This window comes from Marmota marmota, unplaced genomic scaffold (assembly GCF_001458135.2).
Source record: "Marmota marmota marmota unplaced genomic scaffold, marMar, whole genome shotgun sequence".
Taxonomy (NCBI): Eukaryota; Metazoa; Chordata; class Mammalia; order Rodentia; family Sciuridae; genus Marmota; species Marmota marmota.
This window is the reverse complement of record NW_026003318.1, coordinates 250,681-322,206: the sequence shown is the minus strand read 5'-3', so window position 1 is coordinate 322,206 and position 71,526 is coordinate 250,681. Positions and strand designations below refer to the sequence as shown.

At 46.8% G+C, this 71,526-nt stretch overlaps 4 protein-coding genes across 4 annotated transcripts; 3 read left to right on the top strand and 1 right to left on the bottom strand.

Moving 5' to 3' along the window:
• Positions 1-31,028: 31,028 nt before the first annotated feature.
• Positions 31,029-32,342, top strand: LOC107160327 (olfactory receptor 1C1-like). The gene has a single exon (XM_015507010.2). The coding sequence runs from the start codon at positions 31,365-31,367 to the stop codon at positions 32,316-32,318; it is 954 nt and encodes a 317-aa protein (XP_015362496.2). The 5' UTR covers positions 31,029-31,364; the 3' UTR covers positions 32,319-32,342.
• A 7,268-nt stretch (positions 32,343-39,610) lies between these two features.
• Positions 39,611-40,570, top strand: LOC107160325 (olfactory receptor 6F1-like). Its single transcript, XM_015507009.1, has one exon. It carries the CDS (start codon positions 39,611-39,613, stop codon positions 40,568-40,570), a length of 960 nt encoding a protein of 319 aa, XP_015362495.1.
• Positions 40,571-53,692: 13,122 nt separating this feature from the next.
• Positions 53,693-54,818, top strand: LOC107160324 (olfactory receptor 14A2-like). Its single transcript, XM_015507008.2, has one exon. It carries the CDS (start codon positions 53,850-53,852, stop codon positions 54,816-54,818), a length of 969 nt encoding a protein of 322 aa, XP_015362494.1. The 5' UTR covers positions 53,693-53,849.
• A 6,394-nt stretch (positions 54,819-61,212) lies between these two features.
• Positions 61,213-62,163, bottom strand: LOC107160323 (olfactory receptor 14K1). Its single transcript, XM_015507007.1, has one exon. The coding sequence runs from the start codon at positions 62,161-62,163 to the stop codon at positions 61,213-61,215; it is 951 nt and encodes a 316-aa protein (XP_015362493.1).
• Positions 62,164-71,526: the final 9,363 nt, after the last annotated feature.

Here is a 71,526-nt window from a genome sequence, read left to right as displayed (position 1 = left end):
CATTTGCCTGGGAGACAGTAAAACTGACCACTGCATTTCATGCCACGTTCTTATCTGTCAAAGTAAGTAAGGGGCCCTAGAATCTCATTGACCCAGGATCCCAGACCTTTACTTCCATGACGTCCTTGAGGGCTCTTCATGAACAAAGATGGGTCAGATCTGTTCTAACCAACTGTGAACAAACCTACAGATTCGATTAATTTTACCCAGAATGGTGGTTAATCAACACAATTCACCATGAACTGCTCAATTTAGATACAAAAGATCCTTGAATTTTCCCCTTCATGGTACTACTTAGTACATTTATTAACATGCAAATTTTCTTACCTTGAAACAGTTTAGAAATAAATATTGATCAATATTCCCATCTGCCTATATGTGTATGAATTATTTTGCATTTGTATGAACTATTAAATTCACCTGACATTTTCTCATTTTTTAAACCTTTAATCCATTATAGAACAAAATTTATTTCCTGAAATTCTCTAGTTGAATCTATTATTTTATTTGAATAAAGTTTTTTTCTAATATTGTTGCTTATGTCAGAATTTATTAAATAACCTTCATTTTGAGCAAATGTTAAAATTATTATGAGAACATTTTAGGTGCTTTGGGGGAAAAACATTAGGGAAAACTAACTTCACCACGGTAAGGAAAAATTTACACAAATTTGAACTTAAAAGTACAGAGTAAAGTTTACATTATGGATCCAAATAAACTGAAATACTCTTAGAGTCCACACGGTTTCACAGTTAAGCTATAAAACGAGGAGTCCTCTTTTTATTCAGATGGACATAAAACAGGAGAAGGAAACAGAAACCAAGCCAGGCTGTATTCCCTACACATGGGCCATGATGGCTGGTCATCCAGCAGAGGGCGCTCCGCAGCGTGATTTCTGTCAGTGGGTGGAAACTACGGGGTTCTTAGTTCTCATTTGCTTTTCACCTTCCCAATGAATTGCCAGATTAGATTTAATGCAATATCTACTCCATGTTGTAGTTTCTTTTGGAGTTTTATCTTTAATTTTCAAGTATTTAAATTGCTTTGAGTATCGTATAATTTGTAGTTTTGTGGATTTTTTTTTTTTATTTTATTGAATAAATCAGATGATGTGACCTATGAGTCCCTCCAATTTTAATTTATGGAGGTTTCATTTGAGATATCAATATTGCTAAATATTTTCTGAATCATAGCATATTTATTCTGAAATTATTTGCAACAAATTAATTTAATCATAATAATTAAACTATGTAATGCTGCAAAACTTTTCAAAGATTAAAAAATTGGAGCGATGGAAATGTTGATACCCAAATTTGGTCATTGTAGTTTATACACATGTCTTGAAAATTCATGCTGTGCCCTGTGAATATGTACAATTAAAATAGTATTCAATTTTTAAAATATTTACTCAGTCCTTGGATGATAAATGGAAAATAATTATAAGGCTGATTACTCAGGTCTCAGTATTTTGGGAGGGCAGTGTAACATACAGAACCCAGAAAGCAAGAGCCCTCCCTGGGGGTCCAGCAGCTGGCCCTGCAGGAAGGCTTCACAGGAAGCACTAATGGTACAGCTCGAGTTGAAAGGAAAGCCCCAAACTGCAAAGGATGACATCTGAAAGAATATGCATCTCAGGGAGGGCAGATATGCAAGCAAGTTCAGAACAACAAAACACTGTAGTCATCATGGCTGGGAGGTGTGGTGTCCCCCAAGCTCATGGTGAGGCAGTGCACACGCTTCAGGGGTGAAAGGATTAGATTCCAAGAGCCAAAACCTGGTCAGTGCATTAATCCACTGACAGATTCACTGGGTGGTGACTTGGGAGGTGGCGTGTGGCTGAGGAGCTGGGTCACTGGAGTGTGCCTTTGGGTTTCTGTTTTGTCCCTGGTCCATGGTGCTCTCTACTTCCCTCTTCCCGAGTGGCTTTCTCCACCACCCTGCCTACTGTGATGTTCTACCTCACCTTGGGCCCAGAGCTATGGAGTCAGCCCTCTATGGACTGAGACCTCTGACACCATGGTCAGAGAAAGTTTTCCTGCTCTATATTGTTGTCAGTCATTTGTCACAGCGATGAGAAAGCTGACTAACAGAAATGGTAGCATGTAGGACACTTAACACTAGCACAAAAATTAAAAGGCAAAAGTACTAAGGTCAGCTATCGCTAAAAAAATGTGTTAACATAAAGAGAACTGAAATCAGAAATACATAAAGTTGCTATCAGCTTAATAAAAGACTACTATAAGAAGTTTTACACGTCTCAAGACGTGTGGAAATGCACTTTATGCAAAAAAAGATGAAGAGGAAAGTCTCAAAGCACATCACCACATGTTGTAGCCAGCTTTCTCACTCCTGGGATCAGAAGACCTGATGAGCAGTTAGAGGAGGAAGAGTTTATTTGGGGTCTCAGAAGTCTCAGTCCATAGATGGCCAACTCCATAGCCTCTGGGCCCAAGGTGAGGTAGAACACCATGGCAGAAAAGTGTGGCAGTGGAAAGCAGCTAGGGACATGGCACCAGGAAACAGAGAAAGAGGGGTTCCCCTCACCACGACAAAATACACACCCCAAAGACACATCCCCATGACCCGCCTTCTCCAGCCACGGCTCCCTATCACACAAGATGTCTCAGCAAGCTCAGGAGCACGCAGCCTGGGGCTGCAAGGAAACCCAGACCCCAAATCAGCAGAGAGAAGGAAATAATAAATATAGGAAAGAAAAACAAATGAAACTGAGAATGTAAAAATAGAAAAAGGAAAAGAGTGGTAAAATTGAAAAGTCACCCAAATCGACAAACTTCTATGTGAAATAAATTTAAAAAGAGAAAATTCACATAAACATGTAGAAAAGGAGACTTTATAACAGATCCTGCAGAAAAAAGGATCATAAATGACTGGGATTAACAAGTGTTTCCCAATAAAAAGGATAAACAGAAGAAATGGATAAATTCCAAGAAATCTAGAGCCTCTCTAGACTGAATCAACAAATGTAAGAAATAGGAACAGACCAACAGCTAAGAGGAGATTGAACTGATAGTTAAAAAGTTCCCAATAAAGGAAGTTCCAGGATCAGATGGCTAGGACCTTGAAAACCCCATTGCAATTCTTTCAAGGATTATTGGAAAATGTTGTGACTGTTTTAAGTAACACTTAATATATCAATTTTTAAAATATCTTCCAAAAAGCATATTAAGGAAAACTTATGAACTGATCTTGATGAGACTAGAGTAAGCTACACTCAAAGCCACACAAAGTCACCAGAGCACAATAAAAGCCAGGGCCATATCAGAGGAACCTGGATATTAAAGATCCTAAACAAACTGTAGGAAAAGATGCGTCAATACATTAGAAACACCCAACACCTCCATGAAGCGGGATTTATCCCCAGCTTGGAGGACGATCCCTGTAGGCACCTCAGTGATTCGCTGCACGGAAAGACGAAGATTAAAAGTCACACAGCAATCTTAGCACACATGGAAAAACGTTTCATGAAGTTTAATACCTTTTCCTAACAGTATTCATCAAGAAATTAAGAGTAGGAGAAACTCAAAGCAACCCAAGAAAGGTGTTTATGAAAAACACAACTAAAGGACTTATAGACGAAGAATGACCACCTTTCCCTCAAAGGTGGAGGAAGGCAAGGACAGACCCCCTGATTCCTCTCACCACGTACTGGCAGCCCTAGCCAGAGTTAGCAGGCAGGCAGAAATAAGCTATACAGTGTCAAAAATGGCCTGGTGTGGTGGTCACCCCGCGTCTCCTATTTTCAGAGACTGTTATGTGTGGAGTCATCACAATCCTTGTGACAAGACATTCCAGTGTTTTTTCACTGGGTCATTATTCTTTTTCCCTTGGGTGAATTTTATGGGTACAGAAGTTCTCTCTTCCTATGATGGTCTTTGTCTATCCTCAAGGGCTCTTCTAAGTCCTGGAAGTGGCTGAGGGCTGTCTCTCTAGTAGTTCGCTCTGCTAAGGAGCCGCCAGGTTCAGCTGAAATAATGGCTCTGTCTCTAGTTCTTGCTCAATTTGTTGCATTTGTGTTTCAGGTGATGCTGAGGAATCCTGGGCTGTCAAGAAGGCTCACTTGGTGCTTTGCAGCATTGGGTCCCACACTGGTCCCAGAAGGGACATGGCCCTGAGAAAGAGCTGAGGGGCACAAGGGAGAAGCCCTCAGGGAGGACCACAGGGAGCACCGGGCCCTGGCAGGGGATGCCCTCCAGGGCTGGTTTGCTGGAACTCTGGTCCCAGTCCCCTAGACACTTATTAAGCAGAGTACTCTTATTGAGTTTGACTTTTGCCCTTTGTTTCTAACATGGTTTGTTTGCTGATGATTTGTAAGGAGCTGACGATAAACAGAATTTTCCCTTTCATCGTTACTTTGAGTGGTTAAGGAAAGACAGGAGCTGATGGATGAAGAAGCTGGTGAAGTGCCCAGGTGTGCTGTGTTGCAGGAGGGGCGGCCTGGTCCTGCTCTGATGGCTGGCTGGGCCTGGACTGCCCTTGTGCTCTGGGCTGTAGAACTGCCACTGGCAGGAGGTGCCGGCTCTGCCCACTCAGGGGCTCCCCAGCTGGGACGTGGACTGCAGCCTGTTCCTCACGCCATGGTCCTGGCTTCTAGACTTTGGAGGACAGAAAAAAACATGCTAGTGAGTAAGGATATCTGGGACCTTGTAAACCCCATTGCAATTCTTTACAAGGATTATTGGAAAATGTTGTGACTGTTTTAAATAAAGTTACCCCTTCACCCTACAGGAGAACCTGAGCCATTCATTATGAACACTGCTCTAGAGAGATATACAACATGCCATAAAATTCACCCCATAGAATATACACCCCATGGTCACAGAGAGCCACAGAGTTGTGAAGCAATGGCACAGTTACAGATTTACATCTCATTTATTGGCATCTTTACTTGAATAATAGAAGTATGTATAATTTAATGGTATATTAAATATTGCATCATGTGGTATTTTATTGTGATGTAAGTACATTCTATATTTACATGTATCCATTTTTATTTTGTTTCTGAATGATTATATTCATGTGGGTTTCTATATACGTTTATAGTGTGTGTGTGTGTGTGTGTGTGTGTGTACTGGGGATTGAACCCAACGGTGCTTAACCACTGTGCCACATCCCCAGCATCTTTTGTATTTTATTTTCAGACAAGGTCTCACTGAGAGCTTAAGGTCTCAATGTGTTGCTTAGGACCTCACTGAGTTGCTGAGGGTGGTTTTGAACTCGGTATCCTCCTGCCTGAGCCTCCTGAGCTACTGGGATTACAGGTGGGCGACACCATGCCCAGCTATTTTAATATCTTAAGAAACCAAAGAGTTTTTGATGAATTACACAGGAACCGAGCATCTCCTTGTTATGAGAATTCAAACTTTGCTTTGTGCTGGAGCTGAATCGCCTCTCCTCAGCCCCCTCCTCAGCTCCCACAGATGCCTGTGTAGACATGCACATGTTGTCACAGTTAGAACAAGACAGCCGACTGCGGCTCACCATGGGCACACTCTGCAGTGTGCAAAACAGCCATCAGATAAGACCCAGCGACACAGATCATGCTTTCCACAGCAGCAGTGTGCAGCCCCACTGCCTCTGCAATTCTGTCAAGTACTGTAAGCAGAACTTTAGTGACTACAGGGGAAACCACCACACCATTTCATGTGGCCAGGGGAATCCTGGCACCAGGCTCAGCAAGACATTACAGGGAATGGGAACTAAAAGCCAAATGCTTCTCTGCTACTGAAATCCAGGGCCATATATGCCCGATCTTGATTCAGTGATTTAAAAAAAAATCACATTTTTTTCATAGGAATTCCTCAGGGTTCATAACGACAGATCACTGCTGTTTGGAATCAGTAATGGAAGAGTTGAGAGAAGGCACCTTGCCACTGGATTAATGCAGAGGACATTTGGTGCCAGAGGGATGGTGGACCTGGGTGCTCCTCAGGGACAGTCCTGAATTAAGGGACATGGTCTGTGGCTCATAAGGGGTCCCTCCAGGAGAAGATTGGGCTGTGTCTCCTGCCACTGAGAGGTCTCAGGAGGGATGAGAGTGTGCAGGCACACCCATGGTGAGGAAGAAGTGATCAGGGCACACTCAGAGCAGCCACAGCCGTGTCTGTCAACAGCAGGACTTGGTCCAGGCTGCACAGACAGCTCTCAATCCAGGTTAAGTGACACAGTGAGGACCACAGACCTACTTCAGAAGACACAGAAACTCCAACCCAGTGCTACTTACCAAGGAGTCACCAGGAACTGCTTGCCCAGCCTTGGTCAGTTGAAGGGAGTGACACTTGGCAGTGACAGTTGGTTTGGAATGTCCTGTGTTCTGATTAAGTTGGAAAGCCAGGTGGACACTGGTCCCTGAATGCTGTCCTCAACACCAGGAAGGCCCACCACAAGGTAGCTAGCACTGGGAACTTGCTGAAGTGTGGCCTCACATCTGAATCTCATCTTGTCCTCCAGAGGAGCTTCTTTGATGTAAAGTGCATCTCATTTGGGGTCAGGGACTGAACCATAATAGAGACAGAGCTGGTCAAGGACCTGAGCCCTTGTGTTCAGCCACCTCTTCTAAGGTGTCAGCTGTTGTCCATGCAGAAATGCCTGGTCATTATGTTTGAGGAAGAGCTTGGGGGGAGCTCAAGGTTCAGTGGTCCAGGGTGTGACTAGAGGTCTCAGGACTTGTTGGTCTCTGTCCCCAGGGAAGCAGTTGTATTACTATCCCAGGTCTGCTATCTCTGGCATGTCCCTTCTTGTAAATGCAAATGTCCTCAGCTGTAGAATCTCTCTATTCAGCTCATCTCACAGGGTCCACTTGGGGATCACAAGCCATGATGCAAAAGCTCCCCAGAAGCTGCAGATCACCACACCCAACAGTGGAGGAGAGGAGCCCTTCCCCCTCCCCTGCCTTTAACCACCCACTCCCTCCCTGGAGGAAGCCACTAGCCAGTGTGTGGCTTTTCCTCCCAGATATTTAAAATTGAAAGGCCATGCATGTTTATGCTGAGCCAGCCATTTTATGCTAAAGCTTCACCTGCATCTGGTTACATTTAGCCTCATGATACCAATAAGGAGGCACATTTCAGTGCTCAAATGACAGTGCAGAGGACCCAGGACACAGGATTGCATGACATGCCCAGGTCCACACAGCTCCAGGCTGCTCTAAGCCCAGGCCCTTTGCACCAGCACCCAGGCACTCAGGCCCTCTGCTCTTCTTCTGGCTCTGCACTGGCTCATCTACAGGAACACGGTTCCCACTCACCCTATCTGCAGGTGTGTTGAGGGCCCCTCTCCATGACCTCCTGAAGCCCCACTCTGACTCAGGAGGCTCTATGGGGCATCAGTGAACACTGGCATCCTAATTTAAACTCTCAATCTCAGCAGCAATTCCACCCTGGACAAGGAACTTTGTATGGGCCACTAGGAGGAATGGAGCCATGAGCATCCAGGAAAGCACTGCTCACAGGCCAGCGCCATCTGTGGACTCAACATTTCAGGCTGACCCAAGTGTCCTTTAGCTGCACAGCTGAGGACCTGAGCCCCATTCCTGTCCTCTCCTCCCTCTCCAGGCTTCTTCTGCCCAGGATGGTGGCCCAGCAGCAGCTCAGTCCAGGCTGGTGAAGCAAACTCCTCCATCCACTCTGGTCCTGTGTCCACATGGAGCCAACTCCCTGAGGAATTCATGAGCAGCCCCACCAATGTGCTTGCTGACAGGTTCTCTGTGTCCTCCTGGCCTCCTGGGGCCCTGCTGCAGGAAGAGGCCCCTCAAATGCCAAGGTAAGTAAACGTTACTTCTTAAAAAATAGAAGTGGTAATTTGTTGGTTTATTTTTAAATAAATTCACACATGAATGTTCCACCATGTGGCTCACAGATAACAGGTGCAGTGTCCTAACAGAGCTACATCATGGGTCAACACCTCTCCACTGCCTCAAAGTGCACAGCCCACTTTAAATGTGTTCACTCCAGGCCACACTCATCAGTGGACTGATGAGCCCTTCAGCATCACCTAAGAAGCAGCACCAGCCCCTGAACATCAGAGTAGAGCATTAGGGGCCCCATGTGTCAAGAGGAGCCTCACTTCACGCTGCTGGTCCTCTGCCTGGGTGGCTTATGATCCCTAGTGGAGTATGAGTGGTGATGGGAAGACCAGCAAAGCCCAGGGGAGCTGGAGGACCCTGCTGCCCACAGGACCTGGGTGGGGAACTGTGCTGCAGGCAGGTCCTCACCTCCAAGTCCCACACACTCTGCACAACCATCTTCCTGGGGAGACTTTAACCTCTGCTGTGGGCTCAGCACCCATTAGGATGTTTACCCCTGTGGCCTGGCCCCCCCATGTGGGGCATGGACCAGGACTGAGTCTGCAGGATCCCATGTTCCTGCTCTTCCATATAATGTGGCATCCAGTGGTGGGGTCCCCTGGGGCCTCACACCTGCCCCTTCCCTCTTTCCCTGAATGTGGTTTTGCAGGAGGGATCAGAATGCCCTGACCTGGTCTTGAACACCTGGAGAGCTGGGCAGGGCTCCTTCCTTCTGCAGCTAGACCCAGGGCAGCACCTGCCACCCAGCCCTGGTGGGGACCTGAGAGAGGAGGAGCCTGAGGAGGCCTTGGGAGGCTCACTCCAGGCCTCCCCACCTGAGCTGTGACTCTTCATGTTGCCCCAAACAGAAAATGTCACCGCATGTGGACAATCTTTCTCTCATGTCTGGCACCCACCGTGGTGTCTGTGTGGTTCCAGAAACACTGTGGCCAGCAGAGGAGAGAGGCCTCCTTCAGGGGCTGAGGGTCAGGGTGGGACATGGCCTCCTGCCTGGGAGGAGGAAAGGAAAGGCAGGCTCTGTGTAGGAGGGAGGGTGACCTCAGCCTGTGACAGGACACTCCCCAGTATCCCTTTCCAGCCTCCCTAGGGAAGCGCATCCTGGGCTCTTCTGAAGGACTGAACAAAGGACTGTGGGTGTTTCAGGTAAATGTAAATATAAGTGGACTCAGGTTTGGTTTTCCCTTTGCATTGCTAATTTCTGGGGAGTACATTATAGTAATTAGCACCCGATGGTCTGCGGGGGTCAGCACAAGCTGAGACCACTGGACTGGGAAATGCCTCCTGTTGGCCCAGATCTGCAGCTCCCTTCTCATGGCCACACTGCCCTGGAAGTCCTTTTCCTCTGGATCCTAGGTTCCCTGGGGCACTGAAGGGGGCCCTGCTGTGTGGGATTGACATGTAAATGGGGGCACCTGCAGGCAGCCCCTGGCCTTGGGCTGCAGAGGGAGGATTTCTAGGGCCAACAGGAAGACAGAAGGACACCTGGCCTGGGAGGGGAGGGGGGGTTCCCTGTGCTAAGAGGAGGAGATGAGCACAGCATGGCCTGACCCAGCCCAGGCTGTTGGTGCCTGGACACTGTGTCCCTCCCTAGGCACAGGGAGCAGGGGCAGCCCTGTGTCTGCTGTGAGCACTTGTGCAAGTCTCCCTTGAAGCCTGGAGGCTGGAGCTTGCTTCCTGCTCCTCCCCTCAGGGCCACTGGCAGAGGCAGGGGTTGCAGGTCAGGTCAGCAGTTTAGGAGGAACTGGCCTCATCTAGAATGTGGGGATCTGGTCACACAAGTCACCTCCTTCAGGGTAACTTGGGCTCCTCTTATCAACATTATTTTGGGCCTGCATTTCTTCTGCAGTGAACAGGTAGTTTGCTAAGGAATGTGACATATCCTGTCCACTTAGGTCAGGCAGGGCTGCAGCTAAATTGCTTCTTGGAAAAGAAAGCATGTGGGGGTCAGCACGGTGGGCCCATTTGATAGAATCATTTTCTTAACCTCGTGGTCCCACCATTCACATCTGTCTGTCCCCTAACAGAGGGACCCTGGCCATGCTGGTCAGTGCAGGGGTAGGCACTGTGTCCTCATTGTTCCTCATCCAGAGCTCAGCCCTGAGCAGCCCATCTTAGGCTCAGGGCATCTCTGATGATACACCCCGTAAACATCTGCTCCAGCTCAGGTGAGGAAAGGACCCTCCTCAGCTAATCTGGGGTCCTGCTCAGGGTGTGATCCAGGGTAAGGCATGGTGAGGAGGCTCCTGGACAGAGCAATGTGACCCCTTCCCTGCTCCTGCTGCTCTGCTCCTGTCCAGCACAGGGGTGGCTGGGCCCAGCTCCTCACATCTGTTTACAAACATGCCCCCTGCTGGGAATTCCTCAAGGACCCTGATATTGGCCTTTGTGTCCCTGGGCCTCAGAGAGAGGCAGGCAATTCTGCACTTGCAGGCTATTGATAAATACCTGTAAGGAACGAGGGGAGGAGAGGTCCCTTCTTAGTGTCATCTCCAGAGGAGCAGGACATGAGCCAGATGTGCTGCTGAATTTACATTAATTACCATGAAGCAAAGTAACCATCCCAGTCCTTCCCCACACTAAACTCAGCCCAGGGTCCCAACAGTGCTATTCCCATGCAGAGGAAACTCCCACCCTCTCAGAACTGTCTGGTGGGCAGAGGTCTGGGCCTGGCCTGGGTCCCTTCCTTGGAGTCCTTAACACAATGTGTCCATTGCAGCTGCAGCTGTAGCTCACAGGACTGGCTCTGAGGGCTGCAATGATCCTAGGCATGTGGGAGTGTCACCTTGAGTTGTGAGGTTTTGCAGATGTGAGCCTTGACTGCTGAATCTCTGACCACACAGAGCCCAGGTGAGTTCTGAGAAGCCAGGGGAGGAGCAGGGCGAGGTGTGGACAGTGTGTCCTCCCTGCAGCTAACGACTTCCCACTGTGTCTCTAAAGGTCCTCTGTCAATAGAAGATATGATTCCAGTAGTGACCATGAAGAAACTCCAAGTAGATTCCAACAGTGAGGCAGGACCCAAGGGAAAGGCATTCCTGGGAGTCNGTGGCCCCAGGTCCTGGAGAGTGTGCCAGAGCTGGAGCTTCTTAGCTGTGCTCACCTCAGACACATATTTCATAAGTTAGCCACTTTTTTTTAATGCTTATGTGTTTTGTTTTAGAATGTTCTCAAAGTTCAATGGAAGAGATACATAATTTCCCATTTCTAATCTTTTTAAAAGTTTCTCCTTATATTTTGCTGCTATATTAATATTTTCATATAAAATCATAGTGGTTTTATATCAGTATTTTATCAAATATTTTGTGTAGTAATTGAGCACTGGTGACAGGAATTCAGACACTCCTGTGTGTGTGTGTGTGTGTGTGTGTGTGTGGTTACCCTGTCCTTTTATTTGCACGTTGGTGACATACTGCACTAACTTCAACATCACATTTTTAGCATAAGCCTAAGTTTAAAAATGAAACGAAACTCTGAGCTCAGGAGTAGGGTTTTGACCTCTTACCCGGGTGGTGGTGATCAGGCTCCTGAACTCCCAAAGGCCACCCCTGGCTACCTGCAGCCTCTGGAAAGAATGTGGAGGCCCTAGAAGCAAAGGGCTGGCCCCCTGTGCTGGTGTGGGCAGTCTGTCTCCAGCCAGGGAGGCCGAGAATCTGGCAGGCTCGGGATCCCAGAGCCAGTGACCTGTTAGGCCTGGAGGTATGAGGAAGTGCCTTTGCTGGACCCAGCTGGCCGTGGCCCTGGGCTACAGGGGAGGTGACTTCCCCTAGAAGTCACCGGGCAGACAAGTGGCCCCTAGAAACGGGCGAGGGGCGGAGCTACAGCGTTGCCCTCCCCACCCAGCCCAGCGGCTCCCCACACACTCACCTGGGCAGGGAGCAGGAGAGGAGCCCCGGCCTGCTGCTTTCAGCCGGGCTGCTCTACAGGACGGCGCTGGGCAGCCTCAGCTCTCCGGTCACTCCAACACCTGGGGCGCGGCTCTCATGCAGATGAGCTGCCACCTGATGCGGCGTCCACGGGTTAAGGGGACCCAGGGCCCGAGCTGCGCTTCCCGGCAGATCTTCTCTCCCGGAGCCCGACCCACGGCGCCCTCTAGTGTCTTAGAGTGATATCGTCTTTCCAAGTTTCACTCCAGCTCCTTTCTCTATTCGCACCTGGGAGACAAGGTCAAAACCAGGTCAGTGTAAGACTCAACAAACCAGGCAGGTTATGCTCGCTGGCCATCCCGGCGACTGGGAAGCTGAGGCAGGAAGATTGCAAGTTGTGGCAAGACTCAACAACTTAAGTTAGACCTTGACTCAAGATAAAAAGTAAAAAAATGTTTGGGAATGTAGCTCAGTGGTAGTGTGTGCCCCTGGGCTCATTCTTCAGTGTCACAAAGGAAAATAAAAAGGATTTAAGAAAAAAAAAAAAAAAACAAGGCAATTAAAGTGGCCCAGGATTGTTGAATTAAAGAAGAAAAATACTTTATACTTTATCACTTCAAAAATTCATCACATCACCCAAGAAAATATGTAAATAGCCAATAAACACATTGATATATTTAATATCGTGGTTCTAAAAAATGCAAAATTAGATTATCATATTATCCCATTCCAAGAAAAGCATACACAACTGAGTGCATGGGGTGACCTGCAACCTCCTGGCAGCATATAAAGTAGGTGGACTCTGACACTCCTGGCAGAAGGCAGCCACTTTGTAAGAAGTTAAGATAAAGTTAACATAAACTTTCTTGAGTGTGGTATCGTTAGTGAATTGTCCAAGAGAATTACACAGTAATTAATAATTGAAATTGCATAACAGGATTGTTCATCACACTGCCTAAACATCTGACAGTAAGCCAACAGATAGAACTTCAAAATCATTCTGCTTATGTCAGAAGACCCACAGGACAGAGTGCAGGTGACATGTCTCACGGAGATGAAACTCTGTAAGAGAAATCTGTAGTGACACAGACAGGGTAAAGTCAATGGAATATTGACTGAAAATTGCCATAAAATCATGGTTGATAGAAAAATTTTAATCTTCATTTTGAATTTGTGAAAAATATGAATATATCAATATGATAAGTAAACATTAAATAATTATATGCAATAAATAATATTAATTATATATTTATAATGTTAATTATAAGTTAAATATATTAATTATTAATTAAATATACTTAAAATATTATGTATTTCTCTCTATATATATTATTTATATTGTGTATACATATTTTCCCACTCACCAAACTGTTCTTAAATGGATGCATATTGTTTTGTATAAATTCCACCTTTATATTAAAATGATGATCACAGTATGCTGAGATGAAATCACAAACACTTTTATGAACTACTTTTCAAAAAATTATACCCCTTCTAAAGAGAATATTACTGGTGGGAAAATAAAAAAACTTAAAAGATGGAAAAATAGTTGAACACTCCTGCCTTTTGTCCTTGGTTGCAGATGAAGTGATATTTCCCTAAGACACCTCCACTTTTGGAGTCAGGGGTTTCACCTCGTGGGATGCGCCTGGCTGGTTCCCTCACGGCTCCTGCCCGCGGTGGCTCAGCTTTCGGGCACCGCTGGGTGTTTCCTTCCCCTCAAGCGTGGATTTGCCCTGCTTCAGGGCAATTCGCCTACTGGTGCCTCCCAGAAATGTATCAGTGGAAAGGAGCTCAGAGCAAGGTCTGCGGGCCAGGGTTTCCTTGTCTCCTTACCGGTCACAGCTGCCTGTGAGGAAGGTGGCTGCTGCACCATGGGGAGGGACAGCACAGTAGTCATTGGCCTCACCTCTGGCGGCAGCCCAGCCAGGAGCAAGACCTGTGCATCAGCGGGGCCTCCTGGGATCCAGGGAAGCAGCAGGGGGCGCTAGAGACCTGGTGCTTGAGGCTGAGGGTGGTACCAGGGCTACCTGGGAGGGCACCCAGCTGCTGCTGGAACGGGGATATGCCAGTCACCAACACTGAGGCCACTGCTCAGGGTGCAGGGGAGTCTGGAGATGCCCCAGGGGATGCAGAGAGGGCAGCTGCTGAACCTCATGGGTGCAGAGAGGGAACCTGCAGACACAGGAGACATGGGTGGAGAGCTGCTGGTGAGATCTGAAACGACTTCTGGCACATGTTGGGGAGTTAGCTATGGTGGAAGAGACCAGTCCCCGCCCATGCAGTGAGAGAGCAGCAGGAGGGGCAGTCCAGGGCCCATTGGACATCACCTTCAGGGTCCAGGGTGCACCCAGGCTTCCCCAGGACTGTCTTATTACCACTCCACTGGCCTCATAGGGGAGCCCACGCCTCTCTCTCCACCATGCAGTTGGTCAGGGTCAGTGCACCCTTCAGCCCAGCCACCACTGATGCTACCTGTGCAGAGGGACCAGGAGCAGGAAGGTTCTGGGACCACAGGGAGCAACACAGCTCTGGGGCTGCATTAGAGGAGCTGGCAGAGCTGGGGAGGGGTCTCTGCTGGAAATGTGGAGCCTTTGACTTTGTAGACTCCCAACGTGACCACACTCAGTGTCCCTCTGCATTCGCTCAACACTTCTTGCATTGTCCTCAGTGAGGTTTCATTAGTTTCCAGAGGATGCAACTTTCCACTTTTGTCAGTTTTTCCTCAAGTATTTGATATTTTATGCAATTACCAATTGCAATGATATTCTTCACAGAGATAAAAGAAAAGAATATTCAAATTCAAAAGCAAGCATCCCCCCCCACACAAAATAACAACAACAACAACAAAAAAAACACCTCCACATAGCCAAAGCAATCTTGAACAAAATTAAGAAAGTGGGAGGCATCACAATCTCTGATTTCCAGATGTCGCAGAGCTTTGGTAACCAGAACAGCATGGTACCACCATAAAAACTGACACAGACTGTGGTGAGCCGCTTCTGCCGTTTATGCAAATTATGGTCGCCATTACAAGATGGCTCTGGCTCCGCTGTGGTCTGTGACAAACAACTCCTTATTTGGGAGAGTTGGCGCATGACTTTTCATCACCCTATGAGAAAGCTCCACGTGGCTGCTTTGCATTGGGGCTTGAGATGCTTTATTAAGGCTGGGAGGGGCATCTGAGGGAGAGAAGAAGAACTATCAAGGGCCTGAAATAAACTGCTGAAAGAAGATTCCTGAGTGTTGCGTCTTCCTTGCGGGCAAGGGGGCGCGACAAGTGGTGCCGAAACCCGGGAACCAGAACTTTCAGCAGTCAGGGGGGTGCACCGTAGTCCCAGGTAAGTGGGATCCGCGACCAAAGCGGGGATAGTCCCAGGTAAGTGGGATCCGCGACCAAAGCGGGGATAGTCCCAAGTAAGTGGGATCCGCGACCAAAGCGGGGCAGCAGCTGCATTGTGTACTTTCGTTTTTACTTTCGCTTTTGTTTTCTGTGTTTCTCTTGTTGTGTCATTTTGCTTTTGTTTTTTGTGCTTCTTTTGTTGTTGTGTCATGGGTGCCGCACCTTCCAGTCCGCTTCTTCTGGCCCTAGATGGCCTGTTACGTTCTAAGGGTCTGGAAGTGAAACATAGTACTTTACAGAGATTTTTACAGAAGGTAGATATCGCTGCACCGTGGTTTGCATTTTCGGGCAGCCTTACTGTACCTAGTTGGGATAAATTAGGCAAAGATCTTGACTTTGCTTCTGAGCAGGGCATATTAGAGGGTGGGGTGATACCCCTTTGGAAAATGGTCCGTAGTTGCCTTACAGATGGCAGATGTCAGGAGGCACTTACAAAAGGACAAGAAGTTCTAGAGCAATTACATGAGGAGAAATCGGAGACGGCAGGAAGTGAGATATCTCAGAAGGATGGGAGTGTGCGGAGAGTGAAACAGGGGAGGAGACGATTGTATCCAGATCTCAGTATGCTGCGCACACCCCCATGTGAAAGTGGGTCAGAGGAAGAGGAGGATGAGGAGGAAGAGCTCGGGAGGCTGTCTCGTCAGCTAGAGAGTTTAGCTATAGGAGAAGGGAACAGAAATAAACAGGGGCTCAAGAAAAGCGATCCCCCGGATCCACCGCCGTATGGTGGAGGTATTTCGGGGAGAGCTTTCCATGCCCAAACATGGAGGGCTGTTAACGCTGAGATGGGTCTTGCTTATCCAGTTTTTCAGGATGACAATAGGGGAAGATTCCATGAACCCTTAGATTTTAAAATTGTGAAGACCCTGGCGGAGTCTGTGCGCACTTATGGGGTGGATGCCGCCTTCACACTAACTCAGGTGGAGAGTTTGTCTAGATACTGCATGACTCCCTCTGATTGGGCTAGCCTTGTTCGGGCTTGTGTTTCCCCGGGTAAATATTTGGACTGGAGAGCATTTATGCTAGAGGGCGCAATAGAGCAGGCCGCCCAAAACCATGCAGCGGGACGCCCTGCCTGGGATAAGGATATGCTTTTGGGACAAGGCAGGTTTGCTAATCAACAAACAGGATACCCCCCTGAGGTATATGAACAGATTAACAACATTTGTATCCGTGCATGGAAATCACTCCCAAATAGAGGAGAGGTGTCTGGTAATTTGACTAAGATTCTACAAGGCCCTGCAGAACCCTTTTCAGATTTTGTAGCAAGAATGGTGGATGCCGCTGGAAAGATTTTTGGGGATCCTGATAGAGCCATGCCCTTTATCAAGCAGTTGGTCTTTGAGCAATGCACCAAGGAATGTAAAGCGGCAATCACTCCTTATAAAAATAAGGGCATAGAAGCATGGATGAAAGTGTGTAGAGAGATTGGAGGACCTTTAACTAACGCAGGTCTTGCAGCCGCTGTCCTTCGGATTGCAAAAGGGGGCAATCCTGGTGCTGGAATATGCTTCCATTGTGGCCAACCCGGTCATTTCAGACGTGAATGTCCCAAAAAAGACAATTTTACTGGACCCCCTCATGGTGGCCCTTCTAATGGCCTTCGTCAACCGGGGCTGTGTCCTAAATGTAAAAAGGGGAAGCATTGGGCAAGAGAATGTAGATCAGTGAAGGACATCCATGGACAGCCTATTTCAGCTGGGCCAAAAAACGGCCGAAGGGGCCCCCGACCCCAGGGCCCACAAATATATGGGGCAGTGGAGAATGTCACACCCGAACCCGAGACATGGCCATCTCTGCGCCATCCCATGAGACGCGGAGAGCCACTACAGGTGCCGCGGGATTGGACCTCTGTTCCACCTCCAGACTCGTATTAACACCTAAGATGGGAGTCCAATTGGTGGAAACTGAGTTCAAAGGGCCTTTACCACCTGGCACTGTAGGTTTGCTAATTGGACGTGCATCCTCTATCTTACAAGGTCTTCATGTCTTTCCCGGAGTCATTAGCCCTGATACTGTAGGGGCAGTAAAGGTTATGGTGGAGGCTCCAAAGGGCATTGTGTCTATCTCCCCAGGGGATCGGATTGCTCAATTACTAATTTTGCCTAGCTTACATAATCACTTCCCTGCTGGTACCACTGGAGGGGATTGTGCCTATTTGTCACTAGATATGAGCAATCGCCCCACTTTGGAATTAAGCATAGAAGGTAAATCTATTGTGGGATTGCTGGATACAGGAGCAGACCGTAGTATCATAGCCCTTAAGGACTGGTCTAAGGGATGGCCAATGCAGACTTCTGATCAATCCCTGAGAGGACTTGGATATGCCCAAGCCCCTCAAATCAGCTGTAGACATCTATCTTGGAAGGACCCAGAAGGACACAATGGCACCTTTCAGCCTTATGTACTTGATTTACCTATCTCTTTATGGGGCCGTGATCTGATGACAGACATGGGGTTCACTCTTAGTAATGACTATTCCCCAGTGTCTCAACAGATTATGCAAAATATGGGGTATAGGCCAGGTCTAGGACTAGGTAAACACCTACAGGGGCGTAGACATCCTGTGCAAGGTCATCAAAAGCTTAACAGATTTGGTCTGGGTTTTTCCTAGGGGCCACTGTGGCTCAAATACCCATAACATGGCTCACCGAGGAGCCTGTTTGGGTGCCTCAGTGGCCTCTTCCCTCGGTTAAATTGGCAGCAGCCCATGATCTAGTCAAAGAACAACTTGACTTGGGTCACATCCAACCTTCTACTTCTCCATGGAATACTCCCATATTTGTTATTAAGAAAAAATCAGGAAAGTGGCGCCTACTGCATGATTTACGAGCAGTTAATGCTCAAATGCAACTTATGGGGCCCATTCAAAGAGGGCTGCCTTTGCTATCCTCTGTTCCTCAGGGCTGGCATATTATTGCTATTGACATTAAAGACTGTTTCTTTTCTATTCCTTTGCATCCTAAAGACTCACAGCGTTTTGCCTTCACCCTTCCCTCGTGTAACCACGAGGAACCAGATCTAAGGTTTGAGTGGGTAGTGTTGCCGCAGGGAATGGCTAATAGTCCCACGATGTGCCAGATGTATGTGGGGAAGGCACTCGCACCTCTCAGACATAAGTATTCCTCCATCAAGATCATTCATTATATGGATGATGTGTTATTGGCAGCTAAGTTAGAGCAGACAGTTAATGAGGCCTATAAAGAATTAGTAAAGCTGTTAGCTCAATATGGGCTACATATTGCACCTGAAAAGGTTCAAACGGGAAACTCTATTGAGTATTTGGGAGCGATAATTGGGCATGACAAATTGAAACCACAAAAAATCACCATAAGGACTCAAGATCTCCAAACTTTAAATGATTTTCAAAAACTGCTGGGAGATATTAATTGGATAAGGGGATATTTACACATTCCTAATAGTGTGCTCCAGCCTTTGTATGCTACCCTTAAGGGTGATCCAGATCTTGCTTCTCCTCGTAGCCTCACCAAAGAGGCTAGAGCGGCCCTTATAACAGTAGAAGATGCTATACAACATGCTACTTTATACAGGCTCCAGAGTAATAAACCTTTCCAGTTATGTGTGCTTGCCACTATGCGGCAGCCTACTGGAGTACTGTGGCAAGATGGGCCTTTACTATGGATCCACCCACATATATCCCCAGGAAAATCCTTAGAATACTATCCTGATGCTGTTGCAGCGTTAGCACTTAAAGGGATTCAACAAAGCATTCAATTTTTCGGACAATCACCTTCTTCTCTTATTATACCCTATACTAAAGCTCAACTTAATGTTTTGTGTGCTACTCTAGACAACTGGGCTATTCTATGTTGCTCGTTTCAAGGGGATATTGATAATCATTACCCTTCCCATCCATTACTCCATTTTGTTAAAGAACATCCCATCATTTTCCCTAAGGTAACTTCACCCAATCCAATTCCGGGGGCTGTTAATATTTTTACTGATGGTTCCAAGTCTGGAATGGGAGCTTATGTAATTAATGATTCTCCCCCTGTTCAGCATCAATTTGCTCCTGGAAATCCACAATGGGTGGAACTGCAAATTGTTATTGAGGTTTTTAAACAGTGTTCTTTTCCTTTTAATCTTATTTCGGACTCCATCTATGTGGTACAAGCACTAAAAGTCCTGGAGGCCGTGGGAGCTATTAGTAATGTCCATAATGTATCTGCTTACTTTAATCAGCTTCAACAGCTTATCTGTAGCCGCACTGCTCCTTTTTATCCAATGCACATCCGGGCTCATACCTCTCTTCCTGGTCCGTTATCACAGGGTAATGCCTGTGCGGACTCAGCCACTAGAGGTCAGTTGATATGCTTGGCTTCCTCCTTAGAGGGGGCTAAATTATTTCACCAGAATTTCCATGTTAATGCTTTAACGCTGCGCAGGCGTTTTTCCATTTCAAGAGCGGATGCTCGTCAGATAGTATTACAATGTCCCCATTGTGTCACATTTCTTCATCCCCCTACTTATGGAGTGAATCCACGGGGATTGAAGCCATTGGTTGTCTGGCAAATGGATGTGACACACATACCTGACTTTGGTAACCTCAAGTATGTACATGTTTCTGTTGATACGTGCTCTGGAGTTATTCATGCTTCTGCTTTATCGGGAGAAAAGGCACGTAATGTTATCACTCATTGCCTAGAAGCATGGGCAGCATGGGGTGCTCCTGCATCCCTTAAGACTGATAATGGACCTGCTTATACTGGAAGACAATTTACATCCTTTTGTTCTACCATGGGAGTGCAACTTACTCATGGTCTGCCTTACAATCCTCAAGGACAAGGCATTGTTGAGCGTGCTCATCGCACCTTAAAGGAAACTTTACAAAAACAAAAAGGGGGAATAGGAGCTGAACACACTCCTAAAGAACGCCTATCCTTGGCTCTCTTTACCATTAATTTTTTGAATTTGGATATTCATGGTCGCTCTGCGGCCGATAGACATGTGTCTCCTCAGCCTTCTGTAATTGGCTATGTTAAGTGGAAGGATGTTCTTACGGGCCAATGGAACGGCCCCGACCCCGTGCTGACATGGGCACGAGGATCTGTATGTGTTTTTCCCCAGGATCGCACGGAACCGTTGTGGGTCCCTGAACGCCTGACAAGAAGAGTCTTGACATCAACCGACCAGCAACAAGAGATACCACAGCAATCCCGTGATGAGGATCTTCACTCTGCTACGTGCTCTGGTTCTGGTGCTGGTGCCGATGGCACAGACGACACCAATGCAGTGGTGGGCAGTGGCACGGGCTTGGCCAATGCCGATGCCGGTTCATAGTAATTCTAGTGTCCTCCCCACTCTTTTCTCTACCTCATGTGAGATGTCTGCTCCCTGTGCCTCTCCTAGAGGGGACATGGAGAGCATTTTTAATCAATCTCAAGTTAATCTCACAGGAGTGTTTTGTTTCAGCCTTGGAAACGCTAATTGCATCAGCCTTAAGACCAAAAATTTGACTAACTGGGAGGACCCATTGCGGTCCAGTCAGGTCTCAGGGAACATTATCAGTGCCGTACTGAGCCAAGTAGTTTCAGGGAAGCAATCAGGTTCAGGGACCCCCGCAAATAGCTCTGCTTTAAACATAACTACCTTGGCTATTATCTCCAAGGTACTAATCCCAGTGCCTCCTTCTTCTAATAGTACTTACAATGCCACTCATTTCAAGGCCTCCCCTTACTGTACTCCTAATCTTGGTTTCCCCCCAACATTTACGCCTTGTCAGGATCATTCTTGGGAGAAACATCAAGTTGCTAAAGGTTTCTCCTTTTCCCCCTCTCTTAAGAGGTATGTTTATAACTTTAACAACAGTGCCAACTCCTCTACAGGAGTAGGTTGGTCCTGGTTTCAATGGCTGATTTCCAATGAGAAGGGGGCTTCAGCTGATATTTCTGCATTGGCTCAATTGCTGGGAGTCAAAAGCTGGCTGGCTAATGTTTCTGGCACTGTTAAGGAGAATGAACGAGGTAATAGACTTACATCTGTTTCATTCAACTCTTTGCTATATAATGCCACATTGCCCCCTGCAATGGTCTGCGTCCAATCCCCGTTCTTGCTCCTTTTGGCTAATGACACCTCGTCGGGGATGCTGGATTGTTCTAGTATTACCTGTCTCTTATCTGAGTGTTGGAATGGTTCTTGGACTGTAGCAGTGGTTATGAAAATTCCAACTTTTGTCCCAATCCCAGTCACTGCGGACCCAGATAAATTCCCCATTGTTGAACTACTTAGAGTCCGCAGGGATTTTGGAATTACGGCAGCTATAGTGACAGCTGTGGCAGTGTCTGCTGCTGCAGCGGTTACGGCCGGAGTGGCCATGGCCAGTCAAGTACAAACTGCTGCCACCATTAATCAAGTTGTTCAACAAACTTCCACCATACTTGAATCCCAAAATACAATTAATCAACATATTTTGTCAGGGATTTTAGCTGCCAACCAAAGAATAGATTTACTCCAAGCTCAGGTAGAAGAATTGGCTGACTTGGTGCTTTTGGGTTGTGTTGACCAACGTGCACATTTATGCATAACCTCTGTCAGATTTAATGATTCCAGGAATGCCTCCCGCATCATTGGCGAATATTTGGCCGGAAATTGGTCCATGGCAGCGGAAGACATGATCCAGTCTCAACTAACCCAGATAGCTGTCTTGAACAGTACCCGTGTCGATCCCGTGACTTTGGGTCAATTCACCGATTGGATATCTTCTGCTTTTTCCTTCTTCAAAGAGTGGGTGGGGGTAGGCATTTTTGGTGCAATGTGTTGCTTCGGTATGTTCCTCTGTTTGTGGTTTCTCTGTCGCCTTAAGGCCCGTAGTGCTCATGATAAGGCTATGATCATACAAGCTCTTGCAGCTTTAGAAAATGGCAACTCGCCTCAAGTCTGGCTTGCGCATCTTAAACAGTAAACCTTTGTCATGGTCGTTGCACCCCAAGTTATTATAACATTGCACTGGGATCGACATGACCTTCCTTGCTATTCTCTTAGTGTTGGAAAGCCCTTGCACTCTGCCGGTCTTACTGCCATTGCACGCAGATGGGTTTCCACACTAGTGCTTTTCTATCGTCTTAAAGTCCGTGCCTTTCTTTCAGGGTGCTGTCAACTTGTTTGTCGTTATAAACAGCCACAGTTCAGCCTCAGTTATCCCCCTTCGTCCACCATCGCCACGATACAGGATGCGAGGCAAAGCACTGCACTTGAGTGATCCTTGACGTGGACCTCAAGGAGAGCATGTCCTATTGCATGCGGGTTAGACGCGTCCACTCCCCGCCCCACGAAAAAAGGCGTCGGCTGATATGGTCTCGGATCTGGGGAAGGGCCCTCCTTAAGACTGAGCCATACTATGCAGCCACTTCTGCACAGTGGGATAGGACCTCTACTCTCGCCTGTATTGTTTTAAGAAAACAGAAAGGGGGAACTGTGGTGAGCCGCTTCTGCCGTTTATGCAAATTATGGTCGCCATTACAAGATGGCGCTGGCTCCGCTGTGGTCTGTGACAAACAACTCCTTATTTGGGAGAGTTGGCGCATGACTTTTCATCACCCTATGAGAAAGCTCCACGTGGCTGCTTTGCATTGGGGCTTGAGATGCTTTATTAAGGCTGGGAGGGGCATCCGAGGGAGAGAAGAAGAACTATCAAGGGCCTGAAATAAACTGCTGAAAGAAGATTCCTGAGTGTTGCGTCTTCCTTGCGGGCAAGGGGGCGCGACAACAGACCAGTGGAACAGAACTGAGTTCCAGAACCAAGCCCACATGGACAGCCAAGTGGCTCCCAAAAAAGGTGCCAAGGACACTGGAGAGAACACAGCCTTATTTTTGAGTAGCTGGTGGCTTATTTCTAGGAAACAGTTTCTTTCTTCATGTTGACATTTTTTCCCTAAAACCATTTGAAGCACTTAGAGGACTTTTGGGGTCATTCCTCGAGGCTGACTGAGGAGTAGGTGGAATCACCTCTTTTTGTTTTACTCCAAAGTGTCCATTGGGAGATTTTGATCTCCAAGGATGAAATTCCTGCCTGTGAAGTCTGGAATCAGGCAGGTGCTGGTGATAGAACAGTCCACATTTTGAGCTAAAGGTCTGTGACGTCATCAGATCTACTCTGCCAAGGAAATCAGGGTCTAATCAGGGTCACCTCCTTAGAGCCCACTGAGGGCTGCCTGCAGCAGACCAGGAGAGTGCAGGGCGGCTGGTCCCACTCCCCGTGGCTCTGGAGCACCATGATATCCTAGGAGCACAGCTTGGAGGGCTACAGGAACAGTGGCCTCATCCTCCATCTAGAGCCCAGAGGTCTACATAACACCTGAGCTCACCTGCACATCTTTGGATCCAGAGAAGTGCCTTGTCTGCATCTTTGTACTTGAAGGGGTACCTGGGAAGACTCTGTGACTTCTGCTGGAACCTGCATGTCCTTCAGTCACCAGGACTGAGGCCACTGCTCAGGTGCAGGTGAGTCTGGCCCATCTCCAGGGGATGCAGATGGGGAGGAGGGCTGAGCCAGCACAGTCTGGGGAGGGACCTGCAGACAGACACTCAGGGGTGATGGGCTAGCACAGGCTTGTAGGGGTTGGGGACTTGCAGACAGACACTCAGGGGTGATGGGCCAGCACAGGCTGGGGAGGGACCTGCAGACCTCAGGGGTACTGGACCAGCACAGGCTGGGGAGGAACCTGCAGACAGACACTCAGGGGTGATGAGCTAGCACAGGCCGGGGAGGGACCTGCAGACCTCAGCCAAAGTTCCCCAGCCAGAGAGTGAACAAGCAGGGAATGTGCTGGTAATTTCTTAGATCACCATTGGCGGCTTCTTTCTGTTTAGGAGTTCTTCCTTTAGTGTGTCTTTCCTCACAGTTTTCCTATGAAGAATCATACCACTATTGAAGGAGTGAAATTACACTTAATATTCTGCTTGGAAATCTCAGCTGAATCTCCAAGTTTGCTTCTTGGCAGGCTTTATTTCAGACCTTGTTCATCTAATTCAAACTTCAGCATTCAAAATGAGTGACTCCTACACGCATCCAGTCACTGACCACAGACCCTGCACTGGGGACTCTAGAGACCCAAATCCTCCACCCAAAAATCTTGAATAAGACCATCTTTGTGGGCCTCTGACCTTGCTCAGAAAGGGCCTTGTGCTAGGTTTATTGCTATTGTTGCCATCTTAAATTTTTTTTCTTTGCAATACTGATGATTGAACTCAGGGCCTCACATGTGCTAGGCCAGCCTGTACTACTGAGCTGCATCCCCAGCCCAACTATCTTAAAACTTAATATTTTACTTCTTGAACATGTTTTTTTAAAAATCAATCAATTAATTTTACAATAGAATGCATTTTTACATATAGTACACAAATGGAGCACAATTTCTCATTCCTATGGCTGTGCATGGTTCAGAGTCACTCCAGTAGTGTAATCATCCATGTATATGGGGTAATAATGTCTGTCTCTTTCTACCATCCTTCCCATCCCCACAGCCCCAACCCTCCTTACACTCCCCTGTACACAAATCAAAGTTCCTTTATTCTTCCCTATCCCCCTGCCGCACTATGGATCATCATCTGCTTATCAGAGAAAACATCCGGCCTTTGGTTTTTTTGGGATTGGCTTACTTCACTTAGCATAATGTCCTCTAGCTCCATCCATTTATCTGAAAATGCCATAATTTCATTCTTCTTTTTTTTATTGGTTGTTCAAAACATTACAAAGCTCTTGACATATCATATTTCATACATTTGATTCTACTTTAAGGCAGAGTTGACTTTTCTTGCTTCCCAATTTGCATACAGCATTCGCTTTGCCCCTGAGCAGGGCATTCAGGTGGACCCACAGGGGTGGGGTTTCAGCAAGACTCAAGGCCAAGAGGAGAGTGTAAGCATCTGGACTTAGAGTGGGCTGAGTCATGAGATCCACTCTCACTCCCACCTAACTTGCTCTGGACCCAGGAACAAGCAGGTGGGAAAGAAGCAGCACCTAGGAATCCTACGGTGCTTCTCACCTCATTTTCTGCCTTAGCAACTCTCTCCTGAAAGTGAGGATGTGGGTGGAGGGAGAAGGATGCTGCTAGTGGGAAAGGTGGCCTCTGCTTTTAGCCCAACTTGCCAGCAACCTTCAGATGGGAGCTTCAGCAGCATATGTAAATACCGAGAAGTGAAATAAAAACAAATGAAGTTAGTTTTGTGCAGTTTCCGCGTATGCATTTACAGATGTGAACTGTGAGTTGTGTGACTTGTTGGATCAGCATAAAGATTTGCACTTAAAATGGTGCTGCCCACTTTTCAGATAAATGGTGAGATCCACAGTAATAATTTAAACTTACCATTTTCTCATAGCAACATTGAATGGCCAACTCATTCAAAGGTCAGAGCAGACAGACAGATGCCGAGAAGAATGAAAGCCACATGAATCAGTGCCTCTGCTATCCAGCTAGGCCCACTGTGCCCCTTGTGCAGATGCCAGTCACTGCAAAGATGAACTTGGCAGAATTTGGGGTCTATTCACGAAGCAGCCCATGAGGGAGGCAGGAGCAAGCCTAGTGTCCACTCCCCAAGGACAGAGTTTATGGATCCTTGTGCAATAGAGTGGCAGGTAGTCTAAGGCTTGGGAAAGGTGACTAGAGGCCAGGGAAAGAGGAGCCACTGGTGGTCACGAGGAGCCAAACATCTCAGTTCTTCATAGGACACATGTTTCAAAAAATGGCAGCCTTAGCCTGGTGAGGCAGAGGCTTGCCCTCCAATGTCAAAGACATCAGGTGTTGGAAGCTCAACAGGCCCAAGGTCAGTGGTTTCCACTGGTTTTAGACAGACACGAGTGGCTTCCAGCTTAGGCCACTGTGACCAATATCACCCACATGCCCATGCATCCTCTACAACAAAGCTAGGGGGCTCTTAGCTTCCTGACCTCTGGAAATGGTGTGTCCAAGTCAGCTGAAGCAAGGGGAGGGGGCAGCCTAGAGGGCACACTCAGGCTCACCTGGAACTCAGCTCACTTCTGCATTATGGAAGAGGACCCCCAATCTGGGACCTCACAAATCTCAGCCCTAGGCCAGTAATAAGATAAAACATGGACGGCATGAATGTTAACAGAACATGGTCAGCTAAAATTCACATATAGGAATGCTCTAGAGAGCCCCAAAGTGCCCTCCCTGGTCCCTCGCTTCACTGTCACAGTGGCCCTGTGGCAAATATCTATTGTAAGGGCTTCAATGGCAGGCTTCCTTTTGCCCAGGCAGATATGTCCCCGTCATGTGGATGGGGGATTTGAGGGAGCTCATTGGCCACATCACTCAGAGGCAGATGCAATCCAGCAACTTCCCCTGGAGTGCTGCTGTGCACCTGCCCACGGGCACTCAGTCTTGTTCTGCAAGCTGTGGTTGGGCTGTGCAACTTCTCCTGCCCAGCTAGTTGACTTCCTGTGCAGCAGCTGCAGCAATGTTCAAAGTATCAGAAATGTGTGACAGAGGGCAGATGACATTGCACCACCTCTTACATGAAATAGTGAAGTCGTGTTCCACTTTAGTTTGTGATGGGTAAGAGAAATACTGAGAAAGTGATAAGCTTTAAGACTTCCGGTCACAGAGCTCACCCTAGCACTGAGCTCAGGAATCGTGGCCCCACGCAGCACCCTGCTCTTTCAGGTGGGGTTTTGCGTTCTTGGAAAGCACGGAGTGTGGTCATGGGGTAGATTTGTGTGGGAGCTGGGAGGACCCCAGGAGCCATAGGAGGAAATGTGGCATTTCAAATGGGCCTCCAAGTGTGCGCCAGATGGGGAGTGCCAAAAGTCAGGGCATGCAAGTAGCCAAGGGCGGAGTGGAAAGAGCCCAGGGAAGAGCACACTCCATGCAGTATCCAGTTCCCCACGGGTTAGCGTGCTGTGAAGTGTGCGTGCACTGAGGAGCCCTTTACATGGAAATAAGATTGTTACACGCTCCTTGACATGTAGAGTATGCTGCTTACATTTCATATGTTAAAATTCCATAAAGTGCCACTAAGTCTTGCCCAGAAATCTGAGAATGGGGATTTTGTTGAGACGTCATTTACAGGATCATGCACAATCTAACTATAAAAGTAGGCCTTTTTTTTCAGGAAAGAAAAAAGAAACCTCAAATGTGAAAATAATTTTCCTCATTTAAGATCCATTTTTTAATTCAAATTCCCCTTGGAAGATGATCAGCCCATTATCATTCAATACCATGCGGTGAAATTTAATGTAACCTAAGTGCTGCCCACTTATCTACCTGCTCATTTTCATTTTTGGATCATGTTTGGTCAGCGGCTCTCCACTCCTGCCCATCAGGGTCAGCCCCACCCTTGCCTCCTGGCTGCTGCCCGCACTGGCCACACCTCCACTTCCTGCAGGGCATTGCTCTGGCCACACACATCCTTGTAAAACATTATTGTCACAAACTTAAGCAACTTCATATTTCATGACATCTAGCTGTGCTCTTCATTTTCTTGTTGAGATTTAATATAAAATGGCTTTAGATGATAGATTATATTGAATACATATCCAATAGGAAATGTGATACTATACTACATGTATTTTAGTAGTAACATGTTTTTATTGACTTTCTGATAAACACATTTTTACCTTTAAAATAACTTTTATTGTGTGCACTTAGGATACACAGCATAGTTTTGTGGGATACACACAGACTGAGAAAAGGCCACCGTCAAGCAAAGTAAGGTATTCTTCATCTCACAGACCCTGCTGCTTTTCCTGTGGGTATTTCCTGGACAAGCTGCTAAGATACACTTGTTCAGTAGGAACCTCAGATATGCTACATTTCTTACATTAGCCCCCATGCTGTGACTGGATTTCTAGGGTTGTGCTTTCTTCATGTCTGATACTCTGTGTTCTCTGATCTCTCTCCCTGTCTCTCCTGCTTTCTCTGCCTGGACACCCCCACATTTCCCTCTCCCTTTCCTTCTGCCCCTCCCTCCCTTTCCATTTCCTTCTCATGGCCTTCCTCTCCCTTTCCTTCCTGTTTTATACTCCACACCTAAGTGAGGGCAGGTGATTTTTTTTTTTCTGACTTATTTCACTTAGTATAAAGCCCTCCATGTTCATCTGGATTTGGTAGATGACAGGATCTCCTTTTTAAGACTGAATGATTTTTCAGTCCAACAGTATACCATATTTTCTCTACCCATGGGTAAAATCCTGGACATTTAGGTTATTTTTATGCCTTGACTAATGTGAACGCTGCTGCAAAGAACCTGGGTGGTCAGATATATTTAGGAGATGGTGGCTTCTTTTCCTTTGCAGGCTATTGGGGGTCTTTTGTGGTTTCATAAGGATCATAGGGCTGTTTTCTACTTTCTATGAATAACACCTTTGGAATTTTGATAGAGGTCACACTGAATCTGTGTATCATCTGAGTAGTGTTGCTGTTTTGATATTAGTGTTTCTGATCCATGAACACTGGATATCTTTCCATTATTTGCACCTTCTTCAATATCTTTCATCAATGTTTTATGGGGTTCAATACAGAGATTTCACTTCCTTTGTTAAATTTATATTGCAGTGCTTTTTAAAATGCTACCTTTCATGGAATGGTTTCCTTGACTTATTTTTTCAGATAGACCATTTTTGTGTATAAAAATGCTACTTTTAAAAAATATAGCTTGAGGTAATAAGTGAAAAGATGAGACACTGAAACCAAAAACCTACAAACTTAATTATCCATCCCCATAAAATTCAGTCACCACTCTCTGCCCTGTGCCAAAGGGACTCAGGAATACAGAGAACCCTCTTTGGAGTCAGACACGCACAGGCCCAAATATTAGTTTCCAGATTATTTAGTAGTTGTTTGAATTGTACAAAGCGTTTTGTTTTAATGTTATGTAGAAGAAAAGGAGAATTGGTCTTAGAAACTTCGTAGATTTTAAAGCTTTTCCTGGCATGCTCTGTTGGACCCTCGGCTTGCCTTCTCTACCAAACAGAGAGAAACAACTATCACCATGAGAAAAGCTGTGAGGAGGTGAAATTAGAACTCCACATGGCCTCTGCAGTGCTGAGCTCAAGGGACAAAGTGTGCCTTGATCATGGCCTGTCCCTCTGAGTCACTCAGGTAAACAAATTACTGCTATTCCCAGAAGAGAGGTGCGCGCCCGTGTCCCTCTGGTTCCTCTCCTCCTTGTTGATCTCCTCTTAGGATCTGAACCCGTGTGCAAGTCCACCTCCGTTCTCTTGGTCGGACCTTCAGAGAGAATAAAAATGTAAAGGTGGATCCCCTCCCGACAAGAAGGGTACATACGTACTCCGAGCTCTTCTCTGTCTTATCAGAGACACCCTGAGTATGTGAGTCCCAGAATCATGACACTCAGACTTTTGTAATGGCACCGTCAAGGTTCCCGTGGAAGAGTGGGCTAAGCCCAGGTTGAGGAAGCCACCCTGGAGCCCACGGAGGTGCCGTGAGGGAGGCACTGTAGGGCTCTCTCCGAGAACTGCAGGCTGGTGCAGTCAGGTGCTGCTCCAGAATGTGGCCTCCGCTGTTTCGATAGCACTGTGTGTCGCCAACTATGTGCAGATTCTTCCTCCGGCACGACACCGGCCACAGGGAAGCAGGCAAACAAGGTGAGCTTCCATGCTGAAAGGGGCTTTCAGTCTGATCACAGGATGGGGAAAGGGCAGGAGAGATCGTCCCGCAGCAGAGGAGGCCAGAAAAGCCCCTTACTCCAGAGTGGGCACCTGCCCAGCGTGCAGTGACCCCGCCCAACACAGACCTCATCCAGACTCACCTGCGCTTGGGTAAAGAGGTAGCGAGAAGTTAGTTAGAGGCTATAGGGATCAGAGGGAGGGAACTGCGCAGGTCGGAGGCTCTAGGCAAGCTGGGACTGGAGGCTGGGTAAAGAGCAAATGCATGTTCCAGTTAGTGGCAGGGCTTTAGCGGTGCTCGCTACACTGCCTGGCACAGGAGCTCGGTGGGAAGAAGGAGGCCTCCTGAATGGGCCTTCAGAGGAGGCCTGTGGGCCCTGTTCCGTGGTTGTGTATTTGAAAGGAGAGGTCTTTTTCCTATATCACACATCTGGAGGATGACAGTGAATATTCCTATAAAACATAAGGAGCAGATAAAAGTTCTGAATTTGGGAGAACCTCCTGAGACTTAGAAAAGGTCTCCAATATGTACACACCAGACATGTTTTATAAAGAAGTTCATTAGGATCCCAAATGTAAAATCAATAACAAACAGTGATCCAGGGACACTGTGAGAAATAATAACACCCACACTAAAAATGGCAAGTCCCCACCAGCCACTGTGATTTTACAGCCACACGTCCTGTTCAAGGCCTTAATAGCCAGTTAGATTTACAACAATATAAACTAAAAATATAAAGTTTTGAAAAAAAAATTAAAAGCCCCCAATGTCAGGAAGAACGTTCTGGAACACATAACTTAATCAATAATTCAACTCGAGTCAGAAAAAATAATATTCAGTGTCAAATGAATTGTGCCCAGAACGTGGACCGTAGGCGGTGTTTGGGACATATTTATTGAAGGAAGACACTGCTCATGTGAATGGATGGATAATTACTTGTTTGCTAATAGTAATAAAAACTTATACCTTGATAATACTTAGAATAAAAGTGGGTATTAATTACATCATATTATAGTAAGCATTTGGAGAGTAGAGAGACTGTGAGGCTGCAAGACACTTGGTGAAGGATTCTCATAGGGCAGGAGCACTATCACATCTCCTAGGGAGAGCAGGGCACAGGGCTGTGCTGGGCTGAAGGGCCTAAAGCCCCTGCAAGGACATGGGATGTCAGGGGAGCCTGCATACCTGGCAGAGGCACGGTGCAATGATCAGCAGAGAGCAAAGAAGCCAGAGTGGGGGCCTGGGATCACCAACATTTATTCTCACCCAAGTGAAGAAGCTGGCACAGGGCATCTGCCATCCTGGTTGGGATACATCAGATGAGCAGGGACAGTGCTCAGCCACAGTAACTAAATCTGCTTGGGGCAACCAGCATGGCTGCCAAAATAAGCAACTTTCTCATAAGGTAGGTATGGACAATGTGGTTATTGTGGGCAAATAAAAATAACGGGTCCAATTAAAAATGGGCATTAGTCACAGTTCACTTCCAATATTGGGGAAGAAACCATGCTTTCTTGAAAGCGGTTGAGACTGAGTCGCAAGATGTTTCTGTGCGTATGCAGACATGATGCCATAGACACAGACATGGGTGGCAAACATCGGAAGTAGCAAGGGTTAGGGTGGCACTTAGCCCCCCGACATGTCATGAGGACCCTGTGGGGCTCCACCATTAAATGTTCTCTTCTTCTAGATTCGATGGGAAGATGGAAAGAGGAAACCTAACAGCCATCAGGGAATTTGTCCTCCTGGGACTCTCGGACTCCTCAGCACATCCGCACCTCTTGGCCCTGCTGTTTCTCTGTATGTACTTGGTCACCGTGCTGGGAAACGCGCTCATCATCCTGGCCATCAGCGGTGACACCCGCCTCCATTCCCCCATGTATTTCTTCCTTAGTAATTTGGCCTTTGTTGACATTTGCTTTATTTCCACAACAGTTCCCAAAATGGTAGTGAACCTCCTGACTGACACCCTGACCATTTCCCGCGAAGGCTGCCTCGCCCAGCTCTTCTTCTTCATTTCTTTTGTGAACATGGACAGCCTCCTTCTCTGTGTGATGGCCTACGATAGATACGTGGCCATTTGCCACCCTTTGCACTATGCCACCACAGTGAGCCCTCAGCTCTGCCTGCGGTTGGTGGCAGGGCTCTGGGTGGTCACCTGCCTTCATGCCCTCCTGCACACCATGTTGATGGCACGCCTGTCCTTCTGTGCCTCCAATGTCATCCACCATTTCTTCTGTGACCTCAACCCTCTCCTGCAGCTCTCCTGCTCCGACGTGTCCCTCAACATCATGGTCATTCTCACGGTGGGGAGTCTGCTGGCTCTCACGCCCCTTGCCTGCATCCTCACATCGTATGGCCTCATCTTCTGCACCATTCTGAAGGTCACCTCTACTCAGGGGAGGCAGAGAGCCTTTTCCACCTGCAGCTGCCACCTGTCAGTGGTTGTGCTATTCTACGGCACAGCCATCACGGTCTACTTCAGCCCCACCTCCTCGCACACGCCTCAGGGAGATGCCCTATCCGCTGTCATGTATACAACTGTCACCCCCATGTTGAACCCTTTCATCTACAGCCTCAGGAGCAGGGATGTGAAGGAAGCGCTGCAGAAGACACTCTGCATGTGAGCTGCTCTCAGCGGTGACCACGACCCAGAGGTAAATCCAAGTGCCAGAGCAAGGGGCCAAGGCAGGCATGTCCCACGTGGACACTGCAGCAGCCATCAGGTCGCCCCGATGCCTCTTTACACTGGAAACTGCATCCAGTGCTTTGTGTGTGTCCTCACACTCTGCCTTTTCAAGCACTGGGCGACCCAGGAAACCCGCGGTCAGGATGAGGACGGTGCGTTCTGGAGAAGCAGGTGGGGACGACCAGGTCCCTGATTTCAGTGTAGCGAGGTGTGATCAAACGCCAAGCCATCCAGATGAGGATAAGTCCTGCTGGGGCAGCATCCGAGGTTTAGACTGGACCGTGGCTGGGCTCCAGTGCAGATCCATGGATGGTGGGAGCAGGGCTCCTCTTGAAGCGCTCTCAGGAATGCTTCCCTGTCTAGGGAATACTCCTTCACTTTGCTCTCTCTCGACACACCTCAATGTCCCCATTCTGTCCACCGTGTCCTTGTCACATGTGTGCCCAACTGTTTCTGGCATAGAGGAAGATCACCTTCTGCTCAAATCACATTCCCTGCCAACAGGCAGAGAGGCTGGCAGAGCCCTCTGCAGATGTGCCGGGTGCAGCCCACTCCCGAGGAAGACTGTCCTCCTGGGAGGTAACAGGACCTCATCAGGGGAAGCCTTGCTCCAAACCTCTGAGTTTTGTTCCATCCTGTCTTGCTAATAGCAAATCAATATGCAATATGCAAAAGTGATTACATCAGCGGTTATTCCGTTGAATAAACTCTAAGTAGGATATGGCTCCAATCCCTAGTGCTTGGGGACTCACTCACTCCTGTTGAGAGCCAAAGGCGAGTTGGGATGGCGCCTAGCATTTTGCCAGTACTTTTGAGTTCTCGCAGCGTCCGTTGAGTTCCGGTTGAGCTCTCGCGGGGATTCCTGGAGAGTTCGGTTGGTTGGTGAAGTTCCGGTGGAGGGAGTTCCGGTTGGTGTGTGGTGTGTCCTGGAGAAGGCCGCCGTGGGTGGCGTTCTGGGGAGTTCGGAAGTAAAGTTTGTTCCTGCTTGAGTGGCTCGTGATTTGTGCCCAGCCAGACTGCGGCACATTCCAGTTCACCTTTGGGAATGTCACCTGTCCTTCTCCAGAATCAAAATGTCTGCCTTTGTGCCTCTGTAAATGCTCAAGTGAACACACACATCCCACTTTTAAAACTTAGTAGAAATTCACACCTTCCCAAGGAAAAACAAATACAGATGCAAGAGTTTAAATCCCTTCGAAAAAAAATGTTTTTTTTTTTAAACCAACCAAGTTGGCAAATAAACTTCAGCTCTTCTAACATAGTTATCTAGCTTACAATATGGATAAAGAATGTAGATTCATGAAGGCAAATCAGTAAGTAAATAAATAATGTATGGGGAGGTGGCTTATAGCTTCAGCTCTACCTAATGAACACGGGACTGGCTTCCTATCTGTATACCTAAAAGGTCACCTGTCCAGAAGTTCACTTAATGCTTTGCTAGGGTTTTAGGTGTGGAAAATCATTTGAGATGATGGGTTTAGAAAGGGGACCCTTCTGAAAATGGAGGTTATGTGTGTCAGGTTTTCAGATGTCACTCAAGCCAGCCCTGCCCTGAGTGACATCGTCAAGAAGGTGGATCTGTCAGCAGGTACAAGCACCATCCTCACCCTCGTCCCCGACACTGTGCCGTCTTTAGATGGCATGCTCTTCTCTCCATCACCTTGAGCCCTTGAATGGCCCATTGCAGAGTCAAAGGAAAGTGCAGACTGTTTAGTAGCTTCCCTGAACCAAAATAGGGACCTCAGAGTAATTTTTTGAGGGTTTTCTTTTCTAGACATCCAAGAGTCAGCTAAAATGGTAAAGGTACTCCACAGGGGAAATGCACATCTTCCTTTCAAAAGTACTTTGCAACTTCCACCTGGCTGCGGGTGGACTTCAGCAAATCCAGGAAGGAGGCTCGGAGGACCTGGGGTTCCACCACTCACAGGGAGCGCTCTCTAAATGTGCTTCTGCTCATCTCACACATTCTTGAAGAAAAAGGAAAAAATATGAAATGCACGGGTATGCAGAAAGTGGTTCCTGCGGTGGAGGGAGCAGTCTGGCCAGACACCAGGGACTCCTTAGAGCACAGCAGAGACTGGGAGATAAACAGGCACCAAGATGCCACTCGGTAAACAAAGAAAAGAAGAAGCAAAAGGGAGATGCCGCCCAGTGTCATTAGCCTGGTTTTCATGATATAGTGCCTTTGCATCCTTCAAAACTTCTGGGGAATGCAAATTCCTCCTTTCCCATTGAGGTGGTAAATTGGGCTCCTGAGAACTGGAGATTTAACCAGTGTCATTTTACTAGTAGTTCAAAGCCTGCAGAGGACTGCAAGACACTGGCAAAGCATGAAGCTTGAGGCTATCTGTGCAGCTCCCAAAGCTGTATTTACCACATCCACAGGCACCCTGAGCCAGATGCAACTGTGAGGCCTCCCGATCCCACGCAGGTCATTGCATTGCACAGGATGATTTATGTGTGAATGAGGAGAACCCTCCACGGTTTGGCTATTACAGCACTCAGTTGTTCTTGAACTCTTTCAGCAGGCCATGTTGTGTATCTGCTGATTCTAAATTTGTTACATAAGCAACCTGGAGAACTAGGCATAGTAGCCTACGCACATTCCATAAATAAGACCTTCAGATTTCCACTAGAAATCACCATGAGGAATCTTATTAAAGTTAATTGCAAAAGCATTTGGCTCCACTATTTTTTCTTGCCTGTGTCCCCAGGACAGGCCACAGGCTCAGCTGCTAGCCATCCCTCCTGGACTCTCCTGGGGTGGGCAGATGAGAGGCAGCAGTGCCTAGCTGGCTGTGGAGCTGGCGTGGGTCAGGTCTGCTGCCCCAGGGCGTTTCCTCGTCCCAGCCCCCTGGCTGTCCTCCTCTGTTTCATTAGTACTGAGCGAAGTTACAGTTCTTCCAACAAAGGGAAGACTATGGATAACCACAGCCAAATCACACAAAGCAAATGCTTTTCATTCACAGTCCTGGAAGACACATCACTCAACTGTGGGCACAGTCTATCTTGATGTGTACAAGAGCTAAATTATATTGCTGATGGCATTTTTTTTTTTTTTTTTGCCTGGTTTTGGTTGCTCAGTATTGTGTTTGTGAGATTCATCCATAAAAGAACACCAGGCCGATTCCCCTCATGAGCATACATGCCATATCCTTAGCAAAATCCTAGCAACCCAAGCTCAACCCCACATCAAAAGGGTCATTCACTGCGGTCAAGTAGCCTGTAATCCCCAGGATGCTGGTGGGTCATTATGAGCAGATCAGTAAACGACGTTCAGGTAAAAAATGTGTAATTGTCTCAGTGAATAAGATGAGGCTTGGACAAAATTCAACTTTCCTGAAGAAATTGAACCAGAGGTCCAGAAGAGGTGCAGAAGAAACATGCCTCAAGTAAGCATGAGATCCTGCAGCCAGCATGGAACCAAGTGTGAGTAGAGAAAGCGCCCAGGTCAACAGCCCCAAACCGCCCACCGGCAGGGCACTGGAGCAGAGCAATGGCACAGAAAGGGACCTCAGAGGGCCCAAACAAGACAGGAGGAGGTGAAAGGGTCTCATTGAGCACATGACTGCATTCAGAGAAAACCCTAGCTGCTCCCCAAGAGCGGCGGGCAGTGAACTAGGAAGGAACTATTAAGCCACAGGGAACAGAATCAACGCAGACAAATCAGGGTGGGTTCACTGGGAAGGACAAACATGGTGAAGCAAGTTTCCGCCTCCTGCTTTACGGTCGGCTTGGTGATTTACTGCACTCTGGCCATGACATGGAGACACGCCCAACAGGGCTGATCACTGGGCACATGCAGATTAGACCACCATGAGGCATCACCCCGACCTGTTAAAACAGTTGTTATCAATGGGAGGCTGAGACGAGGATGGCGAGTTTGAAGCAAGCCTTGGCAACTCAGTGAGAGCTTGTCTGTAAATAAATATAAAAAGGGCTGGAGACATGGCTCAGTGGTTAAGTGTCCCCGGGTTCAATCCCCACTACCAAAAAAAAAAAAAAAAAGAAAAGAAAAAGAAAAAGTTTGTTATCAAAAAGATGGAAAGTAAGTATTGGCAAGGAAGTGGAAAAAAAATGAGCCCCTGGTGAGAATGCAATTTGTTAACAACGATTATAGAAAATGGTAGACAAAATCCTCAAAAAAAAAAAAAAAAAAAAAAGGCTTACTCTATGACCAGCCATTTCAGCCATTTCATGCTGAAGTCAGCATGTCAGAGGGACAGCTGGCCTGCCACGTGGGATGTGGTGTTACTCACAGATGCCAGGGAGCCAACCTAAGTGCCCACGGATGGATGGGTCACAGGGAAGGTTCGGTTGTTCACACCAGGGCTTTCCTATCAATCAGCTTCAAAGAAAGAGAAACTCTGTAGTTTGCGATGACATTGATGGAGTCAGAGAATGTCATGCCGAGTGAGGTAAGCACAGACCCAAAGGCCTCCGGTTCTCACTCACAGGTGGACCCTAAAACGTCACCTCCCAGGAGCAGAGGGCAGCTTCCGTGTGCCAGGGTGGGGGCCTGGGAGGAGGGGACGGCAGTAACAGACGGCAGCCTCACCTGGGCAGGAGGAAGTCTGACTTTTCTGAGGTCTGTTACACACCATGGTGGTATAGCTGATAATAAGAACTGCGTGTTTCATATCGCTGAGAGTGGACTCCCAATGTTCTCATCACGAATGTGTTAAGTGTTTGAGATAATGCCTATTTTCATTAGTTTGGTCTGATTTTTTGTATTCAGAAGAATCATGACTTTCTACCCCATAAATGATCTTTTAAATATGTAATAAAAATTAAATTAAATTAAGAAGGTCAAAGACCACTTTTTTGGAGTGACTTGAACAAGGTCACACTTCTTTCCAGGTCCCCTTGTCGCTGTGCACGCACGCATCCATATCATCTGACACCCAGGGTGCTCCCCCCCAGACCCTGCCGACTACTACACCCACCTCCTGGTGGCAGGCCTTGTCCCCCTAGGCTCACTCACTGTTATGGAAGGACGAGGGCCCCTTTGTGTTTTAGCTCTGTGTTTGTGAAGGAGACTTCCCTGTGGCCAGAGGGCTTGTATGTGTGTTCAGGGTGCCTTGTGCTGCAACCTCGCTGTGGGGCCAGAGAGCAGCCCCATCTCCTGCCATCCACTCTGCAATGCTGGGCGTGGAGCCAGGGCCCGCTGGGCAAAGGCTGCATCAGTCCTGTTTCTAAGGGGAGTGCCACAGGCAGGGCAGCTGCAGTGGCCTGGGGCCCGGGGACATCCCTAAGGCCTCCTCTGCTCTTCCTCAGTCCCTGGGAGAGCAACTGTGACCCTCACGAAAGTGAAGTCCTCAGGGAGCCCCTGTGATGTCCCAAAGTCAAGCCCAGCTCTCCCAAGCTGAGAAGTCCTAATGAAGCCCCCAGGGAGATTCCCTGGCCTTCCCTCCCCAGCCCCGACCACAGGGGAGAAAGACAAGCAAAGACTGGGGTGCTAACTGGTAACACAGATGCTGAGTGACGGCGAACAGCACAGCCACAGGTCCCCGCTACGTCGATGAGGCAATGGGTTCATTTGATTCAAGCCACAGCCTCTCTGAAAAGAAGAACTAAGATTATTTGACCAACAACATCACATTTCTGAAAATGAGCAAAATACAACAGCACGTGAGTGTACCCAGGGAAAAGCTGTGCGCCCACTCCCCAGTAGCCCATGGGAAAGGGCCAGGCCCATAACTGCCCAGCAGTGATGCTCGTGGCCTAGCAGGACCTCCTCCACGCGGGAGCAAAGACTGCAGGCTAGGCATTAAAACCACCAAATTAATAAAGTGTGAGTTGCTTTTTGCACTTGAGTTTTTTTTTTTAATGAAAGTATTGCTTGGTTTAGAAGATATTTTCTCTCTCTTCACTTTCTAAGTTCCTGCTGCTGAGGAACATGGAGCCTGCCTCTCAGTACAGAGGACTAGGTGACCGGGAAAAAGACTTAGGAAAAGGGAGGGACAGTGTGACATTTCAAATGCTGTTGGATCATGGTGCAGCAAGAAGTACAATTTAAATTTTGTTACGGAAATATGAAAAAATGTCAGCATTTTTAGATGACTAACAGACATCATTGCTTTATATATATGTGTGACTGCATGACCAATATGTTCCTATAACATGTACACTCAGAAAAATGAGAAATCATATCCCATCTATGTATAGCAAAGTGCATAAATGCATTCTACTGTCATGTATAACTGATTAAAGCAAATAAAAAAATTTTTAAAAATGATATCCCCAACCACAGTAACATTACTTGATCTTCTAACTCTGTGGCAAATAATTGCCAAGATCCGTCAATGAAAGCTCCCCTCCCTTCCTCCTCTGTGCACTGCAGGGAACGTAGACGCTGTGGGGGAACCTGTGGGGTCTGGTGACTGAGAATCTCCACATTCTAAAGCAGGAGGTGGACAGACAGGACCCAGCTGACCACACGTCACACTCAGCTGTTGTTTTCACGGTGATGCTGGAGACAGATGCCTGTGTTGTTTGCGCAGAGACTTTATGTACGCTTCCATCCCATTCTACACATACAAGAACAATTTTAGGATGGCTACCCGGATATTTTTTTTCCTTTATATCATCGTCTGGATTTTTGGCACTGAGGCAGGTGTACCTTCTGGGAATCCTCGCTTCTCTAGAGCTTTCTGGTTCCTTTAAGAATCTATTTGCTTGACCGTTTCTGACAGATGCAAATAACAGGTGCAAGGATTCCAAAGTCAGCCAGAACTTGGGGGGTGAAGAGTGCCTGTAAACAGACGTCTTCCGCTCGTGTCCCCTCCACCCCTGCTTTGTGCTCTGAGGCTGGTTTCACGGAGGCCACCCTCTCCGCCCGCCCTTGACTGACGGAGCAGATGACGGGTCCCCAGGCTGAAGCTGGGGGCACTCCTCCTTCCTGCAGGGCAGGCCCCCATCTTGGTCTCTCAGGCACCCTCTGTGCTTTGGGAGGTGAGTTTCCAGTGACAGGGCCATGCCAGGTTCAGTCCTTTGATGTACAAGTTTGGACTGGCCTGGGGCCACCTTCCTGGGTTCCAACCCACCCTGCCACTGAAGGGTGAGGAGACCCCTAGGAAAACGGCTAACCCCCCTCATTTCTTCATCTGTAAAACGTGGATTACCAGAACTGCCCCATGAGAGGCTGTTCCTGAGGATCGGCCAGATAGCCCAGGTGAAGTCTCCCAGGCCCTGAGTGTGGTCGACTCCTTCCCAACCAGAGGATGCGGCATGGACCTGGCCAACAGGACAGCGGTGAGGGAGTTCCTTCTGCTGGGGTTCTCGGGAGCGCCCTGGCTGCAGCACGCGCTTTTTGCGCTGTTCCTGGCCGTGTACCTGCTCTCCCTCGTGGGAAACACCCTCATCATCTTCATCGTCCTGGTGGAGGCCACGCTGCAGACACCCATGTACGTTTTCCTAGGAAACCTGTCCTTCCTGGAGATCTGGTACACCACAGCCACGGTGCCTAAGTTGCTGGCCACCTGCCTGTCCAAGGGCGCAGCCATCTCTGTCTCTGGCTGCATTGTCCAGTACTACTTCTTCTTCTCCATGGGGGCCACCGAGTGCATCTTGCTGGCGGTGATGGCCTACGACCGGTATGTGGCCATCTGCAGCCCTCTCCGCTACTCCCTTCTCATGAGCCTTCAGCTCTGCCTGCGCTTTGCAGCTGGGTCTTGGGTTGGGGGCTTCGCGGCCCCCCTCCTACCTACCATACTCATCTCTCGCCTGAACTTCTGTGGCCCCCAGAAGATCAACCACTTCTTCTGTGACTCAGACCCCATTTTTAAACTTTCCTGCTCAGACACGTTCTTGGCAGAGGCCTTGGGCTACACCTGCAGCTCTGTGGTGATTCTCAGCTCCTTCCTCCTCACCATGTCCTCCTACGGCAACATTGTGGCCACCGTCCTCAGGCTGTCCTCCCTAGAGGCTCGGAAGAAGACCTTCTCCACCTGTGCCTCCCACCTCACCGTGGTCACCATCTACTACGGCACCATCATCTTCGCCTACGTCCGCCCTCCAGCCAAGTACAACTTCACCATTGGCAAAGTGATCTCCGTGTTCTACTGCGTGGTCACCCCGCTGGTGAACCCACTCATATATACCCTGAGAAACAAAGATGTGAAGAAAGCGTTCAGGAAAATTCTGGCACAGAAGAGATTCCTCTTGACCAGAAACAGACAGGAGTTTTGAGATATCAACACAGAAAAGCAGTTTAGAATGGAAACTCAAACTCATGTGCAAATGGTAAGTACTAAAAACCATAGTCTGCTGTTGATACCACCTAATGTGGCCACCTGTGCATGGTACTTGTGTTTTGAACTCCACTGGACAGCCGTTCCAAGTCTGCTCTGCCTGTGGTGCCTTAGTACAGCGCTGTGATGGGGGAAGCTACCTGACCCAGGCTCCTGCCCCTAATGCGTCTCCCGGCAGTGTTCCAGGGACCCCGGGCCACAAAATCTCTGTTAAGTGGGGGCAGTCGTCCTCTATCTAATGATCTGATGGTCTGGTCTACACTTGGTCCTTTGTACCTCAAAGATGTGTCCCCTTCAGGGACATTTCCTACACACACATGCCGAGTCAATGTTCTTCTCAGGCATTGATGTTAACTTGTCAATGATAATGCAGCTTAGTAATTCTGTTAGAAAAATTAGGTCATCAGGATTTTTCTGAGGAACGTAAAGCCATGAGTAAATGGGGCTGGGGTTGTGGCTCAGAGGCAGAACACTTGCCTAGCACGTGTGAGACACTGGGTTCCACCCTCAGCACCACATAAAAATAAAATAAAGGTATTGTGTCCACCTACAACTAAAAAATAAATATTAAAAGAAAAAACATGAGTAAATGAACTCTATTTCAAAAATTAGCAAGGATACCATGACTCAAAAGAAAAAAAAAAACTTAGATCTGGACACTGAGAATGGAATATCTTAGGTGGTGAGGTGGTGACTGTTTCAGATTCCTACAACGTATGCAAGGAGACACCTAATTAAGCAAAAACAAGTCTGATTCTGAAAGAGAAGAATGAAGGGCTCCAGGTGTCCCCCCCTGCCCAGCCCTCTCCTGTGAGGAGGAAGCCCTGTCATTCCCGTCAGTGCAGCACAGGAGCACAGGTGACAGCAGGGGACAGACCCTAACTCCCGAGCCAGCCCTCTAGGTCAGGCCTCCTCCACCTGCTCCCTGTAAGTGCCATGGTGGCCCAGTGGCCAGGGCAAGCCGAGGGACAGCAGGACCTCACCTGGACCTCTGGGCTGAGAACCTGCCCTGCTAGGAGGTCAGGACCACATCCAGTCTCCAGGGGCAAACTAGAACAAACTAACTCGACCAAGGTGTTTTTAATGACAAGAAAATGGAATAAAATCCAGAGTTTGTAGCACAGGCCTATGTTTGAAAAATTTTTTAGTTTAAATTGCAAGATGAGATTCTCTGGATTCCACGAGAGCTATGATAAAATCTTTGGTGAATGCCTGGTTTTTAGTTTTCACTTTTGAAGCAGTGAACAATCTTGGCAACTGTCACCAAGGTGACCTTTACAGGTTAACATGAAACTTGGGCCACATGACATCTCCTCTAAACCTCGGCCTTCCACCAGAACCTCAAAGCCATGTGCAAACTGTCCCAACAGCGAGGAGCTGCTCGGCATCGTTGTGTGCAAACTTGAAGAAGGCGAGGTCCTCATCCTGTCATGGTGGCAGTCTTCCCTGTAGCCAACCTCTAGGGACACCCTCCTGTTTCCTGTGTTATGTTTGTTAGGGACAAACATGGTGATAGTTACAACGGTGGCAACTTCCTAGGTGGGACGCACTGGAGAGGACCTTCCTGGAGTGTCAGTCTGTGCTGATGGAGACCCTCTGGAGACCCTCATAAGGCAGAATAGCAGAAAAAAGGGAAATGCAAACCCAGGTCAGGTACAGAAGTCCCCAGGGTCTAACGGCAGTCAAAAATATTCCATCATATTTGGATCATAAAACTCTACGTCCATCTGAAGGAAGTTCACAAAACTTTTTGCAGGAGACACACGGAGAGGACAGTCCCTTCCAGGCTGCTGTCCAAGTCTAGACCCGACTCACACATTGATACCAACTGGCACGGCAACGCATCTGGGGCGTCTCTCCTAATATTTAAGGCAACTTCTCAATTTAGGAAATCATTTTAAAGCTTTCTCTTTTTTGGTGGTATATTGCTGTGTGATATGAATTTACTAAAGTAGCTGATACCACTTACAGTGTGGGCATGAAATTCGCGCTGCAGCGTCTCTGATGTTCTCAGGGACTGGATTTCCTTGTAGAGCCTCTGCCTCCCTGACGGCCACCTTGAGGTTGAATTGTGCCACAGGCTGCGGCAGAAGTGACCTCGACTTTGCCCCAAGAACTGTCTCGTGCAGCTGCTCAAGTTGGCAATCCTGACCCCCAGTGGTCCCCTGGCTGTGCCACTCTGTGGCTGCCCGTGAGCACCGATGTCATCCTGTTTTCACACTGTATCTTTCCTCATGAATGGACAAGGGTTTATCTCCACCAATAACAGCAGAATCAAGCTGTCTGTGTCCACATTTCAAATGCTACAGCATCCTCCTCAGGGGCCTGCCTCCTTCCTCTCAGGATACCTTCCAAACTGTCCTCTGCGTCACACCCAGTGGGAGGGTTTTGCAGTGTCAGTCAGAGCTGCCTCTGTCCTGCTTAGCAGACACCAGTGTCCTTGTCTTGTCCTAGTGCTGGCCCTGACCTAGAAACCCTGCCCGGCCTGGCCACCTCTTTCCATGTTCTTTCTTTTGCTAGAGTTAAAGACCTGTGATAGCCCATTACCACACACCGGCCACAGCCCCCCCAGCCATTGCACTCATGGCTGGCCCCCTGCAGGACCCTGCTCCCAGCACTGGGGCTGCACTTCTCCCCAGGCTCCCTCCCCGCCAGGCTGCCCCCCTGGGAAGGAGTCCTGGCCTCCTGGAAAATCTCAGAGTTCCAGCTCACCCGCCTTACAGTCAGGGGCCTTCCACTCAGACCTCGCTCGGTTACCGTTGCACATCTTTCCATCTGGCAATATGAGAGTGGAACTGAAACACAGTCTCTTATCGTACTTCTCATGATAAATTATATCAAAAGTTCACAAAGCGAAGCCAAGGGAATATTAAGCAATCTCAGTTCTTCACCTGTCCCGTCGCCCTGTCTAAAGTGCTCTCATGATCTCCTGGGTTTTCATTGTGAAGCCAAGGAAGGGAAGGCACAAGAGAGGAATTTATAACCTTCCCCCAAAACCCTGGAATTGCATGCACAGCATACCCTTGGGATCTCAGTTCATTATGAAGTGTCTTGAAGAAGGTTCAATATCAGGGCGAAGAGAGACTTTTTTTTTTTTTTTTTGCCATCCTATGTTCCATCAAATGTCCTGTTTTTGCAGATTTCTCTAGTATCTGATGGTTTCTGATTTCTGCTATCTCAAAAAAGTCCTAGACAAATAATGTTATGTAGTAGTGTGTGCATGTAAATGTAGACGAGTGTGTCTGTGTTTGGGTGTGCATGTGAATATAGATGTGTGTGTATTTGTGTCTATATGTGTGTGTGCATGTGAATGTAGGTGTGTGTGTGTGTGTGTGTGTGTGTGTGTGTGTGTGTGTGTGTGATTCTCAGGAGTGGAACTGAAGGTCCAAGTAAAATGCATTCACATATTTAATAGATAAATTCAATTTTGTCCCCAAGAGAATTTCAAAATTTTGTATTTCCAACAGCCATTCTACCAGTGCAGCTCCTTTAGAGAAGATCTTTCCAAAAGATGAATTTGGCCAATCTGTTATGTAAAAACCCAAAGCAAGCAAACAAAAAAAAAACAACCAATTTTGATGAGCTACATTAGTACTTTGACTATAAGTTTGATATTTCACATGAATATCCCAAATCCTGGTATTCCACACCCACAGAATATGTCTTGTTTGTTTTTCCCATTTTTCTGTTGTGCTACCAACTCATTCCTGTCAGTATCAGGGATTTTGTTCTGGTTTTACGAAATACTAACCTTGAACTATGAGCTGAGTTGCAAATATTTCCCTGTTTGCAGATTTTTAAATATATGCTTCTATCAACCTGAGGAAAATACTTTTCATTTAGTTGTATATTTCAATCCTCAACATCACGAACCTTATATTTTAAGGAAATACTTTTCTTTTACAATTATTTGAAAGGATTTCAACATGTTTTGTTCTAGAATTTCTTTCTTTTTTTCTCAAAAAGCATAATTTGCCCATAGGAAGTGGTCACCTTGTTTACAGTTTGTTGCAATAGATTAGATATTTTCAAGGTAAACGTTCATTCACGGCAACATTATGTATCAAGAGGAAATAAAATCAGCCTCCTAAAGAAGAAAGAAAACCGCCATGGACGTCCTGCCTGGTCTGTGTGTGGCGCACAGCTGGCCGTCCTGCTCACACCCTGTGCCCTTTGGGAAGGGGCCTCTGCTGGGGCTGAGGGGCCTTGGCAGCCCTCTTGGAGGCAGCTGGCCGCTGGAGCTGTCCAGCTCTTCTGTGCGTGCTGGTTCCCGCTCGGCCAGCTCTGGCTATGGCTGAGCTTGGGCAAGCGTGTTGCCATGGTTACGGGTCTGTCCATCTCTCCCTGGGCAGTCAGTTTGCTCCATGGGTCCTGAAGCTCTGCTGGGGGTGGCTCTTGCTGAGCTGATGGTTCTATCATTGCAGCACCTGTTCTTACTCTTGTAGTTTTCTTTAGGGTAAAAATCAGCAGCCACCCCTGACTTCTTTGATTAGTGTTTGTGTAGTATATATTTTGATTCTTTTACTTTTTTTTTTTGGTACTGGGGATTGAACTCAGGGGCACTCAACCACTGAGCCATATCCCCAGCCCTATTTTGTATTATATTTAGAGACAGGGTCTCACTGTTGCTGAGTCTGGCTTTGAACTCATAATCTACTGCCTCAGCCTCCCAAGCAGCTGGGATTACAAGCATCCGCCACCGTGCCCAGCTGATTCTTTTACTTTTATCTACTTATACCATTATATTTAAAGTGAATTTTTTTGTAGACAGTGTATACTTGGATCATTTTTTAAAGTCTATTTGACAACATTTGCTTTTTAATTGTTCTTTTGACAATTAATGGCATCCAATGTAATTATCAATATAATTGAAATTAAGATTATAAGTTTCTTATTTGTATTCCATAATTTTAAATTATTTTTATGAATAATGTTTTAATATACAGTTTATATTAATATTTTAAAATGAAAAAAGAAGCAATTAAGCCCTTTCTCCTGGTATGAATTATTTAAATCAGATCATACCAGTTCCTGAATTGGGGTCTTGAAACACTATCAGTCAGAAGGGCTAGTGAGAGTCAGCCAGCTGAGGAGGGTCAGAGCAAGGCCACTGTTTCTGTTATGTGTTCTCACTCCTGGAAACTCTTGTTATCAACAGCTCAGTCTTTGTCCCGACACCTATCCAATAATGAAGACAGAGTTTTGAGAAAAAAAAAAAAGAAGTTTTATTGCTTTGCCAGGAAAGGAGAAGCACAGAGGACTCCTGTCCCAGAGGCTCTGATTCTGTCAACGGGGGAACAGGGGACTTTCAAAGAGGTGATTCAAAGCTACACTCCGGGTGTGCCCTATGGGGGTCATAATTCACTGGAAGACTTGGGAGATGGCTGTTCTTGGGTCTTCTTGCAGTGTCCCACGTCTGAATTAATGCATTCCTGTGGTGTGGGAGCTCAAGGACAGCTAGGACAGGAAGAATGCAACCTTGCTCCCTCACAGCTAAGGAGCAGGAGGGGGAAAATAGAAAGAGGGGAAAGAACATGTCAGATTTAAAGCAACCCACAGAGGCAGAGCAGTCACAATGTGGGCTCCGTCAGGTCTGACAGTGGCCTTGGACCACGCCCCAAGCCATGCAGGGCGTTGGATTCCATCAGTCTGACATCTCAGGGAAAACAGAGCCCTCTTCACTGTTGTTGGCCAGTTGAATGGATTAGCGCTTGTGAAGCCCAGGAGGTGCACACGCCTTTAAATCTGAAGCAAGGACCGGAAGAGGTAACTGAGGTTTCTGTTAGCCAGCTTTTCTTTACTGTGATGAATACAGAGGAAATCAGCTTAGAGGAGGAATTATTTGTTCCAGTTATGGTTTCAGAGGTTTGGGTCCAGGATTGTCTGGCTCCATTGCTGGGGCCTGAGGTGAGGGAGAACCTCATGATGGAGAGGGCGGCATGGGGGAGCGAGCAGCTCACCCCAAGGCAGCTGAAAAGCAGGGACGAGATATCACCCTCAAGGTTGCTCGCCCTTCAACCAGGCCCTGTCTCCTGCAGGTGCCTTGACCTCCCAGGGTCCACTCAGCCAACAGGGGACTAATCCACTGTGAGGTCAGAGCCCACACTATCCTATCACCTGCCCATCCCCATCCCCAACATTCCTGCCCTGGGGACCAGCCTTCAACACGGGACACTGCAAATCCAAACCATAACAATGTGGTACTCAACTTTGCATTTAGAAGGTGCGCATGCACGTGCACACACACACACACACAAAATGGTCTTGTTCATCCAGATCCCATTTTTGCACAGGGGGTGTCCTGTGAGTTTAAAAAGTGTCTTAAGCATTAGAACTTCTGTCTCCAGTTCCATGGTTCCTGAAGAATGCCCTCGTGGGCTCGTGGGGTAAGAAGCGTGCGGACTTCTCACCAGTTTCCCCCATGCTTACATTTCCTTGTGAAGGGAGAGCTTCCTGAGCCCTGGGTTTGGCAGTCACTTTGGTGCCATGAGGTCAGAGGACCAAAAGAAGAGGTGCTTTCCTACACACCACGGGCACTAGTCAATTCCATCTGCTTCTTGGGTACTCAACAGGAGGCAGACGAGATGGCTCTGTGACCTAACAGGATCACTGGCAGTCAGTAGGGCTCACCGGGACGTCACTGATGGGCTTTGATGTGCAAGAACTGACCTGACTCTTCCACCGTGTGCACACATCATGCTCATGGTGTGTAGCCATGAAACGCATGAGTAGTTTCCAGTTCTATCCTGATTTATTCACCTAGTCATTACAAGGTCAATTTATGGTGAGAACTCAGACAACCAAGGGCCTCTATACTTTTTGAGGAAATAAAAAGTAGGATTAAATATGCAACCAAGAAATGTTTCCCAAATTCCCTAAAAAACATACATATATACACATTTGTGTGAGTACAAGCTCAAGAACATACATGCAATGTACAACTTATATATGTACACACAAATATGCATCTGTGCACACACACACAGACACAAAGACACATATACAGGTCCATGCAAGCTCACAGTGGCGTTAAAGATGGATTTCTCCTGACATACACATCTGTATTTCTATGTTTTTTCTTCCAGTTCTTCTGCAGCTGGCAAATTCAAGACTGCTCTTTCTATATCTTTGTCACTGTCCCCAGATCCATGATGAACACTGACAAATGCCCATTCTCTTTCTTTCCTGGGATATGCCCCACCTGCTTTTCTTTTTTCTTATAATTAATTAATTTTTGCTGACCCAGAGTATGCCTTTATTTTTGTGTGTGTGATAATGTGTTTTAATTTCAAATCTGAAGACAATTTTTTAAAAAGCCTAAAAACTTAATGTAAATTGTCTGGAAATTATTTTTTTAAAGTTTATATTAGGGGAAAAAGAAAAAAATAAAAAACATTATCTTTCATTATTGAAGAGCTACAATTATTTTCCTTAACAGCTATTATCTTAAAGACCAGGGCATGCATTATATGTGTACACACACACACACACACACACTCACACGTATCATATATGTAGTTACAGTAACCTGACATATAGTTTGGTAAAACTATATTATTATTTGCTCAAATGAGAAAATTAGATCAGCATATGGATTTGGGGAGGACGCCCCAGTCCACGATACTGTCCATATCCTATTATTCATAATTTTGTGTTTGAGAGATACATTCTCCAAGCCATCCGCAGCTCTGTGTTAAGTCTTTCGCTCAGTGTTGAAGTTAATTCCTGCATTGTGATTGATTCTGCTCTGGATGTGTACTGTTCTGCTGATGGGATTTATGCGGCCTCAGATTTTCCTGATAATCAGAACCTCAATGACTGTGACTATGATTCTCTCCCTTCTGTGAGTTGTTATCTGTGGGATAAAGGAAAGTGAGATCACTGTGTGTTAATGATGGCACATCTTCATTTTTGAGTGATATTTCAGATCAAAATGCAGCCTTTCCAACCTCAGAGGAAACATAATAATAAATCCTATAGAAATGAGGCAAATATCATAAGACCTTCTTTCTTGGCCCCTCCAGACATGCCCTGGAGCTCCCACTTCAGCTTGCCTGGAATTCAGAGAGGAAGTGCGTCCCTCTGACTGCAGTGGAGCACAGCCCCAGTGCTCTGGGAGCTCCTCCCCGCTGGGAGGCTGGTGGCACTTCTCAGGGACATGCTACAGGAAGAGGCAGAGCACAGAGCCAGTCGTGAGGCTTGTGGGCTCAGAGCCAGGCTGCACGCTGCTGTCACTCCAGGCCACCAAGGGTCCACAGGGACCAGCCAGGGCCCCTATAGAATTGCCCTCGTCTCCTCCCTCAGTCCACTGTTTCCCAAAGGATGATGCAGAACACAGTGAAAACTATTTCAGGCTCACTGAAAAGAGGGGACGTCAGACAAGGTGAAACCACTGATCTTCTCCCTCACACCCAGGATGGTTGAAGACTCTCAAGAGAAAGAAAATTTCAGCATTTCTGGTCCTTCTAGGTGGGTCTGAGAACTGGGGCTTCAGGGGGTGGTAGGGAGCTAAATGTCTGTGGAGGGGGGTCGCGTGGGTTGCCGAGGACCCGGCATGTTCAGAACATTCTTTCCCTCTGTGTCAGTTCAGTCAAGCAAGGAGCTCAGTGAGGTAACCCTACATGTCCTTTTAATTATTTCAAGATTTAGAATCTTTTAAGTTGCCACATCATGGTTTATATTTACGGGGTCAGTGTGACAATTCCATGTACATACACAACTGGTGACGATCTCATCAGGGCAGTTAACATCTCTACCTTCTGAGTTTGCCATTCTTTCTACTGGGAGCCTTCAAGCTCTGTCTCCCCTGAATCTTACTGGAGCAAGCCTGGAAGCCACTTCAGCAGAGGTCAAGGCTCCTCTGTTCTGAGATGACACCTGATCCAGTCCCTAAGGCAATGATGGTCCAGATGATCATTGTCAGGAAGCTCAAGGACCAACTGTCTTCACACTGTTTTAATATGGAACTTAATGTAAACATATTTATTACAGCTAAGAAAAGGTCATTAAGCTTCTTTACTGGGAAAAATTAGGTTCACCTCAAATAGTCAGTCATCTTGCACAGAGAATATTCAGCATAACTGAAGACAAACACGGAGAACTGTGGGAGGTGAGCCCTTTTTCAAGCTTGCCAAACTTGATTTCCCTACACACTATGCTAAGGACACCAGTGCTCAGCTGAAAGGACCTCTGTGGGGGCGACAGGCACTGGAACTAGAGCATCCAGGGTGACTCGTGGGCATGCTGGGTTGGATTGGTATTATTATGCACATAAAGTAATGAGTCTGTTTTAGAGAGAGAATTCTCTTGGGAATCACAAAATCCAAATTATTTATTTTACAATGAGAAAGACTGGGGCCAAAGAGACCCAGAAAATCTGTAAGTCAGCATCCCCGCCCCCCGCCCCGTGGTCCTCACTGTGGGGCTGTTTTTCCTTCCTGGGAAGTGAACTCACTTCTCAGGTTTGATAGCCAGTGTACACACAGGTCACAGGAGGAAGCATCATCAAAGGAAGAGGATTATTTGGGGTTTAACAAAAATTACCACAAGGCTTAATTTCCTTCAGGACAAATAATTTTGAAAACACCAAGTGAGTGTGCGATTATAATTAAAATATCGGGCTGGGGCTGGGGCTGGGGCTCAGTGGGAGAACACTTGCCTCACACGTGTGAGGTACTAGGTTTGATCCTCAGCACCATGTAAAAATAAATAAATAAAATAAAGGTATTTTTATATTAAAAAATATTTTAAAAAGAAAAGAAAATGTGCTGTGACTGCAGACTCTGCAGGAAGGTGGTGGCATCTTGCCTGACACAGTCTGGCTGGTCACCTGAGGGGAGGGAGGGAGAGTGTGGTGTTAGAGTCTGTAAACAAGTCAAAATAACACCTGGCATTTTGCCAGGGGAATGTTAGAGTTCGTAAACAAGTCTGGATGGTGCCTGGCAAAATGTCAGAGGGAGTGGTTTGAGAAGTAACAAAACCGAGCCATTAGGTGTAGAGATTCCTGATTGGTTGACTGATGTATCTAGTTTATGCTAATTAGATAAGCTGTGTGGAATGTATAAATACTGCTCCTGTCCTGCAATAAACGGCTCCTACTCCTGCTGTATCAACGTACACAAGTTATTCGTCCCCCCCCTGATTATTCTGCTGCAGCCGGACTGCGGCAGATGGTGGCCCGTTACGGGGAGCCCCGGGACACTCGGGGGTAAGTGACGAAAAAAAGCTGCCCGTCCATAGATAGGACGGGAGCAAATCTGCTCGTCCCTAGGCAGATAGGGCGAGAGGAAAAATGGCCATTTCGAGAAAATGGAGAAGATTGATACAGTATGTTTGTGTCTTGTTTTGTCTCAGTGTATTGTATTGTCTTTGTGATGAAAATATGGAAGGGGTGAGAAGTAAATTACTAAGGGAAGAAGGCACCCCAGTGGAACCAAGAATAGTTAGGGCATGTGTTGATAAGAGCCCAGGAACTCTAGTCAGAAAGAAAAAGAAAGTTCAGAAGAAGAAGGATTATCAGGAAAAAAGTTGCAGCAAAAGGCTATTACTAAATACTTTTCGTTACCGGAGGGTGCGTGAAGCGGAGAGGCGGCTGCCGAGTGTGCAAGCCGGTCACAGCGCAGCAAGGATTTTCCAAGAGGCGGCGGCGACTGGCTCTTCCCCGCCTCCTGGCCGGGGAGCTGGCTCTTCCACTGCCGCGAGCCCAAATCTAGACCTGACCTGGAGGCACAGTCTCGCAGGCTCTTGCTCCCTGTGCCCAGTAGCAGTTTGAGTCCGGGACACTCCCCAGGGCCATCTGGGGCTGCCCAGGCACTACAGCCAGCAGAAGACGCTACTGGTGTCCCTGATGTTTGGTCATTTTCAATGCCAATAACTAAGCTACAATGGTTCTCCCACACCTGGAAGCTGATGAGTAATGAGCACCATTAATGCTTATTTCAAATGCAAAAAAACCTTGAGCTAATGTACTAAATTGTTCCGAAGGTTGTTTTCTTAGTTAAATGCTACAGGATTTTCTTTAGCCATCCGGAGTTCCTGCCTTCGTCCCAGTGCCGGTAAAGACCAAGGTGGAAGAATTTCCAGTGTTGCTGAAAACTGGAGGAGACTTCGGCTGAGAAACGGACGAAACTTGGATCAAGCTAGTTGCCTGCAGAACTTACCTGGACTGTGATTTAAGCTAGCTGCCTGCAGAATTTACCTGGACTGTGAGTTAATCTATTGAGACACTGCTTTACCTGGACTGAGACAACAAACTGTAATCTATAACAAATTGTAACTCGGTATCTTTGCTAACAGTGTCATTGCTGGTATAATTTTTCCAAGGGCTTCTTGCATGGAGCCATCAATTGGCTTGGTATTGTGGCATTTTGTATCCTCCCTTTCTGTTTGTAGCAGGTTATTTATGGTGTTTGTGTAAAAACCACTATGGTCGTTATTTAAATTAAACAAAAGGGGGAAATGTTAGAGTCTGTAAACAAGTCAAAATAACACCTGGCATTTTGCCAGGGGAATGTTAGAGTTCGTAAACAAGTCTGGATGGTGCCTGGCAAAATGTCAGAGGGAGTGGTTTGAGAAGTAACAAAACCGAGCCATTAAGTGTAGAGATTCCTGATTGGTTGACTGATGTATCTAGTTTATGCTAATTAGATAAGCTGTGTGGAATGTATAAATACTGCTCCTGTCCTGCAATAAACGGCTCCTACTCCTGCTGTATCAATCTACACAAGTTGTTCGTCACCCCCCGGTTATTTTGCTGCAGCCGGACTGCGGCAGTGTGGGAGAAAGAAAGTCTCCTGCACAGTGTGTTTCTATGCAGCCTCTGGGGCAGGAACGGTGAACATTCTCCCATATTCCCTGTGCTCCTCCAATGTATCATCCATAACCACTATTGTTTATTCATTGTAATGATACACCTATGTGATTACAAATTTCCTTTCCCTTTTTATCTCTCCTTTTTGCCAAAAGCTTTACTTTTCATTTTTCCTTTAATTAATTAATTAATTAAAATATTTGGCACCTGGAATTCAACCCAGGGGTGCTTAACCATTGAGCCACATCCCCAGCCCTTTTAAAAAACATTTTATTTATAGACAGAGTCTTGCTTAGGGCCTCGCTAAGTTGCTGAGGCTGGCTTTGAACTTTTGATCCTCCTGCCTCAGCCTCCAGAGTCACTGGGATTACACGTGTGTACTACTGTGCCTTGCAAGCTTTAATTTTTATACTTTAAATTTTATACTTTTGTGATGGAAATATCAGACCTGAATGAAATTATAACATCATTATGAGGAAAAGTCTATGCCTGGGGAAAGGGTTAATTCTCCTATACTGTGTAACTCTCTGAACGCTGTACAAACGTAGGTACATCACTTAATTGCTAGGCCAATTAACCTCTGTCAACTATGAGCTTATAGGCTTAGTTCTTTGGGAGGGAACTTGAGTTACTGCTGCCTGTGGTGAGGGCCACTTCATGAGAACACTCGCAGGTGTTGTACTGTCCTTGTTCTACAACCATGAACTATTTACCCTAAGTTCCCCGTGCATGATCTTCGGTCACGTAGGCAAGAATTCAAACCCACCAGTGTTGGGACGCTTATGAAATGATGTCAGATCTCCCATCAAAACCCCTTGTAACATCAGCTCGGGGCCCAGAACTTCAGAGCACCAGCTCATTTTGGTCCACAGGCTTAAATAAAGAAGTTCTTAATAAATAAGCAGGAAGTTCTTCAGCTCTTCTAGTGGTGCTTGGTCTCTTGCTGAGTGTGATTTCTATAACACTTTCATTTAATGCATTTAATAATACAATAAAAACATTTTACTCTCTGTGAAAAATGTTACTAGGCAGTAAGAACAAGATTATTCCCTCTTAGAGCTGCTTTAAGTTCAATGGGTTATGCCAATAACTTCACTTATTAGTTCAGCTAATGAGTCAGGATATATTCTATAAAGTTGCCAACATTATTGTGAATACGTCAGGTCCACTAAAGGACATGTTTCTCAGTTTTCTCCCTCAGCCTTCTCAGCATTGCTGTGACGTGCATCGGAGTGGAGCTGGGCAGGTCGTTGAGCCTGCTGTGTCAGGAGAGCCGTGGGTACAAGCATTATTGCAGAGCAGAGCTGGACCCTGCACCAGCGGTGAGCACACACTGTTGGTCCAGAGCAAGGCTCAGTGGGAACCTGTCACGCGTCCGCCCTCCCCTTCCCTCCATCAGGTCCACAGCATGGTGGCCATGGCCAACCACACGGTGGGGATGGAGTTCTACCTCACACCATTCTCCGAGGCCCACGAACTCCAGCTTGCATATGGCTTCCTGTTCTTGCTGATTTACCTGGTGGCACCGGTGGGGAACCTTCTCATCATCGTCCTGGTCACCGTGGACCAGTGTCTCCACACCCCCATGTACTTCTTCCTGAAGAATTTGTCCCTCCTGGATGCTTGCCTTGTCTCAGTCACTGTCCCCAACTTCATTGTGAGCTCCTTGTGCCACAGGAGCACCATCTCTTTCCCAGGATGTGTCTCACAGGTCTTGTTGGTGATTCAGTTTGCTGGGACTGAGCTGTTCGTCCTCACGGCCATGTCCTATGACCGCTATGTGGCCATCTGCCACCCCCTGCACTATGACGTCATCATGAACAGGGGGCTCTGTGTGCGGATGGTGGCTGTCTCCTGGTTCCTTGGGGGCATCTTTGGGGTCTTATACTCTGCAGGAACTTTCTCTTTATCTTTATGTGGCTCCAGAAAACTCCCACAATTTTTCTGTGATGTCCCCTCTCTGCTGAAGATTTCTTGCTCAAAGTCACATGTCACCATTGATGTTACTGTGGTCATTGGAGTCACATTTGGACTTTCCTGTGTTCTGTCCATTGGATTTTCATACGTGTACATTTTCAAAACTGTCACAAGAATGCCATCCTCACAAGGACGGTCAAGAGCCTTCTCCACCTGCACACCCCATCTCATAGTGGTGACCACATTCATAGTGACAGGTGTCACTGCCTATTTGAAGCCAGTGCCGGAATCCCCACATCCTGTGGACTTTCTGGTGTCTGTTCTCTATTCCGTGATGCCTCCGTCTTTGAACCCTGTGATATACAGCCTGAGGAACAAGGACGTCAAAGTTTCTCTGTGGAAGATTCTATGGAAACTGTGTCATAAGTATTATTGGGGAAACAAGAAAACTAGTTTGTAGGAAGGATCAGTGACATATCGCTGGCACTGGAGATGCAAGGTCCGTAAGCTGCAGAGACAGTCACCTCCAGCCTTGGGAGGCAGAGGAAGCACACCCAATGGAGACCCCAGTCAGGAATGCAGCTCTGCTGGGGTTCAGCATGATGTGAGCGTTGCTGCCATTCTAAGTCTAGAAGCTATAAAATAATGAACTTCTTCTGTTTTAGGATAAGATGTTGGTGACACCGTATGACTGCAGCAGTATGAAATTAGCATGAGCCTAAAATCTTTGTCCCTGCAAATTCTCTTCAATCATACCTGGTGCGAACAGGTTTGCTGCCACTAAAGTCTCAGAAAAGCTGAGGAATGTTGGAAAGAACACACAATTCTTGCTCTCAATATCTTTACAATATGGCAGAAAATCTTTCATTTATGCCTATATTTTCCTTGTATTCACTCATATTACAAATAAAACATTAATTTGTTCTCATTTCTATTTTGTCATCAGCTTTATTATTATGAAATCAGATGTTATAAAAACTTCATCAACCTATCATTTCCTCAATTCTTGTCTTCGTTGTTGTTATGGATATTCTAGCAGTTAAAGTTGGTATTGATTGCCAGTTATTTTGCCTCTATTTTATCAATTTATCGATGCCTTCATCATTATCCATACTGCCCTTTTATATATTTTAAACTTATCAAGACACATTCTTATTGTGTGGGAGACTGAAAGTCTAGTCTAGTCTTTGTGGAGACACTACACAGTCAGATCAGCCCTGTTGAGAGTTTGCAGGCAGCCAAGCCGGGGCTTGTGGACTAGAGGGAGATGGCCCAGCAGTGTTCCCCTGCCTGAGGACCTGTGCTGTGTGGGGAGACGACTTCACACTGCAGAGAAGGGGCGGGGGCTGTGAGGCCGGGACGCTCCTTACCAGTTCTGGGTGCCTATGGAGCATACCAGCCTGCAGAGCTTCCCCACGCAGGCTTCTTCTCAGCTCTGGGAGAGGAAATCTGATACCAGGGCAACGTGGTCTTTCCTGATGAGCACCCAGCATGGTTGGCTGATGGCTACGCCTCCTTGACTCCTCATGTGGAGCAACAGGGCTGGCTTGGACTTCTTGTAGGCACAACCCACCCCCATGATCTAATGATTTCCCACAATCCCTAGAACCAAGGACCATCTACTGGGGATCAGTTTTCAGCCTAAGTATTAGGAAATGTAAATATAAAGGTTGCTTTTCAGCAGGCACTGATGTTTAATAAGGAGGATCAAGGGCAGCCAAGTTCTTCCTAGGCTCAGGGAAAAAAAATTTTTTTTAAATATTTTTTTAGCTACACGTGGACACAATATCTTTATTTTGCCTATTCACTTTTATGTGGTGCTGAGGATCGAGCCCAGTGCCTCACATGTGCGAGGCAAGTGCTCTGCCACCGAGCCACAACCCCAGCTCTGGGTGAAAAAAATGTAATCTACCAAGATTTGCATCACAGGGACAATTCCTCAATTCTGAAATAGTCATTTCATTCAAATTTGGGTCAGTGATGATTTCTTTAAACTTTGTTAATTATGTGACATCTATTTTGACACATTGATTCTTATTTGACAATTTTCACTTTTCCCCCCACAGCATTGCTCATCTTGGTGGGATTTATGGGCAGCCCACTCCTTCACACTTATGTTGAGGTATCCAATTAGTCAGATACTGGATTTTGATATGCACATGGAGCTCTCTGGACTTTCTGTGCAAAAGAATTCATATTTTATTTCTTTAGATATATCACAGAAGAGCTTGATCCCCAATTCTGAACTTTAAAAAAACATTACAATTTTTTTTAGAGCAAGGGAAATAGAATTCCCCAGGCCCTCTCCTCCACGGAGACAGTGACGTCACAATAACATGTGACAGCACCGGGTACAGCTGACAGGGTGCAGCACCCAGGCCTCAGTGTGCTGAGGAGCTCTCTGCTTGTCCTCTAGAGCCCCTCTGTGGCCAGCAGAGAGAGGGGCTATTGGGAGAAAAGTCCAACTTGCGGCTTCTCCCTTGGGGAAGGGAAGAGTGTCCTGTGCATTCAGCATCCTGTGTTTGAGGGCATTTTGAGTGGCTGGTTCAGCCTTTCTTGAGTTGCAGCTGGGAGGGGAGCTGGCACTGTGGCTGCCTCAGCACACAGAGCCAAGGTGAGTACAGCAGCCGCTTCCAGAAACTGCATCACCACAAGAAGATGCTAGCCAGGGCTGAAAAATTATGAACTGTAGGGGGTGGGTGGTGGGAGGAGGGGAGAGACTGCAAAGAAAATGGGGGTGGGTGGAAAGACTTCAACTGAGATTAACACACAAATGCCCAGAGAAGACAGGTCCTCAGAAACATTAACAAGTCCTCCCTACTCTCTAGCTGGCATGATTGGTGCCTTCTCCTGTGTGAACCACTCGTAAAGACTTTAAGAGGTGTTTGATTTTTCATTGCAAATGCCCAAATACCAACAGTGAGAGAAAGAAAAATCACAAAATTACAAAAAAAAACCCCATGAAACATGAATCAATAAATGCAACAGAATAAAACTCCAGAAACTAAACCTAGAGACACTGAGGTTTGTGAATTCCCTGAGGAGGAAATAAGAACGACCTTAATATCAAAGTTCAATGTACTTAAAAATAACACATGCAGATAACTAAACAAAATCAGGAAAATGATGCTGTCAATAAAAAGAAGATATCAAATTTTGATTTGAAAAATACAATAAGTGAATTGACAAATTTACTAGAGGTATTTAATAGCAGACTTGAACAAACCCAAGAATCAGCAACCATGAACACAGGTAATTTAAGATTATCAAGGCAAAGGGGGAAACAAACTAACAAATAAACAAAAAAGAAAAGAAAAAGAAAAATTAAATAGAGCAAAGTGAAGATAAAGCAGGGAACTGATGGGGCATTAGCTTGTGGATCAAGGGAATTCCCAGAGGAGAAGAGAGGGAAAGAGCCAGATGTCGTAAAAGAGAATCGAGGTGGAAAAATTTCAACGTTTTAAGAATGAAATGTATGTACAAACTTGTGAAAATCCAATAAAATAAATCCAAAAAAAAAAAAAACCTATACCAAGGCACCTTATAAGAAAACTTCCAGAAGTCACACAGAGAACCCTAAAAGAGGGACAAAGTGACTGGGCAGATAGCAGGGAGCTTCCATTGTATTATCAGCAGACTTCTCAGCAGAGACTCCACCAGCCAGAAGGGAGAGGAGCAGCATATGCAAGACTCTAGAAGAAAAGGAGCTTCCTGCCAAGTAGGATTCCCGCAGCCAAACTGCCTTCAGAAATAATGGGAAACCAACTTTCCTGAGCATGTTAAACATGACTAGAGTGTCCCCAAATGCCGCAGTCCGGCTGCAGCAAAATAACTGGGGGGTGAAGAGCAACTAGTGTAGATTGATACAGCAGGAGTGGGAGCCATTTATTGTAGGACAGGAGGGGTATATATACATTACACACAGCTTATCTTAATTAACATAAACTAGATACAGCAGTCAAACAATAAGGAATCTCCACACTTAATGGCTCGCTGGCCTTACTTCATAAACCACTCCCTCTGGCAAAATGCCAGGTGCCATCTTGTTTACAGACCCTAACACCCAAAGAAATGCCAACAGGAGCCATTCTAGTGGGAATGAAGCAACTCTAGATGCAGCATCAGAATATACAGCGCCAAAGCTCTCAGGTGAACGTACAGAAAACACGGGTTTTCTTTACTACTGTAATGTTGGTGTGCAAATCACTTCTAACTATGGTGTATAACAACATAGGAATGCCTAAAATGATCACAAAACCATGATACATATATATTATGAAGAGATGGGATTGTGACATCAATTACATGAAGCTGAAGAAATGCAAAAAAAGAAAAAAAATAGATGGTGTATGTTATTTCAGTACAGCTATCAGTCAAACACAGATCACTGTAACTTCAAGACATTTTATCTGATCCCCAGGGTCATCACAAAGAAAACCATTTGTGGGAAATGTGTAAGAGGGAACAAGACTCCAACTGTGTGACTACACAACAGAGCAAAGGCAGGCAGCCACAGAGGGAAAGAGGGGCAGTGAAGGAGGAGGGTGTGGCGCAGGGGTGCCTCCGAGGTCAGTAAGTGGGGGGCCTGCAGAGCTCCGGGGACCAAGGGCACCGTGCATCCTGTCCATCACCGCACTTCAGAGGAATCGATCAAACTCTCCAGGCAGAAGGCACAGGCAGGTTAGATGGACATTTTAAAAATGAGACTCACCTTCCTGCTCAGTCTGCAAGGAACTCAGGTCAGCTCCGAGGACGTGTGAAGGCTCACATGAAAACCGTGAGGAAGACCTCCACGCTGGCCAGCCCAGGAGGCAGAGGGGCCATAAGGTAGCCAAGGAGGTTTCAAGCTGGAAGCTCCACAGGAGAAAAGGCACAGGCCCTGCAGTGGCTAACGGATGGATCGCTATGAACAGAAACCACAGCCCCCAAGCCGCCGAGGAAATAGCGGCAGGCTTCTTCTCTCAACCAACCAGCCTGTTCACCGCCCACCCAACCGCACACCGGCGTGCGCCCGGCTCCGGCTGCAGATCACCAGATTCGGTTTAATCCGAGCGCCCTGCCCAATCTCTGAGATCTCCGAACACCAGGAGCGCTGGACGTGTGCTGACCATCTTGTCTCTGCACCCAACCAACTGCGCTCTTCCCATCACCTGAAGCACCCAAGCACGTGGGCCAGGAGAGCGGCAGCCAGACTGCTCCAAGGTCAACGCCAAGAACAGGTTCCCAGGACCGGGAAGACGCTGAGGTCCACACTGAGTCTGTGAAGAGGAGGAAGGCCCCGCCGATGCTCCCCTGAGGTCAGCCACAGGGCACTGCGCGGGGACAACTGTCTATTAAAGGTCAAGCTTTTGAAGACTCTGAATTGTCAACGACACCATAAAGGCCTCACAGGGGGCCTCATAGGCCAGTGTTCCTGCTGCAGCTTGATTTCTACAAGATACTTAACTTATTTTCTGTCAATATATATGCAAGTCCCACTACAAAAAACATTTTAAATTACTTTTGTCTATTACATACAAGGTTTCATAGACTGGAAATGGGAAACTAAGTACTTTATAGCCAGGCTCAGGCTGGACTGGGAAATTTTGGTAGACTATAAACAAATAGAAGATTTCCTGAGGTGGGTCATAGGAGAAAGTTTCAGAGATGCAGTGCTGAGCACCCAGTCTGAAAGGTATGTCCAGTCGACAGCAGGGGCGTTTACTACAGCCCTGTGTTGCGATATGGGCAACCGAGCACACCACCTGCCTTCGGCATGCTGAGCGCTGTAGCCATCTCCCCTTGGCTGCGAGGACCAACAGAAGGGGTGGATGTAAAGCCTGCACACAGTGAAGGTGGTCAACAAGCATGGCTTCCATCTTCAGGAAGGAGGCCGTGAGCAGACTGGAGAGGGAGCTGAACTGTTCCCTACTGTGAGAGCTGGAGAAGAACTTTGCACCTGTAGGGTTCTGGAAGTGTTACATGATCTGGAAAGTCTGGAGAAGGTGGGATTTATCACAGCATTAGAAGCCATGCCAGATGTTACTTTCATAAATTACAGAACATTATTAGCACAATATCAGGAATTTGTACATTAGATATAAACAAGTTTTGGTTAAGAGAAAAGTGCCTGCATCCAAAAATATAATTTGCATGCAAAGAAACACAGATGTGACGGAATCATATGCTTAAATCTGTAATGATATAAAGTACATCAAAGGGACAGGTATAATGGTATACACCTGTAATCCCAGGTATTCAGAAGTTCAAGGCCAGCCTGGGCAAATTAGTAAAACTCTGTCTCAAAATAAAAATAAAAAGGATTGGGGATGTAGCTCAGGAATAGAGTGCTCCTTAGTTCAATCTCCAGTACTTTAAATATATCAAGCATAATTTGGAGCAAAAAGTGAAACTTGTGATAGATTTAAGTACCTTGTTTTGAACTGCAAAATTGTTAAGGTCATAATTTTAAGTTAAAATAATTTTCACCAAATAGTGAAAATCAGAAGGGCTATATAGTCAAGTTGAATCCATAAAGAGATGCAAGGAAAACTCTGAAATTATAAATCATTAGCTAAATAAAGGGAAACCCAGGAAATATGGAAGTTTTGAAGAGATAAGAGCTTCATAGAAAGCTCACGGAACTTAGGAACAAGAATCAAAATCAAGAGTATAGTAGGAAACCTTTGCAATTTCCATAAGAGTAAGATATAAAGTGAAGGGGGGTAAGAAAAGGCTTACTGTCTATGAAAACATACACCCTGAAGTTGTTGCTAAAAGGCTGTGCAGCATTTCAATCTCTAAGTAGAAATTTAAACACTTCAGTAGATGCAGAACAGCAACAAAACCCTGAAACTCTGGGTGCCAGCTTTGACTTAGTTCTGTTCCCATTGCCATTGCCGACTGCTTCTAACCCTCCTGAGGACTTTGCCCAGAGCTGACCGGATGTCCTTGTTCCTCAGGCAGTAGATGAGGGGGTTCAAGGCTGGAGGTACAGTGGAGTAGAACACAGACACCAGCAGGTCTACAACGGGGGGCCCATCAGCCGCCGGCTTTAAATAGGCAATTGCACCTGTTCCCAGAAATGCGCTCACCACAATGAGGTGAGGCACGCAGGTGGAAAAGGCTTTGGACTGGCTCTGCCTGGATGGGATCTTTAACACCGTGGACAAAATATGCACATAGGAGACCACAATGCACACTAAACACAAGAAGGCATAGCAGACACCGACGGCCACGCTGGCCTCGATGGTGGTGTGCTCTGCAGAGCAGGTGAGCTTCAGCAGGGCAGGCACATCACAGAAGAACTGATGCACCCTATTAGAACCACAGAACTCCAGAGAGAATGTCCCAGCTGAGTACAAGACTCCGAAGGCCCCCCCATTGATCCACGACAGGGCCATCAGCTGGACACAGAAAGCGCTGCTCATGACAGCCTCATAGTGCAGAGGGCGGCAGATGGCCACATAGCGGTCGTAGGACATGGCTGTGAGGATGCCAATCTCCGACCCAGCCAACAGGACCACCAAGAAGAGCTGCAGCACACACCCCAGGAAGGAGATGGAGTCCGAGAGCGTGAAGGAGTTTAGGATGGACTTGGGCATGGTAGCAGAAATGAGACACAGGTCCAAGAAAGACAAATGCCTAAGGAAAAAGTACATGGGGGTGTGGAGACGGCGGTCAACAAGCGTGAGCAGCAGGATGACCACATTCTCCAGTGCAGCCATGAGGTAGATTATCAAGAAAAGTGCAGCCTGCAGCCACAGGACCCAGCCTTCAGCCAGTCTCAGGAGCAGGAACTCCACCACCAGCGTCCGGTTCTTCATAACTTGAGTCAGGAGCCAGTGTTAAGAAAAAAGTAGGTAAAGCAACACATCAGCTAGAACGTCACTTGCTCCTTAATTTCTGAGAAGAGCAGAGGTGATCATAGTGAGGGAGAAAGCTTCAAAATGCCAAGGTATTCACATATCTAGTGGACCCATGAGTCAGACAACAAAAATCTGCAATATACCGGGACTCAAGTTGATTGCAAAAAAACATAAGAATTACAGATTCTTCTCTGATAATACGAAATGATTTTGGGGTAATTTTTCCCACTGATAATTGCAGGTTTGGCGACATAATTGTAATTGTAACAGGGTAATACCTTTTTATATAAATAGCATCCTCCTTGTTTAAATTTTTGTGTGGTTGAGAAGTCTTGAATAAAACTTCTGCTTCTTGTGCACTGCAGTCTTTTAAATAGTTGCTAATTTGACCTAAATCAAGACCAGCAGTTGGCTGAAGCTGTTGGTTTCAAGCAGGATCCTAAAGAAATGTTGGGCTGGGGTGTGGCCCAGTGGTGGAGCACTTGGACAGCACGTGCAAGGCCCTGCCTGGTTCAATCGCCAGCACCACAAAAGTAAAAGAGGAAAGGAGAGGAGTGAGGAAGGAAGGAGGGAGGGAAGGAGGAAGGAAGACAGGAAGGAGGGAGGGAAGAAGGAAGGAGGAAAGAAAGACAGGAAGGTCTTTCTATTGTTAGCCATTTCATATCTTGAGAAATGTAGCAGTCAATTCAGTAGAATCTTGACATCTGAGAAAGAGGAAGAGTAAAATAAAAATAAACTAAAAAAGGAAATATTCATTATTATTAAGTGATGCTGTTATTTATTGTTCACTTCTTTTCTTTTTGAAGGACATTGAGAAATTAAATTTAAAAATTCCTAGACTCAAACTAGAATAGTGATACAACATACCTGAGCCTCTGGGACACTCTGAGGGTGGTTCTTAGAGGAAAGCTTACAGCGTCAAGTGCCTGTGTTAAAAACAGCAAGATCCCAAGTAAGCAACCTAAAGCTGCACATCAGGGCCCAGAAAAGCAGGAACAAACTAGTTTCAAACATGGAGAAGACAGGAAAACATCATCACAGCCCAAATTAATGAAACTGAGAATAAAATGTGGGGATTGGCACCAAAACAGACAGGAAGACCAATGGAATAGAATAGAAGGCACAAGGCCAAACCTACATAGATACCACCACATGACACTCTCCAAAGGTCCCCAAAGCATAATGTGGAGAAAGGACAGTAGGGCTGGGAAAACTGGATACCCACATGAGCAAGAATGAAACTCGATCCCTGCCTCTCACCCTGCATGAAAATCAACTCAAAGAGAAGCTGCTAGAGACAAACCGAGACCTAACGCTCCAACACGTTGGCACAGCACCAGCTTCCTCAACACAACCCCTGAGCTAAGGAAACAAAACCAGGAACCGGGAAGTAACGCCGACCAGATTCTCCCTGCACATGTATGGGCGTACCACATGCATCCCCATCTTGTACATAACTATGATGCACCAATTTAAATAAATAAATAGAAGAAAGACCTGTAGATAGAGGAGGGATGGGGTTAGGGTGGAGGAGAGGGAAGGGGCTAGTACTGGGACTGAAATGCAGAAAACTGTGTCATGTGCATTTATGAATATGTCAAAATGAACTCCAATGTCATGCAAAACTGCAATGCACGAGAAATTTTTAAAAAGTAAGTTAAAATGTGAAATCTTCCTTGTTGTAAAGTGATCTTACATTTATTATCCACTTCTCTTTTATTTTGAAGGACCTTGATTCCTCCCCCCCATACTTTCGTTAAATAGTGTAATTCTTTGGTGAAAGTGCTATTTCAGTGTCTATTTTGCTTCTTTAATGTGGATATTAGCATAGTTAAAAAAAAAAACTAGAAATCCATACAAATTATTTTGAAAAAAAAATGGTTTTCAAAAACACAGTGACATTTTTCATGACAACAGCAACTCCTAAGACTAAGCCAGGTGACGATCATAACATTCTAGGCCTGATGTGATTAGCACCAGGACCAGCTCGTGTTAGACATGTTCTCTGCACCCAGTAGAGCAGCAGGCGTGCTGCCACCAGGACCAGGGGCCTCTACCAGAGGCCACTCACACATCCAGGCTAGGGAGGCCTGTACCTGTTCTTGCCCCTCCATCATCCTTCACCCAGAGCCCTGGATTCTGCTTTAGCATTGCCTCAGGGACACGTTTTCTCAATGTCAGAGGCTGCTTCCATGTACCCTGATGCCAGAGAAGTGGACTTTGCCCTCCAGGCTCCTGGACTCCTCCCACCCAAGGCTTCCCCAGCCTTGTCCTGCTCCTGGGCCTTCTGACAGGTGCCTGTCCCCAACACTGCCGTTCACCCCAGATAGACAGCTTCAGCAGTGCCGCTGTTCAGAATGGGGTTCCTAACTGCTGTCCTGGTTGGCCTGGTCTGTGTTGGCAAGGCTCATCCAGCTGAGATGAGGGACATGCTCTCCTAGTTCTCCAGGATGGTGGGGCACTCTCCATCCATGGAGGACGCCGACCCAGAAGGCTTATCCATCCCTAGCCTCTGTTCTTCCTCTCCACCTGGAGAGACAGCTCAGAGTCTCACCTGTTCTTTTTTTTTTTTGGCAGGGGGAGGGTGTGGGTAACCAGGAATTGAACTCAGGGACACTCCACCACTGAGCCACACCCACAGCCTTATTTTGTATTTTATTTAGAGACAGGGTCTCACCGAGTTGCTTAATGCCTCGCTTTTCCTGAGGCTGGCTTTGAACTCGTGATCCTCCTGCCTCAGCCTCCTGAGCCTCTGGGATTACAGGCATGCGTCCGTCTTCTCTGTTCTTTATCTGGCTTCTGCACCCGCCAGTGCCAGTGTGGTCACTCCTCACCTTAGACAAGTGTGCAATCTGAGCAGCGCAGTTTCACTCACAGCCAAGAATCAAACCCCTGCTTTCACAATAAAACAAAATGAACATTTTAAATGAGAAGTTCTGTAGTGTAATATTAGGATGTTATTTGGAATAGTAACATTTTAAAAACCAAAATGTTAATAATTCTATTTCCACTATGCAAAAAAAAATGCTTTGAAGTTGTTTTGTTTTAACAAATTAGGGTGTTGGTGAGGATTAGTCATACTTTGATGTTAAAAACGTGCACATAATAAAATGAGCCACAAAGCACTCAACAGTGTGGGGCTTTCTCTCGCTCCCTTGGACTTACCTGGACTTCCAGCAGGATGCTACAAGATGGCTTTCTCTCGTGTGTTCTTGTTCTGGTGCTGGGATCACACCCAGGGCTTCGCAAGCTACATCCCCAGCCCCAAGGCCCTCTGCTCAAATGCTCTTGGTTCACGTTTGTTTTCAAGGATAATGAATCAATAGGAGAAAACTAAATAGGTGGTGGAGGAAAGAGCAATTGGTAAAATTGGGCATCAAATTTATTTTATTTTTAGTGAGAACCAGATGAGAATAATGTAAATCAAAGAATGAGAAAGTAAACTTAAATGTGATGGGGCTCTTGTTTGATTGGTGTGGAACTAGGGATTGAGCCCAGGTTGCTCTATCACTGAGCCAGGGTCTCGCTAAGTTACCAGGCTGAACTCAGACTTGCCATCCTCCTGCCTTAGCCTCCAGAGCAGCTGGGATGACATGGCACCTGGCTCATATGAGGTGCTTTTAAGAGGCTAGAAGGTGAGAAGCTGTATTGAAACAGCAACCAAGACACCCAGAACTACAGACAATACTACCCCACACCCAAACACACACAGGCACAGTGCACATACACGCATGCATGCAAACCTGTGCACACACATATACACATGCACACACACAAGCACACGCAAACACACATGCATGCACACCTGTGGACACACAAGCACACACATGTACATAAGCACACATGTGTACACACAAGTATGCACAGAAGCACATGCACATATGCACACACACATACACACATGCACACAAACATTCACACATGTGCACACACAAGCATGCACACCGGTGCACACAGGTGCACACAGGTACACATGCACACACTTTTCCACACTGCTCTCCAGAAGGTGTGCTCTGAAAATCAGCCTAGGCTTTCATAGTCTTCCTATCAAGAGAAACAAGTCCTTTCAGTTTCAATAGTAATGACATTGTTTACTTAAATTCTCCAAGAATGCATTTCTCTTCCAACTTTAAAGTTGAAAGACCCATCCGCAAAGGAAACCTCTGGCTACCTTGCACACTCAGTGTGCTTGCTGCGGGAAGGCAGCACTGGCCCCAGCACGGGCAGCAGTGGGGAGCCTGACTCAGTTTGCAGCTCAACCCCACACTCTCCTCTCTCCTCTGGCGAATGCCAAGCTTGGAGCAGCACTGGGGGCAGGTTCCCAGCCAGCCAGCTTCCCTCATGTCACCTCCCTGTGCTTCCAGGTTCTAGAGCGGGCAGCAAAGCCTCTGGAGTCTTCCCACACCACATTAGGCTTCGATGGCAAGTCTCCACCCTGGAGCTCACTTTGATTGCTTGAACCACACTCCTCATGGCCACGTAGGAAGTGAGTGCTGGAAAGCCTGCTGAAGCCTCTGTGGGTTCTGCTTCACAGAGGACACGGCACAGCAAGGCTGTGCCCCACTGTGCCAAGACACTAATGGGTCCAGGGAAGCTCCACGCGACGGGGCAAACGTGCAGCTGTCCCATCCAGCCCTACAGAACCGGGGCATGGAACAGCCCTGCGTCCCCGGGGGTCTGCTGCGCCCACAGAGCTGGGGTAGGGCCAGGTACAGACACCTCTCTACTGTTCATATACAATGTTAAAGTAAACTCCCACTCTGGGCAGGAAGAGCAGGTGAGGGACAGACAGGATGGAGGAGAGAAGTGAGGGCGCAGGACAGGAGGGCCGCCGTTGCTCCCTTGGAGCCTGCGCTTCCTGGAAACGCTTCCCGTGCCCAGGAGGGTCCACGGGAACTTCCCACGTGAGAGCGGAGCCCGGCTCCAAGTCCCACCCTCCCCTCTGCCCCTCAACTCACTGTGGCCCCGAGGCCGTCCTCCACATGCAAAGTGTGCTCCCACTGTCAGGCTCCCAGTTCTGGGGCAGGAGAGCTGTGCTTAGTGGCCTTGGTCTCAGGCACTTGTCCAGGAGGGTCAAGTCTTTAAAGCCGTAGCGAGCATGCCTGTGTGACTGCCCCGGCTGCTCCCGAGGCGCTCCTGGCTGCACTGAGATCACTGCTCACACCCCAAGCCCAGGAGGCCAGGCCTTCACCCCCCCCCGCCCCCAGACTGAGCCCAACCCACTGCCCTTTCCTCCAGCCTGCAGAGCGGGGGCTCCCTCTGGGTCTCATTAGGGTAACTCTTAGTAGTTCCTTACCTATTTGCTGCGTGTAGGTGACAATCATGTCCTAAGACGCCCATTAGCTTCTAAAGCATGTAACAACTAATTTATATCTGCATGCCCACTTTCTTCCCATTGGCTGCCTTAACTCAGCTCAGTTCTTGTGGAGAGGGACACTGACCCACAGTCCTTGGAGGTGGGGGTCTGTCGTGTGGGCTGTGTTAAGTCCCACGGCCACTGAGCTCTTTTCCTCTCTCCCTTCATGCACATCAGCTTTGTCCTTCCTCATGCTGAGTAATACTCCATTGTGTAGATGTGCCACATTTTCTCATGCATCCATCTGTTGATGGCACCTGGGCTGACGCTGTAACTTGGCTGGTGTGAATTGTGCGGCTATGACCACCAAGTGCCTGTGGAGCTGACTTTAGTTCTTTTGGATAAACACCAGGGAGTGGGACAGCTGGGTCATCGGATGTCTCCATTTCCAGTTTTCTGAGGGATCTCCATACTTCTTTTCAGATCATTCGTACTCATTTTCAGTCCTGCCAACAAGGTGGGAACTTACTTTTCCCCACGTCCTCAGCAACATTTATTATTATCTGCATTCCTAATAATTGCCTTTCTGACTAGAGTGAGATGGAATCTCAAAGTATTTTTAAAGTTGTAAATGGACACACAGAATCTTTATTTATTTTTATGTGGTGCTGAGGATGGAATCCAGTGCCTCACACACACTTTACACTAGCCCCAGCCCCAGCCCTCAACATACTTTTGATCTGCATTTCCTGGTGGCTAGGGATGGTGAACATGTTTCATGTATTTGTTGGCCATTTGTATTTCTTCTTTCGAGAAGTGTCTTTTTAGGTCTTTGCCCAGGTATTAACTCAATTGTTTGGTTTTGGTGGAGGTTATTGCTGCTGTTGTTTTTGGTGGGTTTTTTTATTCCTTTCTAAGTTGTGGATATTAATACTCTGCTAGAGGAGCAGCTGGCAAAAATCTTCTTTCCAATCTCTTCATGCCCCTAATTGGGTAAAGAATTTGTGGTATAGATACTCAGCCCCAAAGAAGAATAAAGTTCTGGCATTTGCTGGTAAATGGATGGAGCTGGAGAGCATCATGCTGAGTGAAAGAAGCCAGACCCAGAAAGTCAAGGATGGAATGTTTTCTATTATATGCAGAAGCTGGATAAAAATAGGAGAATAAGGGAATGGGGAAATCTCTTGAAAATAAAAGGAGATCAGAGGAGCATGGGGGGAAAACTGTGACTTTCACCTTTTGTATACCTATAAAGCATGCATTAAAAAATAACTACAGACAGAAGGAAGCCTGGTAGACAGAGGAAGGGCAGGGATGGGGGAGGGTCAGGGAAGTACTGGGGCTGCAGTGGGACAAATTCTATTTACTGCTGCATGATTGCCTCACACGACTCCCAATATCATGTATAAATCACTCAAAAAAACCCCATAAAATTCCTAAATTTGTTAGTCAGAACTCCAAAAGAATTCAAAAGATATGTTGGCATAAGAAACGGCTTAAACAAACCCCAAAAGCAAAAGCCTGGGAGGAAAATATTGGTAAGTGTGACCGAGTAAGAATTGGACTTGTTTTTTAACAATAAATACATGATGTTGAAAGACAGTCTCAGACAATAGTTTAACAATGTGTAACTATCAGTTTGCAGGATTCATAGATAATATAAAATAATTTAAAAACACAAATGAATTGATAATAAAGCACATACATGTGCAATTTAGAGAAAATACCCAGAAGGCAAAGAAACATTAAAATTTGATCAAATTCAGGAATGAAAAAGAAGAGCCACAGTAAAGTCCAAATTAGACACTCCACTATAGTTATTAGAAAAAGTTTTCAAGTTCTAGCAATACTAAGTGCCACCAACATCGTGGGCAAAGGACAGTGACTGGTGTGGGTCCTTGTGGATTCCGGAGAGCAAGGGCACTCTGAGATCATGGGGTCTGTGCTCCTACAGGATACTGGGTGTGGGGCGGCCAGGCATGGGGCAGCCAGGCCTGGGGCTGTAAGACAGACCATGATGACTCCTAGGCTGAACCCAGAACTTAAAAGGGTTACGGAGAGGGCAGGAATAGCAACCTCCAGACGTGCACCATGAGGCATCACTGCAGGTAGCAATTGTATTCCTGGAGCAATCAGCACCAACAACGAATCTGGCAGTAGAGAAAACTCCCATTTCCCATTCTTGACACCCTGATTCTTGTGAACTAGAGTTTGACAAATTCATGAAATGTTGGTGCTCCCAGACATGCCACCCATCTGGCACCGTTTAATGTGGGGAGGGTGGCTCTGAGCTCTGAGCCAACTGCCCCATAATTTTTATTAAAAAAATTGCTTCCTAACAAGGATAGTTTAATTCTTATCCCACCAACAGTGTTTTGTAACATGAAGTTCTAATTTTCTTTTCACTGTTGAACAATCAACTCTATTTCAGTGGTAGGAGGTCTCAACACCATGAAACTGAAAGATTTAATAAAAATACAATGAGGACATTATAGTTGGTGCTTTGGGACAATATCTGGGCATGAAATATTACTAATTTGTCTGTTAGTTCAAACTTCCTGTCTGATTTATTTTAGGGGATAGAGCCCAGGGCCTTACCCATGTCAAGCCCAGTCCTCCACCTTTGATTTAGAGATGTGCTTAGGTTTCCTTTACACTTTAATTTGTATTATTCATTCTAAAAACAAACAAACAAAAACAAAACAAAACAAAAACACTACTCTCTGTTTTTCAGATTTTATGAATGATTAACATAGCCAGAGAAATACCCTTTTCCTTCTTTGGTAACTTTGCCATTTAGATTTCTCTCTCAAGTGAAGGGAAAGGTTCTGAAGCCTTGATCTGGGAAGATTTAGTAGAAGGCCATGTCTTGGTGAACTGACCCCAAGTACCCGAGGGACAGACGGAGCCTCCTCCCACAGGGCTCCCCATATCTAATTACTCAACAGCAAAGCATTTCCATGTGAGGCTCTGAATTCTCACGAGGCGGAGAAAACATAAGATAGCAGGAGGCAGGTTGGCTGTAAGGGGACACAGCAGGATAGGACCAAAGGAACAAGGAACAGCCTGAGAGGTCTGAGGACCAAGGAAGATCCTGCCAAAGCATCCTGCATACCAGGAAAAGCACCCATGGAATAATGAGAGGCCAGAGGAAAGAGGGTGATCTAAGTCAGGAGGGAGGGGAGATGGTGATCGAAGTCGGGGAGAAAACCATGGATGGGAAGAGCAGGGACAGGTGAGTGTGGAATGGCTCTGGGTGGGAAGGTGCTGCATGCCCCGGGGTCGTGGGAGGGCCTCTGTCTGCACACTCCACACAACTCCACTCCACACGCTGAGCTCTGTGGCCAGCCACCAGTGACCTCCTGTCTGCCTGCAGCAGAAACAACCTGAGTGCAGTCATTTTCAATGACACGTTGCTTTGTGTATGAGAACAGTTATTATCTCTATTCATTTAAACTTTCTGGGTATTTAAATTACATATCATATCTAGTCAGTAAATCATCATGCATTTTTTAATAAAATGAATAACCCTGGTAATTAATTTTAAAAATACAATGAAAATTTATTCAAAAGTAATAATCAAACAATGTCTTTCTCTGATTTTTAAAAACTCTTCAGTCATGTGCCAAGAACATCTTAGAATTAGTTCAAAACCCATTCAACTATAGAGCGATAGACACATAGATTTTTAGAGATGACGTAATCACAGTTTCAAACGAATCTTCCTGTGTTAAAAGCTGTGCTCTGCCATGGGACCCCAGGGCTGGTGAGCACCACTCCACCTTGGGCAGGTTCTTTACACCTGTGCTTGTTCCTCGTCTATAAGAGTCTGTGCTGTGCCCCAGGGTCCTCAGGATTCAGACCCAGAGCTGGAGATCTGAGGGCTTGTGGGCAACCACCAGGTGCCTAGAGGACAAGGGGACGTGATCTGAGGGTGGTGAACAGGAGGACATGGCCGGGCACTTGTTCTCTGTGCAGCATCTCTTCCCTCTGGGAGCAAGGCAGGCACCTGCCACCTGGGGTTA

Excerpts from the sequence above, each read along its gene's own strand:
- LOC107160327 (XM_015507010.2), top strand. The coding sequence starts at position 31,365 with ATGTTCTCTTCTTCTAGATTCGATGGGAAGATGGAAAGAGGAAACCTA.
- LOC107160323 (XM_015507007.1), bottom strand. The coding sequence starts at position 62,163 with ATGAAGAACCGGACGCTGGTGGTGGAGTTCCTGCTCCTGAGACTGGCT.
- LOC107160324 (XM_015507008.2), top strand. The coding sequence starts at position 53,850 with ATGGTGGCCATGGCCAACCACACGGTGGGGATGGAGTTCTACCTCACA.
- LOC107160325 (XM_015507009.1), top strand. The coding sequence starts at position 39,611 with ATGGACCTGGCCAACAGGACAGCGGTGAGGGAGTTCCTTCTGCTGGGG.